This window comes from Akebia trifoliata, chromosome 11, assembly GCF_017979445.1.
Source record: "Akebia trifoliata isolate Shusen 1 chromosome 11, ASM1797944v1, whole genome shotgun sequence".
Lineage (NCBI taxonomy): Eukaryota > Viridiplantae > Streptophyta > Magnoliopsida > Ranunculales > Lardizabalaceae > Akebia > Akebia trifoliata.
Window position 1 is genome coordinate 23,058,794 of NC_141385.1, and position 72,089 is coordinate 23,130,882.

Genomic DNA, 72,089 nt, shown 5'->3' on the forward strand with positions numbered 1-72,089 from the left:
CTCAAAAGAAAATTACACTCAAGATAGAACGAACCCCAAATTATATAGATGTATTAAAATGGTTTTCTAATTTGAGTGAAATTAGTAATTATCTAATATTTCAAATTTCTAATCTAATAAGAAATCCTAAATACGTGGAATTTTTAATCTCTTAAAATCCTTTATGGTGGGTCCAAGAGGAAGGTACGAACCACCCATCTACCCAAACATGGGAGATCTAGGCGGATCCATTTAATTCCATGATTTTAGGAAACATCCTAACAATTAGGAAATTATTTTTAAATAATAATTAATTTTCTAATCAGTATTAATCTCAAGAATGGACCATCCTACTATTTTATGGATTTCCCAATTATTTAACAATTAAATAATTGGCACAAAACACAGCCCATCAACAGGGCCCATAAGGGACTCTTACTATTTTCACACCAACTAAATCACTTGGTACACCCTAAGGGTTGTCCAAGAAAAATATCCAATTTTTCAACATATGTTTACCAATTCACTTTAAAGTGTGAGCAGCTATTTATCCCCTAGTTTTGGGACATTGGATTTCTATATGTGAATAAAAGTACAATTTTAAGTTGTTTCATCTCATATTGCTTTGGGATGTCTAATTATGGGTTACCATAAACTAAATGGATTGATTAGTTTATGAATTTAGAAGTGATGTGAGATATCCATATTCTAATTGATTTCCTAAAATGAATATTTTACTAGTGGTCCTTTTCCAAAAAACAAAAAAACTGATAAGCCAATTAAAAGTCAATTACAAAACTCACGTGCACATGTAAACCTGCCTGCAGAATTGTCTTATTTGATTTGTATATTTCTCTCATCTTTGGACATTCACCCATTTCCATGGGAATAGATCTCATATTGAAATATTACCAATTACTTGAGCACTTTTCTATTAATCCAATTACACTCATCCATAGACATTGATTTGCTATTTACTTAAGAGCAATCAAAACTAATAGATTCACACTTAGCAATTAATAAGACTCTTGGGATTAAGATTAGCTTGTATGTATTTGCTAGTGAGCAACAAACTCATTGATAATAGATTTCTCCAGTTGTCTCATCATGCGTAATCAGTCAAAATATAATTAAGCACTCATGTGCTTTTTGTGTAGTCACTATTACAATAGTTCGAGACTCCACTACTTTTAATCTCTCTGAGTTCATACTAATACCATGGCGGCGATTTAAATATAGTGCCCTAGCTACATCCCAAGCAGTGACCATTTCAAATATAAGAAAATACTTCTCTAGATCTCCTACGTTGACCCTAAGCCAATCACCTAGGTAGCCTATTGTAGATATGTAATTCTTGATTCCCAAATATCACTTATACGAAGGTTTAGAGTCGTTAGTTGTAGATACGTGATTCTCGATCCCCAAAGATCATTTCTACGAAAGTTTGGAGTCACCATCATTCATTTTTGTAAAAGGGTGTGAATGGTCACCCAATGTATATTTTTTAGAAAAAGTATCATTCGGGCGTTTTAGTGACTCTCATATGAATAAGATACCAATCAGCCTAAGATCGGGGTAAGCGACTTGATTAAAAAAAGAAAAAAGTTTTAGGCACTCATTTTTCTCCACCAATTGGTAGTAACCTAAAAAATAACTCAGTCATTTCGAACTAAAATAATAAAAAAGAAATAGTCGAATAGTCGACAACTTGTACCCTAAGTAGGGATTTGCTATTGACTTTAGCTTGTAAGGATCATCTCATTGAAGGAAATGATCTTTACATGGACCTAGCCTTGGGAATAACATATGCTTTTGAAAAATGTTGGCTAATGGTTATGGGTCCATTCTCATGGGTTGATAAGAACCCGAATATCGATTGCCTCAAAATAATTTGAAATATTTAAATTCAATTTTGTTTTTAAATGTGATTACAACCCTTATACTTTCAACTGAATCAAATTTCGATCTACCAGAAATAGGGGAGAGAGAGCATCAGCACTTAAGTCTTTCTAAAATAAAAAATAAAGAGGTAAAGGGGAAAGTAGAAGAGGGATATGGAGAGGGAAAAGTGGGAGGGTGTTATCCTCAAACCGACATTAAAGTCTTGATGTCTTCTTCCCTTTCTTCTTTCTTCTTCTTCTTTGAGTCCTTAGTGAGTTATGAGGGTGTGTTGTTAAAGTAAAAAAATAATTAAAGAAGATGAGAGTAGAGTAGGAGAGAATTAAGAGATCTTTTTTTAAACTTAGACTTGGTACCCATTTTGGAAAGGGATGAGGGGGATTTATAAGTGTTGAGGATTGCTTTTGAGGATATAATGGAATGAAAAAGTGGGAGAGTAGAGAATGACATGGGGTTAAAGGGTGAAGGATGTGAAATTTAGAGTTGGGATGAAGGTATTTGTGAAAATAAGGTAAATTGATAGTTTTTTTATCCAAATGGTTTGGATCATCCCCAACCCATTTTGGTTGAGTGTTTAGTGAGGTGAAATGATGTGGTGTTTGATTGAAAAAATAGGATCGAGTGCTAAGTGGGATGAGAAGGTAGGGTGTTTGTGTAAGAAGTTACGTGTTTAGGTTTTTGAGAGAGAAAGAGATTGTGACAAGTGTAAAAAAAGGTATGGAGATTTAGTGTTTAAATGAATTGATTGGAGAGAATGGGTATGGGGATGGCTTGTGAGAATGGATTAAGGGTGAATGATGGAAAGAAGTGTGGGTTATGATGTGGGTTGGTAGTTGTGTTAGAGAAAAATGATGGATTATGTTTATGACATGAAGTGTGGGGTATAGGTTGTGATGTGGGTTGGTAGTTGTGTTAGAGAAAGGTAAGGGATTCAGTTGAGTAGAATGATTTTTTGGGGAATGAGTTGTAATGTGGAAAAGTATCCATTTGATGATTAAAAGTTGATTGATTGATGTGGATAATGGTTTGTGGGTTATGATTTGTGGATTATGGATGTGAATTTGAATTGATTTGGGCTTTAACATATTGGACTTGGGTTTTTAAGTTATGGGGGTTGGTTAAGGTTTATTTCGGGATGAGATTTTGATAGTGGGCGTGTTTTAGGGTTTAAGTGATATGGAATTATGTTTAGGTTAGGTTAGATAGGGTGAGGAATGATTTTTGAGGAATTAAGGGTTCGTGGACCTTAAACAGGCTTGGAATATCTTCGATCTCGAGGGTGGAACGGTGAAAGGTGGGGAAGGTAGAAGTACACCAAGTCTTTTTTATAAGTCCCTTAGACCTTTAGGAGTCTTAAGAGCCCTCAAATTAATGAAAATGTCATGTTTCGATGATTTAAACTTTTTAGGCTCATTGGTGAATTTTATTAGAAAATCTGATATTTTTGGGCCCTTTTGAGTGGGGGTCCGTTCAAATTTGGGTGTCTACAGCTGCCCTTCTTTGTAGGAATTGCGTGCAAAGAACTATAAAAATAAGACTAAACCCCTATTTGTACTGCCAAAAAACTTTGCAGAAACCCAATTTGAAAACACCGAGTGGATCGACAACTTTTGTAGAAAATGACTACCTAAACATGGGGTATGACAAGGTTATGCCTTATTGATTCTTTGATCTTGATGCCACGGAGCTCGTTTGAGATCTCAGATTTTGATGAAAATTTGACAAGTTTTAAAATTTGGATGTTTCGATTGTGTTTCGAAAAATCGAAGTTGAATGCATCTTGAAAGGGTTTTTTTGATTTTTTTATATTTTTTTATTCTTAATTTATTAAAATTATTATTGATTGATCCGTGCATGAAGCATGGATGGGGTTTAGGTCATGTTCATTCATTCTTGAAGAACGGATATCACAATTTTTGTTTTGTTCGTGCATAGAGCATGGATGGGACAACATTTGCCTTATCCGTACTAGTAACACAGACCAGTATGAATTTTAAATGCTAAAAGCCTGCGTGCCTTCTCATTTTTTCATTTTTCTCTTCTTTCCTTTGATTTTTTCTATGGTTTCTTACTATTTCTTTTCCCCTTCTTCACTTCTCCTTGATTTCATGGTTGTGGAGGATCAGTTTTGCTGTCGAGACGACTAGGGCATCGAGATAATCTCATTTTTTTTTTGGATTTTCTTTTGATTTCTTGATTTTGATCCTATAAATTCTTCTTAATTTCCTTTTTAAACTTGTAATCATCCCTTCGATCAGATTTGGAGTGACCTCGGTGTATTTTGGAATTTTAGGCATTTTTAATTGATCTAGGTGAGTGTTTTTATCTTTGATTTCCCCTTTTGGAACGTTGTCATGATCGAAAATAATGTAAACTATCCCCCCTATTGTTGTTTTATTTTTTTGGTTATTTTGTTATGCCCCTCTTTTTTTGTTTTCTTAGTTGATGAGTGTATGCTGCTTTTGTAGGAACTACTGGTTTGTGGATTTTGAAGGATGGTGGGGGTGTAGTGGGATTGATTCGTAGGTGATTAAGATCATTGGTGGGATGGTGGTGTTCGAAACATTGAGTGTTGGTAGGAGTAGGAGTAGGTGGTGATGGTGGTTGACGAACTTGTGGTTGGGATTGTGAGTATGATGATATAGGTGGTGGTGCTTGAGACTGGATGACAAGGTTATTGGACTTGTCATTTGGGTCAGGCTATTTCACGGGTGTTTGGATCGAGTCGAGATGCATTGGTGGTTGGTGGGACTGTTTGGCGATTTAGTTGACAGGTGAGATAATTATGAGATCTGAGGAAGGTTTATGACTATTTTGATAAGGATTTTGGTGAAGAGATGAGTGAATTAATCTTGAGGCTTAAGGGAGGAATCGGGTGGTTTGATGGAGTTTAAAGGTGTTCTAGTGATGATTTTGGGTATACATTGAGTTGGTAGGGGAATAAAACTATCTAGGCAGGATTGATGGCCTAAGGAAGCGGAATGGGTTCTTTGGGTGAGTTTGAGAATGTTTGGATTGACTTTGGCGGGCGGTAAGGTCATAATGGGACCGGTTTAAGGGTTGTGTTAGCTAGTAAAGGATGGGGTGAGTGCTTTGGGTTAATAAATCAATTGGGTAAAGGTTGGGAGGCGAATTTTTGAGTTTTGAGTGGGAGGTTGGAAAGGTTAGCGAATAGTGATTTAATGGGTTTGTGGTTTGAGATGTTGGGATGGTTTTGAGATTATCTGGGATGATGGGTGAAATGATTCTCGCAAGGCTTAGGCTTGGAGCCATTTTATGGTGAGGGTTTGAGTGAAGGGGGCTGAGTAAGTGAGTGGGTGAGTTTTGGGGAGTCGCTTTTGGATTGTTTTGTTCTGGTGTGTTTTTCCTTGCTTTAGAAGATGCTTGTAATATCATTTATCGTACTCTTTTTGTTTCCACGTTTTCATTTGGCTCATTTAGTTGTAATCATCAAGGTAATCTCATTTTCTTTTGACTTCTTGATTTCAAACTTAGAAATTCTTCTTAATTTCCTTTTTAAACTTGTAATCATCCCTTCGATTAGATTTGGAGTGACCTCGGTGTATTTTGGGAACTCTAGGCATTTTTAATAGATTGAGGTGAGTGTTTTTATCTTTGATTTCCCCTTTTGGAATGTTGTCATGATTGAAAACAATTTAAACTGTCCCCTATTGTTGATTATTATTTTTTGTTTTTTTTTTTTTTGCCCCTCTTTTTTTTGCTTTGTTTTTTTATTTGATGGGTGTATGTGACTTTTGTATGACCTATTGGTTTGTGTATTTTGAAGGATGGTGGGGGTGTAGTGGGACTGATTCGTGGGTGATTAAGATCGTTGATGGGATGGTGGTGTTCGAAGAATTGACCGTTGGTAGGAGTAAGTGGTGATGGTGGTTGGCGAACTTGGAGTCGGGATTGAGATTATGATGATGTAGGTGGTGGTGCTTGAGACTGGATGATAAGGTTATTGGACTTGTCATTTGGGTCAAGCTATTTCACGGGTATTTAGACCGGGTCGGGATGCATTGGAGGTTGGTGGGATTGTTCGGGGATTTAATTGATAGGTGAGATAATTATGAGATTTGAGGAAGGTTTGGGACTGTTTTGATGATGATTTTGGTGAAGAGATGAGTAAATTAATCTCGAGGCTTGAGGGAGGAATCGGGTGATTTGATGGGGTTTTAGGTCTATTCTAGTGATGATTTTAGGAGTGCATTGAGTTGGTTGGGGAATAAAATTATCTAGGCAGGGTTGATGGCCTAAGGAAACGAAATGGGTTCTTCGGGTGGGTTTGAGAATGTTTGGATTGACTTTGGCGGGTGGTAATGTCATAGTGGGACCGGTTTAGGTAGTGGTAAAGGATGGGTTGAATTTCTATTGAATAGGGGATGGGGTGAGTGCTTTGGGTTAATGAATCATTTGGGCGAAGGTCGAGAGGCAAATTTTTGAGTTTTGAGTGGGAGGTTTGAAGGGTTAGCGAACAATGGTTTAATAGGTTTGTGATTTGAGATGTTGGGATGGTTTTGAGATTATCTGGGAAGATGGGTGTGATGATTCTGGCAAGGCTTAGGCTTGGAGCCATTTTATGGTAGGGGTTTGAGTGAAAGGGGCTAAGTAAGTGAGTGGGTGGGTTTTGGGGGGTCGCTTTTGGATTTTTTTGCTCTGGTGTGCTTTTCCTTGCTTTAGAATATGCTTGCAATATCCTTTATCATACTCCTTTTGTTTCCATGTTTTCGTTTGGCTTATTTACACATTTGCACCGTAGCCTCTTCTTGGGTTTGATTGGATTATTGGGGGGTTTTGGATTTAGTTTATGTGGGCAAACCTAGAATTTCGGGTAAGTGGATCATTGTAAGTTAGTCGAAGGGGTGTTTGAGACAAAACGAGTTTGAGGTAGATTGGATTGGATTTTGGGTTTGAGCTTAACTAGTGTAGGCGGGGAGTAACGAGTGTCGTCATTATTAAGGCTAATTGGGTGAAACAGTCTCGAATTGGTGACACGGAGTTGGGATTAGGGACTTGTAAGTTTAGGTAGATGGATTGTTGTTAACTTGACTTTTGACTAGGTGGACTTGGTGGGAGGGGTAGATAGGTTGATGGCTGGGTTTGGAGTGGTTTGGTTTTCTTAAGTTTGGCATATGGGTTTACTGGGTTGGCTTAGGCGTAGCTCGAAATCGATAGATGTAAGTAGGTGGGTAAGGTTGGTTGTACCAGGATATGCGATCATAGGATTATACATTGTTGATCTGGCACATTGATGATTTGTAGATGGGTAGAGAGCGACAATCTAGAGTGGAGAGGCATTCTTCTGATGAGGATGAAGAGGCTATACCTAGGACTGAACCCATTTTGTTTTTGGGTATAGCGTGGCGACCGAGTCGGGTAGGCTAGGTCGACTTTTATGAAAACCTGATTATTCTTCAGCAGTTGACTCTTCTTCTAGGAGCCGAGTTGACGAGGCTAATATTTCTCAAAGTGGTCTTGCTAAAGACTTGGTAGGCAGTGGTAGTAGTCGAGTGGGTGGTAGGCAAGGCAACAAAAGTGGCAGAGGCAAGGTAGATAGGACTGCTGGTGTAGGCAGAGTTGGCAGGAAGGCTCTTAGGGTCGAGATCCCTGAGGAGGAGAGTGAGAGGGTCTCTGATACCTCTCTTCTATGTGGATTGGGGAGGCATGTATCAATGTTGGTGCATTTGGATATCCCTACCCGTTATCCGTCAGCCAATTTCAGGGGGGGATGGTGTGCGTTCCTTTCTACAACTACCTTATTCTCAGATGACACCAAGACGCAATTCTCGATTGTGGGTTTCAAAGCCTTCTTACAAATTATTTCCCTTAGGGCGGATCATCCTCTCTTTTTGGCCATGATAGAGAGGTGGTTTTTGGCAACGCACTCTTTTCATATGCCGAAGGTGGAGAAAGGCATCAAGCCTTTTGATTTTGTGGCAATTACCAGCATCGCTATGGACAGAGAGCCTTTGCCCCTGTCTATGCTGATAGTACAGGAGGTGAGGGAGCTATTGGGTATTGTGAGGGTCCCTACCTCTATGGTGGGGAAGATGGCTGGATTAGCACCGAAGTCTTGATTGGGTTGCTGTTGATCGAGGGAGAGGACAAGCTCATCATACTTATAGGGAGAGGGCAACCTGCTTTGGTGATAGAGATTTTGACATAGTATTTTGAATCTGTTTCCTTTTACTCCATAGTAATTGTTTTTTACTTGAGGATGACTCCTCGGTCTCCATCACCTTTCTCTCAGTGATGCGAGACATTGACAACATTAGAGATTTTGACTAGGGGAGCCTAATTTGAAGCAATATTTTTGTGGACCTCGATCGTGTGGTAGAGGGGATTAATGCACTCCATAAAGCTAGGTTCTCTACCATTTCTTCTAGCAATTCATTGAGGTAGATATATCTCAGCTTCGCTCATTACTTCTTACTTTTTCAGCCTTATATTACTTGCCTGACACTTTACCCTTTTTCCAGATTTTTGTCCATGTCTACTTCCCATTTTATGTGTCTACCCGATGTTACCTTGATGAGGGTTACCCCTTGGGTATTTTTTGAGCCACCTGAGACGTTAGGGCGATCAGGAACAACCCTCGAAGTACCCGAGCCCACATTGATCGATGTTGTCCTCAAGATGTAAGCACTCTTGACCTTTGTCTTTGTCTCTTAAACTTGGAGTTATTTATGCCTGTTGTCTGATTTTCTCTTTTGCAAATCTTCTCCATTATTCTTCGAGATCTTCCTCTCATAGTCAACGGGAGGCAGGAGGTGCAGAATGCCTATTGGTGTAACACCCGGCAACAATGCTACCCCTACTTCATTAGAGAACAACAATTCACATTCTATTTAAGAGAGCATATGTTCTTCCAGCACGATGGGAGCCTTTGCATCCCTGTCGCTACACCTGAGCCTATCTCTAGGGCTATAATGGTGGATGAGTATCTTGTCCAGGCGAAGGGCGTAGATGCTGCTAGGTTGGTAAGGGGCGATGACTTCCGGGCCTGGTTCCAATAAGTATCCATTGGATGCATTATGCTTGCAGTCACTGCCCGGGCCAGGATTACTAAGAATGGAGGGGTCCTGATTTAGGAGCATGTTTTCACGGTATGAATTTTGTCTCTATCTCTCTTTCCTTAAGATATTCTTCCTTTTGTGGTTCTCATAGGTTTTTCATATTTTGATTTCCGGCCAATGACCTTCATCAGGCGGCGAGGGGTATGGAGATGGAAAATAAGTAGAAGGCTTCTCGGGTTGAGGTGGAGGGGCAAGCGGCTCATATCGAAGAGTAGGCCGTTCGTATAGAAGCTTAAGCATCCCGTATCAAGAAGCTGGAACTGGAGAGGGCCCTGTGGGAGTCTCGTCTTCAGGCTAAGATGGTATAGTGCTTTCTTTTTCATTCTTGTGTAGATTGTAGCTTATTTTTTGACTAGTTCTCTTGTGATCTTTTCAAGATTATCTTCGATGTCGGGATGGAACGAGCACTTCTGCCCGTCTTTCGACACCTCTTCGATTAAGAACTTGCATTTTAGTTGTTTATTTCCATATCTTGCATATATATCTGCCTGTCTTCAACTTGCTTTGTTTTTCTTTTCAGGCTTCTCCTTCTATTGGACCCTCTATCCCAGGTGTTGATCTTGTAGGGACTATAGAGCAGGATATTGCCTTGGATGCTGAGCTCTTCTTCACGGATTCCAATGAGGACTATGGATGCACGGTCTACCTTTTTCCAAAGTGTCTGGCTCTGGCATAGTAGCTAGATCTTCTTCTAGAGCAATCCTGGAGACTCAAAGTGCTCGGGACAACACTAGACCCCTTTCCATCTGATTTTCATGTACCTTTTACGAATATGTAGATATTTTTATTAGTTATGGACATGTTTATGTAAAAATTTTTACATGTTTATGTAAACATTCTTCTAATAAGTGTAGGCCCTTATACCAGTTGCTGTGGAAAATTTTCAAGTTTGAATGGATAGAAGAATGTGAACAAGCTTTCTTAGAACTGAAGAGATACCTTGGCAAACCACCCATACTATCCAAGCCAAAAGTAGGGGAAGTATTGGGGTTGTATTTAGCCACTTCAAAGCATGTGCTCAGTTCAGTCTTAGTCAGAACTAGAGCAACAATAGAACAACCCGTCTATTTTTTGAGTAAAACCTTCACGAATGCATAAATGCATTATTTGAAACTCAAAAAATTGGGGGTAGCCATGATTTACACGGTACTACGCATATGACCATACTGTCAAACACACCGGGTACAGGTCATCATGGAGTTCCCTCTAAAGTCTGTACTAGGGAGGGCGGAAGGGTCAGGCAGAATGGCTAAATGGGCAGTGTAGTTAGCTGAGTTTGGGCTTGAATTCAAACCCAGAGTTTCATTGAAGGTCCAAACAGTAACCGACTTCTTGGTAAATTTCCCAGTGGAAGAGAAGACGAATATGTTAGTAGAAGAATTAGAGCAGGTGGACAACTAACATGAATTGCAAGGCGGCCCAGGGTGGAAAGCATACATGGACAGATTATCCAATTTTTAGGTATAAGGGGTCGGAGTCTTGTTGATCACCTCAAATGGGGCAAGAATAGAAAAGGCGATTACACTGGAGTTCAAGGCGTCAAATAATGAGGCAGAATATGAGGCGATGCTACTTGGCCTCAAATCCTTAATAGGTCTAGGAATATCTGAGGCCACCATCTACAATGACTCACAGTTGGTGGTGAACCACATCAATGGGACGTTTGAAGCTAAGGATCCTCGGATACATCTTTATCTTGAGAAAATTAGGATCACCACGCACCATGCAGGAGATATCAAATTCAAACACATACCTCAGATAGATAACAAGCATGCAGATGCTCTAGCTTACATCGTTTCGATGCGGGCTGGGTAGCACAAAAGTGAATTATGGTTGAGTTACCAGGAATGCCCAGCCATATACGAGCCTAGACTAACTAGTTTAGTTGTAGTTGCGAGAAACCAAGAATGGATAAGTTCAATCCTAGCCTACTTACAACAAGGAGAACTGCCCAATGATTCGAAGGAGGGTCAAGAGCAGGACAAAGAGATACACTGTTTTAGATGGGACTCTATACAGGAAGTCTGTAGGGAGTCCACTCTTGCGTTGCTTATCCCCGGAAGAAGTAAAAGAAGTGTTAAGTGAAATCCAGCGAGAAACTGTGGCAATCATTTAGGACAGCGATCTTTCTCGCATAAGGTACTCTCTCAAGGTTATTTCTGACCCTATTTGTAGAAGGATGCATCACTACATGTTAAGTACTATGATAGCTGCCAAAGGCATGGAAAGATAATTAGGTAACTAGCAGTACAACTCCACTCCCTTGTTAACCCATGGCCATTTGCGCAGTGGGGGGATCGACTTAGGAGGCCCGTTGCCCAGGGCACTAGGCAATCTGACTTTCTTGTTAATAGCGACAGATTATTTTACTAAGTGGGCGGAAGCCCTCCCATTAGCCAGAATTCTACAGCAAGAAATCCAAAAGTTCCTCTGGGAGAATATTATTTGCAGGTTTGGCTTGCCACATACCATAGTTTTTTACAATGGAAGACAATTTACTAGAAATTAGATCAGAGAATTCTGTAGTGAATATGGAATTAAATAATTGTTTTTCACACTGTAATACCCCCAAGGTAATGGGCAAGCTGAGGTTACGAACAAAGTACTTCTAACACTTTGAAGAAAAGGCTAGAGCAAGTAAAGGGCAGATGGACATCAATCTTACATGGAATCGTATGGGATTAAAGGACGACGGCCAGAACTTCTACGGGGATGTCCCCATTTACCATGGCCTATGAAACTGAAGCCGTGTGTAGACACCCCATTTTCGCACTTGCCTAATTAATCAACTCATCAACCTGATTGCGACGATTCCCAATGATGGATGATTATTCCAATGCTTTATTTGTTACCAGATGTGTTTCAGAAATTTGGATGAAGTATCTCAAACTAACAAAATTGTAGAAACCACACTACGCTGGAAAAATATGAACCCAAAAACATAGAAATCATCATCTTGCACACAAAAGAAGCTTTATGATAAAAATCACTAAAAAATGACCAAACTAACCAAATACCCTTAACCTCAAAACATCCCTATAACCCACAGTACGTTTAGAAAAATCCTTTCAAACACATAAAACAACAAATTGAAACAAAATAAATCATTTCGTCAATTTTCACAAAATTCGACAAAATTATGAAAATGTCCCTCATAAAGTTCATGACCATTTCGTACAAATTTTTTTATAAATGACACAAACCAATATTCCCATTGAATTCCTTACAAAAAATCGATTCCAAAACATCTTGGGACATTGAAAAACGACTTAAAACGCAAATAGTCCTCTTCGAGGGCATAACGGTAATTATACAATTTTAATAATTAAAAATTATGAAATTAATAATTAAAATATTAATTAATGTAAAGTGAAATCCTAATTAAAATTAAAGTTAATCAAGTAAGACTTAAGTCAAATCCTAAAATCTAGTTAATTAAGTGAGACTTAAGTCAAAATCCTAAAATCAAGTCAATCAAATAAGACTTAAGTCAAAACCCTAAATTCTAGTCAATCAAGTGAAACTTAAGTCAAAACCCTAATCAATCTAATAAGACCAAAGTCAAAACCCAAATAGAATTCTAATTAAACTCTAAAACTATCTAAAAGAATTTTAATTAAACTCTAAAACTATCTAAAAGAAACATAATATAACTCTAATTCTATCTAAAAAGCTCTTAAAAAAATCTATAAATAGGGGTCTCTACAACCTATTTTGGTATGAAAAAATAAACCCTAGAAAAAGTAGGTCAAAAAGTCTCCCTAGCCTTCCCCAAACCCTAATTTTGAAGCCTTAACTCCTTACCTAACACTCAAACCCCAACTTTTGCTCAAAAAACACCCAGAAACCCTTCTAAAACACACAAAAATCCATCAAAAAAATCAAAAAATACTTAGATCTAGGAAAAAGATACTTCATCTTAAAAGATCAGAAGCGGATCCAATGACGAAAACGAAGCAAGGAATCTCTCCGCCAGTTTTGAGAGAACCATTGTTACCATCATCAAAGGTAAACTTTTTTATTTTTTTTATTATTTTATTTATTTATTTTAGGTCTTTTAACAATGTAATATTCTTTGAGGAATATTAGAGACCGACGTTTGTCGGGCTAGTGCCTAACACCTTCCAATCCCGTAACGTGATTCCCAAACCATAGTTTTTCTATTCGTAGATTAGTTATTTTTATCTTTGTAGGGTCAATGTTCGGTTCCTAGACCATGATAACTAGGTGGCGACTCCCAAACCTCAAAAATCAAAAGCGGATCCGCGCACCCTACGGGTCGAGGGCGCTTTCAGTGGCGACTCCACTAGGGATTATTGAGGATCAAACTTGAAAAGTCTCAAGTATGAGAGCATTGCCAAAACGACTTAGTTATTTTTTATTTTACTTTTTTTTAGTTTATTTTTTTTATTTTTAGTTGTTTGTTGATCTATTTATTTTGTTTTTATTATTCTTGTTGGCTCAATTATTAATTATTTGTTTAGACTTTGAATATTTGTTTTTGGCATGTTATTTTATATGGTTCAATCAAGGGTCATTTGGAATGACCCTAAATAATGCAAGATTTCAATAAATTAGTTTTATTAAAGATGGAGTAATGATTGTTGAAGCATGGAGTTATTTTTTTTAATTTTTTGTTTTTTTTCTTTTAAGCGTATGGATATGCCCGTTGACAGTATAAAAAATAGGATTTATTTATTTTTTGAAGTGTATGTTGATCTGTCTGTTAACAGCAAAAAAAAATGTGTTATTGTGTGTTGTTGGAAGCAACAACAAAAAAAAAAAAAAACGATGATGCTGTTGGGTGTTGTTGTTGTGTGTTGTTATTGTTGTTGGGTGTTGGGTGTTGTTGTTGTGTGTTGTGTGTTGTTGTTGTGTTGTTACTGTTGTGTGTTGCTGGGCAGCAACATATACGAAAAAAAAATGAGTACTGTGTTTGCTGACGGCATGTTGGATGTTTTGACAACAATAAAAAATTGTGTGTTGGCAGCCAAAAAAAAGAATTTCTTTTCTTTAAAATTAACTAGTCTTTTTTTTTAAAAAATTTAAATAAAAATAGAAAAAAGGGATTCATCACTCCAAATCTCAATAACTATCATTCTATTCTCAATTCAATATTCATTGAAATCTCGAATTTTTTTGGGTCGCTCAAAGCGATCATTGATTGGACCACCAAAAAAAAAAATCTTTTTGTTTTAGTTCATTTAAAAAAAAAAAATTCTTGTGCATATTTCAATGGTTGTTCAATGATTGATTATTTCGGTGCTATGCTAATTGATTGCATATCTAACATGCAATGATCTTGATTGATATATATTTTTGATGTGCATGTCTTGATCTTAATCTTGATGTTATGGATACTTTTATGTTTTCAAATCAATATTTATTTGATATCCATACTTGTTTGATCTGATCAAGCCCATAGACTCATTTATCTAAAAAAGGCCCCTGGCACAGCCCACCCTATTTTGCACACACCACTAGCACATTTATTTTATTACATTGCACATTGCATGTCCCTTATAGCCAACGTGGCACTAATGCGTGACCCAATCTGCTCGGAGATGGGACGTCATTCATGAAAACCACAACTCCAGTCATGTACCTTTGGGTATATAAAATTGGGGCATCAGTACCGTTTGATCAGGTGACTCTGAAAGGTATATCGATACACCCATGCTGAAGTGACCTGAGCATTTGTTCTATAGTAAGCTGCACAGTCACATGTCCTGATTGCCAACGTAATACTAGTACGTGGTCGGTCCCCTCGTGGGATGCTAAACCATTTATGAAAACTACAACCCTAGACTCGTACCCATACAGTATATCAAAGGTAATCTAAGTTCACCAATTGTATTTCTTGGTCAAAATCAGTGCCTAAGCGAGATCCTGCCCCACTGTACCCTATTGTATGAGAGGGATAGAATACATTTATTCTAGACAAGAAGTATTTAAAAGGACCCTTGCTCAGCATCGTGCGCCACCTCTCAACTGGGGATTAAACTAGCTACTTTTGACTTCAGAGATGTGGGTTGGAGTCTTACATTACATCTATACGGTATATCAAACCAAGTCACCACGTACCGTCTGATTGAGTACACTCGAGAGGTATATAGGTGTACTTGGGCAAGGGTGGCCATATAAATTGCATTGCACGTAGTAAACGTAGAGTTTAAGAGCCTTCCTATAGGTCAAGACCCGAACTGACTATGGGTGTTCCCGGGTTGCTCTATTTGATCCAACCCAGTAAACTTAATTAATGAGACATACCGATCAATATCAAATTAAACTAGTTAGCCCAATGGGTAAATGGATCATATAGATCAACACATGGACCGATTAGATTAATTAGCTTAAAAAAATAGTCAATGAAGTGATTCAAGTAGAATATTTAGATCCATTAGGTCAAACCGGCCCAAATTCAAATGAGTACATGGTCCCAATCACCTTGTATCAGCCAATTTAATTCAATGGACTTAATATTTCATATTTAACAAGATCAGGATTAGTAAAAAAAAATCATATTAAGGGATGTACTGATTAGTACAATCTGGATCTTACTTTTAGAAAATCGTACAACCCTTAATCGTGATTCAAAATTTTCTAAGATTCATGATCAATCAGTAAATCATCTTCATGTAATGTTTCGTGATCGGAATATTTTATCGGTTAGAGTTTTTCAATCTAGGGGGTTAACCAATACTATCAAGAGGGACCACTATTTCTAATTGTTAAAAGCCTACTCCACCTTTGATAAGGTTTCAAGATTATCATTGCACCTAAGCTCAATCATCTATCGTCTAGTAAGGGTTGTAAGTTCAGTCAACTAGAAGAAACGTTAGTACCAAGTCAACAATCAAAAATGGCCGCGGAATCTTTCAAAATTATACAGTTGGTCCCTGAAGATCACATTGCCTCAATCCTATTGGTTGTAAGCAATATCCAGAGTCCTCAGCCTATAATCAAGTCTGTTGTATGAGGGTAATTGTCTTTCATGAGTCTTGAATCAAGTTTTTTTTTCAATTCATCAATATCATATTTTCTTTAGATCGAGTCTACTCTTTTTCTATTGAGTCGAGTTAGTTTGTCGAGTCATAGACGTGTCTGTCACCCTTTCTGAATTTGATTGGATAAAGAAAATTTGTGAATACCTCAAGCGTATTAACGAATTAACTAATAATCTGGCTTCAAGGATATCTTTTTCTCCTGAACAAGAAGATAAGAGTCGGACTCAACAACTTTTAATCAAAAAGTAAAGGTCATTGAACCTTAGAACAAAAAATAATTTCTAAGAAATTCAGATAGAAACTATCATATTCCTAAAGGAACACGAGGGGATAATGAATTTACTCAGAAATTTCAAAAGACTTGTTCGTGTGATCATATGAGGATATGTTAGGTATAAGCTTGGGTGTTGTTTAACATGGAATAAATACTCATCTATATCGATGGAATCAAATAAGATGTTAGAAAATATATTAGCGCTATCCCCACTACATCTTGAGTTGAAAAGTTCATTTAAGCACATGTTATCAGTCGATATGGGGGTACCTTTTGAGTTGATCTATAATAATGGGTCGTACTTCAAAACTTAAGTCATTACTCTGTGTTCAAAGTTCAGGATTTGACATCATAAATCATCTCCCCACGTTCTCAAAGTAATGGAAAGGTTGAAACAGTCAATAAAAAAAATCTCAAGATAATCATCAGGAAAATGTGTCAATCGCACCAGAATCCGTCAGAGAAGTTACCATTCACACTATAGGCATATCAGTCTTCCATTGGAGTTATTCCCTACTCTCTAGTATATGATATGGAAGCAGACTTAACAGTTGAAATGGAAATCCCGTATCTCAAGGTCTTGATAGAAAGTCAATTATTAGAAACAGACTGGGTTCGTCAGTAGTATGAAGAAGTAAACCTGATTAAAGAAAAACAACTTAAAAGTTTTGTGTGATGCCCCGCCAAACGCTAACACAAATCCCAAGGCCACCTCGAGGCACTAAGTGGCGCCTTGAAATTTCGGCATGGTCTCCTCTGTTTATGTTAGTGTTTCACGGAACTCAAACCTGAGAAATCAATTTCAAACTTGGATATAAAGATGTAGATACAGGAATAACAGCGGAAGACTAATTACATCTAACATGTAAATAGATCAGAGTGCGGAAGTTTAGCGATATACATGATTACAAAAATTTAACCTCACTCTAACACAACCCTAACACTCAACTTCAAAATATGTATACACCTGGACGAAACTGACTACACAAATGGGTATGGCCCTAGTGTTCATCGTGCAACAAATTCTGATCATCGATCTGACCGACCAGGTACTCCTCACTTACCGACTCTGCGCTTGCCTCCGCAACTGCAAGTGTTGAAGCTAAAAAAAATAGGAAGGAAAGGGTGAGTAACAATGGTTACCCAGTAGGTCCACAAATAATTCCTACTAATAACCTCACCTAACGTGATCGAATAATCATACTGCACGTTTCAAAACATGCAAGTTTTACAATTGAAACTACGATTAACTAGTAAATACGACCAGGGATAAGTAACTAAACAGTTTAAAAGTTACACATAACATCAATCATTCATATTCATTATACATTTGTCCTTTTATGCAAATATAGTTTAACAACATTGAAATAATAGACATGTTTTGCAGTTTATAATTCGAAATATAACAACAAATACATAATACAAGTGGTGAAGTAATGGAATTTGAACGTTGGAATTCACGACTGGATCGGTCCCAGTCAGGACATGATGTTACTACGTAAATCTGTCTTTTAGTTCCTGATTTTGTAACTGGTCGTGTCTACCAAAATTGCGAGACCATTTATCCGGCTCAAGCTGGCCGTTTGACGTGACCGTAAGCAATAGGTCTCTTTTCGATGTGTCAGAACGTTCGACTACTACTAGAGTGTTAGTGATCACTGACCAATCATATTTGTCTATGCCTATCAGGCATGCATATGATTCCCAAAATGACGCTCCACTCATATACGACCACATTTACAATACACGTTCACTGGTAAAGATAAGAAAAGAATGAACTCGGATTCCAGTTGTGACTCCACTCTCATACGCGTCTCATACCACATATGAGCTTGGTGGTCCCTATCGTACATCCCAGGATAGTGCACCCCTCCGGATGATGTGATGCACTATCCCTTCAAGCATTCACAAACCCTTTAAGAGCTCACAAAATAACTACGTATATATATGATTTTTCATTTAAAGCAAAAGAGAAATTAACAGAACAGGGTTGAGAATGGATATCCAGTTCCTACCATGCAACTATGGCCACCCGGCCTAAAAATAAATAACAGTACTCAGCGCACGCGCTAACATAATCGTAAATAAACATGCAACCCTTTCATTAATAACCTAGATATCCTTTCACCAACCTACATACAACATACAATGTAAAATGCAAACATCATCCCTTGGGTGTGAGTCTGACATTTTACTGATTCATCCATTTTCCCATTCACTCGACATTCTCACTTTTCGTCTCTTCAAATCAAACCATCCATTTTCAATCTTTCAAAGTCATTTTTGGTCTTTCCACCCAAAAACCATCAAAGTTTATTCAAAATAAGGTCCTGGCGATACACGGGACCAAAGCTGTTAAAAATAAGGAAAGCTGATGAAAATTTGGCTAAGTGTCGAAAACTCAATTTTTCAAGGTTCTCGAAATTGAAAATGGGTTTTTCGAAATGAAAGTTTCGATCATGAGATTCGACGTCATAGAGTTTTTGAAATCTAATTCAAAGTAATACGAAAGTTATTACATTTTAAAATTTTGCCGAAAACGTCGAAAACTACGTTTTATTCTTGAAACCAAAATTTGGATTTTGATCCTTTGAGATTCGGATCTCGAAACCATTCCCATTGTTCCGAAATGGGGGTAAAATTTTAATTTCATTAAAGAACTTAAGGTAAATAGAAAATAAAAATTAAAAAGGACACTTACTTAAATGTTTTTAATGAAATAAAGGGTGAAAATTAAGTTTAGGCAATAAGGGGGTCAATGCAAAAGTCAGAACTCATTTCTGAAGAGAACTATTTCTGTCGGTGGCTATCAGCGGCAGAATCAGGATGCTGTCGGTGGAACCGACAGAATACTCATCGGTAGGTGTCGGTGGGACCGACGGCATCTACCAACAGAACAAAATTTCTCACGGTTCTTGATTTCGTCAGTGGCAGAAGCCTCATTCTGTCGGTGGGACAGACAGAATGCCTTCGGTAGGTGTCGGTGGCGCCGACCGTTCCCACCAACTGCCTGAACCTCACTCGAACCTTCGAGTTTTCGATCCCCTTTTCGATTTCTTTTTCCATTCTTCGAACCATTCGACCCACCCACGAGTTTGTAGTTAAAACTTGATAAAACATCATCAAAACATCTACTTCTACCATGAATTTGAAACCAAACACAATTTTCTACGATTTAAATGCAAACAATAAGTTTTGTTTCAAAACCTAAATGCATATTTTCAGAAATCTAAAGTTATCAATAGGAATCGAAAGTCCCCTACTTGTTTGTGATTGTCAATGGTGATGAATCAATATTAAGGATCAATGTTTGGCGGACTCGAAGTTCCAAAAGTGGTTGAACTCGGGTGCCAAAGGTGTGGTTGGTCGTGAAACCCTCTTTGAAGGTGTTCTTCCCCTTTCTAATGACCAACAACGACCCTCCTACTATTTGGATGAGGTTCCAAGTGATTATAAACAAGCCCACTTGCTGATTCTTGTGGGAAATCAAGAGAAAAGAAAAGCAAATGGAGGTTGGATGGGGTGAGGACGTAGAGCTTGACAACGCCGACAATATTACCTTCTTCGTCGAGGTTCAACTCGCTTCGTTCGCACTAGAACTTGATGGAAATGGGTTGAAAAGTAATTGTCGTTTGGGGTTTCTTAGAGAAGAAAAGAAATTAATGAAATAAAAGAAATTAGATTTCTTTTATAACAAGGCTGAGGGCATACTTGTAATTTTCCCATTACTTCAAGTTCGACTGTAACTTGATTATTCGGACTCAAAATGTGACGAATGAATATTTCATTTCAAATAACTTTTCGCTATGGATCTAATGATCATGTTGAATTTTCTTGATTTTCGCTCTAACAAAATTTCACTGTTTTGGATCCCACTTAACGTAGAATTCGAGGATTTTATAAATTTTTCATCCCAACTCAAATTCGAACTTGCTTACAGGCTAATGTATATATTCCGATCCTTTTAAATCTAATGGCGAAGTGAATTTTCCTTGAAATCAATCATAACAACATTCGAGTATTTTACTCTAAGTCTCTCCTTTAATATTTTCCTCCAAATCTCACCTTTTAATTTTCTCGAGATATGAGTTGGAAATATGGGGTGTTACATTTTGTACCAAGTGTAAACTTATCAAAGAAAAGTCACTCACACGTTTGACAAGAAAATCAAAGTTCACCACTTACAAGTCAATGATTCAACCATCAGACTTCAAGATTATGATGGAACCGAATTACCAGAACCAAACAACCTTGACCAGATCAAATGGTACTACATTTACGGTGGCCATCTTTGGCTGAATCAATTTTCCTGCTACCCAGTTCAATATCTTCTTTCTCAACCCTTTGCAGCCTTTTAAAAAAAATGCCTTTTTTTTCTCAGCTCAATGACCTAACCTAGGGGAGGAAAGAATTTGAACTACATTTTGGTCTGATCCCAAAATTCTGGGGTACGTAGGCAACCTGAGAAATTACTTCACGCCCGACCACATCAAAAATAAAAAATAAAAAATAAAAATTTTCCCCATAAATAAAATTCAAATATTGTCAAAATGGGGAACAAAATTCAAAGGAAAAAAAATTTAAGAGAAAATGTCACACAAGGGGCATTCGGATTTTTAAGCCTTAGGATTATTTTCTTTTTATACCCAGTCCTAAGCCTACCCATAAAAGTCCTCCTACGTACCGTGCAAAAAGTCAAAGAAGATAGCAAAGCATGATCAAACTGTAATTCCAGAAGTTCAGAAAAGAAAAAAAGTGGGACTTGCTAAGTTGAAAACCTAAAAGGGTGACTTAGCCAAAAATTAAGGCAAGCTCGCAAGGTTGAAAATTCAAAAGGACAGTTTTGACAATAATTAGAAGAAAAAAAAAGATTGCTAGGTTGAAAACTCGAAAATGGCAACTTAGGCAAAAATTAAGGTAAGATCGCAAGGTTGAAAATCCGAAAGGACGATCTTGACAACACTAAGAGCAAAGAAAAAAGCTCGTTAGATCAAAAACCTAAAAAGGCAATCTAGGCAAAAGTTAGAGCATGCTCGCTAGTTTGAAAACCTGAAAGGGTAGTTTAGGCAAAAGTTAAAGCAACAAAAAAAAATAGAAGAAAATCTCCATAGAGTTAAAAAACTAAAAGGCGGTTCGAACCGAAAAATCAGAAGTCCGAATAATCAAGTTCAACACCCAGCTTAAACTAAGCAAAGACTCAGAAGTCACGAGCATCGTCTACGATTGATCTGAAAATTTTCTACTTTTTCAAGTGAATCAAGAGGGAAAATGGTGGATTCTACAATGAATCTCGCAAGGAAATATTTTATTTTCTTGAGCTTGACTCAAAATCTTCAATATAAAAAAGTCGAAATTAAAAGTTAAATCTTTATTGCGTTTGTGGTAATAAAATATTCCAAACCTGCATACTAGGGGCACTTTCTTTTTTCTCTCATATGTAATTTCCCCCCTTATACTAGGTGCATTTTTTTACGAGATGTGTTCAATACAATGTTTCCTGTCAAACTAGGCGCATTTGATTCTCAAACTTGATCAATATTAATCCTAAAAGGATAATGGGAACCTCAAATTTAAGGTTACTCTCTTGATAGCAATTTTTTTTTGAAAACTCTTGAGGTTCAAAAAAAGTTAAAATTCATAAAATTTTGAAAGACTTTGAGGTATAAACAAAAGTGTTTATGATCTCATATTTGGTTTTGTCCAAAGATTAACTCATTACCCTTTCACCTAGAATAGGAGATAGGGCATTCTTTCTTTCCCATATTCAATCATTATTTCCTAGATCTATTCAATCATTTTTTCTCAGATCTATTCATTCCCAAATTCAATCATTCTTTTCCAGATTCATATTCAGTCATTCTTTCCCAGATCTATTCATTCCCAGATTCAATCATTCTTTTTCAAATTCATTTTCAACCATTCTTTCCCAAATTCATTCATTCCCAGATTCAATCATTTTTTTTCAAATTCATTTTCAATCATTCTTTTCCAGATTCATTCATTTCTTCCCAGTTTTACTCAATCATATGCCGTCGAGGGTTTTCTCAAAATTATGCTCAGATACCGCCGAGGGTTTTCTTAGAATTATGCTCAGATGCCGCCGAGGGTTATCTCAGATTTTGTTCAGTTACCGCCGAGGGTTATCTCGAATTTTGCTCAGATGCTGCCGAGGGTTATCTCAGATTTTGCTCAGTTGCCGCCAAGAGTTATCTTAGATTTTACTCAAATGCCGCCAAGGGTTATCTCAAATTTTGCTCATTTGTCGCCAAGGGTTTTTTTTTGGATTTTGCTCAGATGCCGCCGAGGGTTATCCCGGATTTTACTCAATTGCCACCAAGGATTTTCTTAGATTTTGCTCAGTTGCTGCCAAGGGTTTTCTTGGATTTTGCTCAGATGCCGTGAAGGTTATCTCGGATTTTGCTCAGTTGCTGCCGAGGATTATCTCAGATTTTGTTCAGTTGCCACCAAGGGTTTTCTCGAATTTTGCTCAGTTGTCGTCGAGGGTTATCTCAGATTTTGCTCAGTTGCCGCCAAAGATTTTCTTGGATTTTACTCAATTGCCGCCGTGGGATATCTTGGATTTTGCTCAGTTGTCGCCAAGGGTTTTCTTAGATTTTGCTTAGTTGTCACCAAGGGTTTTCTCGAATTTTACTTAGATGACGCCAAGGGTTTTCTTGGATTTTGCTTAGTTACCACTGAGGGCTATCTTGGATTTTGCTCAGATGCCGCCGAGAGTTATCTCGAATTTTGCTCAGTTGCCACCGAGGGTTTTCTCGGATTATGCTCAGCCAGTTGCCACCAAGGGTTTTCTCGAATTATGCTCAGTTAAATACCATCGAGGATTTTCTTGAATTTTGTTATGATTTTACTCAGATAGTTCATTACTCTTTCACCCTGAGTAGGTAGAATAGAACTCCAAAAAATTAGCCCATTACTCTTTCACCCCGAGTAGGTAGAATAGAACTACAGAAAATTAGTCCATTACTCTTTCACCCCGAGTATGTAGAGTAGGACTCCTAGAAAAATAGTTCATTACTCTTTCACCCTGAGTATGTAGAATAGAACTTTCAAAAAATTAGTTCATTACTTTTTCACCCAAAGTAGAGTAGAACTCCAGAAAATTAGTCCATTACTCTTTCACCCCGAGTATGAAGAGTATGACTCCTAGAAAAATAGTTAATTACTCTTTCACCCTGAGTAAGTAAAGTAGAATTTTTAGAAAATTAGTTCATTACTCTTTCACCCCGAGTAAGTAGAGTAAGAGTCCCAGAAAAATAATTCATTACTCTTTCACCCTGAGTAGGTAGAGTAGAACTTCCAGAAAATTAGTTCATTATTCTTTCACCCCTAGTAAGTAGAGTAGAACTTCCAGAAAAATAGTTCATTACTTTTTCACCCCGAGTAGGTAGAGTAGAACTTCCAGAAAAATAGTTCATTACTCTTTCACCCCGAGTAAGCAGAGTAAGACTCCTAGAAAATTAGTCCATTGTTCTTTAACCCCGAGTAGGTAGAGTAGGAATTCCAAAAAAAATTTGTTCATTACTCTTTCACCCAGGGTATGTAGAAAAAGATATTCAACTTTTGCTCAGATATACTCATATTATGCTCAATTTATACTCAAATAATGCTTTGATCATGCTTAGTTATGTTTAGATTTTACTCAATTTTTGCTTAAATTTTTCTTAGATGTCGTCGAGGGTTATCTCGGATTTTGCTCAATTTATACTCAAATTATGCTCATTTTTACTTAGACTACATAGGATTTATCTCAAATTTCAAATACACACATGCACATTTGTTCAAATAGTCAAGGAGAATTTTTTAAAATTCATTGATCTGACACTGCCAGTAAGAGCTCGCGCTCAAGGACCTGACATCTTTTAGTTCGAGGAGAGCTCGCCCTCAAGGATCCGAACGTCCAGATGAATTGCTAAATCAGGCTACAAAATGAACTGTCACAAGCTTTGGCATTCGGATATCGCACTATCTACCAAAATATATTTGCTATCTAGTTTGCTTCAACCCTCTACCAATGAAGGGCATCTTTAGACACCCCATTTTCGTACTTACCTGATTAATCAACTCGTCAACCTGATCGCGACGATTCCTAATGATGGATGATTATTCCAATGCTTTATTTGTCACTAGATGTGTTTTAGAAATTCGGATGAAGTATCTTAAACTAACAAAATTGTAGAAACTACACTAAGCTAGGAAAATATGACTCCAAAAACATAGAAATCATCATCTTGCAGACAAAAAGAAGCATTACGATAAAAATCACTAAAAAATGATCAAATTATCAAAATACCTCTAACCTAAAAACATCCCTAGAGCCCACAGTACTCTTAGGAAAATCTTTTCAAACACATAAAACAACAAATTGAAACCAAATAAATCATTTCGCCAATTTTCACAAAATTTGACAAAATTACGAAAATGCCCCTCATAAAGTTCATAAATGACACAAAACAATATTCCCATTGAATTCCTTACAAAAAAATCGATTCCAAAACATCTTGAAACATTGAAAAACGACTTAAAACACAAAAAGTCCCCTCCGAAGGCAAAACGGTAATTTTACAATTTTAATAATTAAAATTCTAAAATTAATAATTAAAACATTAATTAATATAAAGTGAAATCCTAATTAAAATTAAAGTCAATCAAGTAAGACTTAAGTCAAAATTCTAATTTCTAGTCAATCAAGTGAGACTTAAGTCAAAATCCTAATCAATCTAATAAGACCAAAGTCAAAACCCTAATAGAATTCTAATTAAGCTCTAAAACTATTTAAAGAAACATAATTAAACTATAAAACTATCTAAAAGAAACATAATCTAACTCTAACTCTATCTAAAAAGCTCTTAAAAAAATCTATAAATAGGAGTCTCTACAACCTATTTTGGTATGAAAAAATAAATCCTAAAAAAAGTAGGTCAAAAAGTCTCCCTAACCTTCCCCAAACCCTAATTTTGAATTCCTAACTCCTTACTTAACACCCAAGCCCCAACTTTTGCTAAAAAAACATCCAGAAACCCTTCTAAAACACACAAAAATCCATAAAAAAATATCCAGATCTAGGAAGAAAATACTTCATCTTAAAAGATCAAAAGCGGATCCAGTGACAGAAACTAAGCAAGGAATCTCTCCACCAGTTCTGAGGGAACCATTGTTGCGATCATCAAGGTAAACTTTTTTATTTTTTTTTTATTTTTTTTTATTTATTTTAGGTCTTTTAGCAATGTAATCTTCTTTGGGGAATAGTAGAAACCGACGTTTGTCGAGCGGGGTTGGTGCTTAACATCGTCCAACCCCGTAACGTAATCCCCGGACCATAGTTTTTATATTCGTAAATTAGTTTTTTTTTTATCTTTGTAGGGTCAATGTTTGGTTCCTAGATCGTAATAACTAGGTGGCGACTCCCAAACCTCAAAAAATCAAAAGCAAATCCGTTCACCCCGCGGATCGAGGATGTTTTCACCGTGATACCTACAAAAAATAGTTTTCCTACTGTGAAGACCAAGGTAGTTCAATCTGGTAGGAATAACCAACAGCTAGTCGTAGAACTAGACTGTCAAAGGAAAAGCGTAATGCGGCATTGGTCAGGTTAGAGTACTACCATAAGAAGCTGCAAAACTATTTTAGTAAGAAAGTCTCCCCTCTACAATTTCAATAAGGAGATTTGGTACTACAACGAGTATTCCAAAACACGGAAAAACAAAATAGTGGCAAGCTGGGCACAAATTGGGAAGGGCCATATAGAGTGGCAAAACTAGGCCAAAAGATAACCTATTATTTAATCACAATGACTGGTCAGGAGCTACCTAGACCATGGAATGCATGTAATTTAAAAATGTATTATCAATAAATATTTTACCTTAGTGCTTTTAGATCTTTGTGCAGGGTACGTAGGTCTTCTCTACCTTCATTGGCAAAGTAAGAAGTTGGTCAAGGCCCAACTCTAACACGAGTAACAAAAGTACTATGTGGATCCAACCGGGATCCGAACCTACGTGGATCTTCCCTGCCTTCATTGGCAGGGTAAGAAGCTGGTCGAGACCTTACTCTGTCACAAGTTTCAAGATTACTAAAGTAGAATCCAGCTAAGATTCGGGCTTATGTGGGCCTTCCCTACCTTCATTGGCAGGGTAAGAAGTTGGTCAGGTCCCAACTCTGGTATGAGTAACAAAAGCATTGTGTAAATCTAGCAGGGATCCAGACCTACGTGGGTTTTCCCTGCCTTCATTGGCAGGGGAAGAAGTTGGTCGGGATCTTACTCTACTACGAGTTCACTAGCAGAAAAGTTAGTCGAATGTTATAACCGAAAGTTCAAGCTGAGTCATAGCCTTTTTCAAGGACAGTGACTCGAATAGTTTTTTGCTGAGATAGCCCAGTAAAGGTTCTACCAAAAGTAAAACTCATTTTAGGTAGAACCTGGAAGGAAAAAATATGAGGAAAGTAACAAGCAGAGCTGATCATTAAAGTAGATTGGTTGCTAAAGCAGAGTGTGGTTGCTAAAGTATAGTAGTAGTTTTAAATGCAAAGTATGAAGAATCCGTGAGTATCTTAGTCAGTGTGTGCATGAGTAGTTTTAACCAGTGTGCACATAAGCAATATAACTAGTGTAAACAGACTAACATAATGTGTGCAGCATAAAAGGGCAAAAGAAAAGATAAGGTAGAATTGCAAAAATGACAACAAGTGCATAAGTATGAAGATTTTCTATTGATAATAAAGAAAAGTACAGGGGAGAGATCCCAAAGTTGAGATATTATAGATAGCACAGCATAACAGTAGAGAATAGGTCATTGTCCAATAGGGGGAGACTAGCTAGTAGAAAGAGAAGTTTGAGAAACAACAACTAGGGATCAGCTTCAGTAGTAGTACTTGAAAGGTCAGCTGCTTTACTTTGATCTTCGCTAGGGATAGATGGCAGACTAGAAGGGAAAGTAGGGGGTGGATTGCTGGCCTAGGTAGAAGAATCTGTGGTCAAAGAATGATTCAATTCTAAGGTAACATCAGCCTTCAAGAAATCACCAAGAGTTCGATCATGGATACCAACAAGGTTTCCTTTCTCATCCAACTGGAAAGGGGGAATACACCCAAAGCGTCTAGTCCAAGGGACATTCTTTACAAGAGACACCAAAAGAGCGTCATCCCCTTCCTCATCCTCCTCTTCATCTGAAGCCATACAGCTTCAAAGCCTTCGTGATAAACTTTCGAAGAAGCCTCCTCTACCAGTAGAGAATACTAGGTTTGCAGTTTTCACAGAAGCTTCTTGGTTTCAGCCTCGTCCTCTTTAGCCTGAGTAACCCTGGCTGAATCAACACTTTTTCTCAGAGAGCTCAGTTCAAGCTCCTGTTGTTGGACTTTCTCTTGGAGCTCTACTAGTTCTACATCTCTCCATTGTACTCTCTCTTTGTAGCCTACCAACTCTAGTTGAAGGATACCCTGGAAATCTGTCAGCTTCCTATTAGAGGCATCAAAAGCTAGGTTAGCCTTGGAAAATTGGGCAGATTAGCTTTCAACTCCTCTTTAGCCTCACGAGAAAATTGGCTAGAAGAGGCTAGCTCACCTTGGAGCTCGTTTATTTTCTTTCCTTACTCTCGGGCCAAGATAGCTACCTGGTTCTCAGCTTCACGCCATTTCAAGAAGGCTAAAGTTCCATAAATGTGAGCCTATAAAGCAAGAGAAGAGTGTTCAAACACAAAAGTTATGAAACAGATAGTAAAGCAGGAAGAGCAGAAGTTACCTGGTGAAAACCATGGACAAAACGACCAAAGCCCAGGTCAGCATTAGCCCGCTCAGCAACATCCCAATCCATGAGACAAATAGACTGGGAGAACAAAGAAACAGCGGTTACTAGGTCTTTCACCCCGCAACCTTTATTGTAGATGTGGCAAAAGAACTGAACAATGTTGCTCTTGTTCCCATCTCGGAGGAAGACCCCGCCCAACGTCCTATCCAGGCAAAGGTAGCCTCCTCCAGGGGAGTCTTATGAAGATAAGGGCCCTCATGCTTGGACTCCTCTAGAGGAGAAGGACTCCTCAAGCTCTTCCTGATCAATCGACGCCTCTTCCGTGGCTGAAGGTCAGGAACAGGGCTGCCCTTGCTAGAGGTGGCAAAACTCTACCTTGCTTGCATTAGAGTCTCTGTAAAAATAGCTACGGCACTAGTAATAACATCAGTAGCAACCGAAGTAGAAATAATAGCAAAAACAGTAGCAAGGGCAGCAGGCTCCACATGCACGACAACCAATTGACCAGCCTCTCAAGAAAGGCTGGAACCATGAGAAGGCCGACTCCTCTTCTTTATCCGCTTCTTGGTTGGGATAGTAGGCAGAACAGCACTGATGACAAAAGAATGTAAGAGCTGGAATTCCGAGAGTTGATGTCCATCACATCAGAGGATCTTGGCAGAATCCCAGAAGGAGAAGAGTACCACTCAGAATGGATCAAATGACCCAAACCTTGCTCGCCACAGGGAGGAGTCGGATGACTGGGATCCCATCATCGTAGAGGAGGCCAACTGGAAACAAAGTCGGGACGAGATGGATCAAGACATTCACGGTTCGCCCAGCCCAACCAGAGGGAACACATCTTGCAAGTGGCCAAGGAACGTCACTTAGATCTTCCACTATCGCCTTCTTCGCAAGCCTAATTTGGAGATCCACTACCTTTGGCCTCCAATCTTTGGATGTTCTCCGTTGCTCTCTCCTAACCTCAGTAGCCACGAGAGCAAAAGAACATGTGAAAGAAGCAAAGAAACCATTAAGAAAGTAGAGCAAATTCTTAACATGGTGAAAAGTAGAATACAACTAGACAGCATTACCCTGGAAGATCCGAAGGACTCTGAATCCCTCGTGAGGAGTACCTAGGGCGAATTCCCAATCCCTAGAAACATAAAGGGGGTTTTTATGCCACCCTTTATTAGAACTAGGGGATATTGAATCAGGGCCACCGCTGTGCTCTTGGAGGACAACGAATAGTATCTGGGCCATTGGGGGATGACTTTCAAGTTGTATTGGGAAAATAACTTGTTGGGGGTAAGGCTCATCTTCTCTGTAGCCTCTACTAGACAGTAGAAGTCCCCGGACATTTGGCCAGGGGCCCAGTTTATCTTACTTAATGGCTCTCTAAGGAAGGCAGAGAGAGGAAAACTAAGGTCAGCCTTGATTTGGCCAGCAAAGACAAGGATTTCTCCTTGGCGGCATTCTCCAAGGGTGTCAGAATCCCCGTCAACTCGAACATGTACAAGGCGGGAATATACAAATTTCGTCGAAGTTGGGCCACAGTGATAGCCATGGAAAGGTTAAGTATGAAAAAGAAATGCACATCTAAAGAAAAGGTTACTTCGATGTGAAACAGTAATTGAAGTAGCAAAGTAAAAAAAGAGAGTGGAGAGAGCCTTCGCGGAAAAACGCAGAGACAAATTTGCAAGGATTTAGCACTGCAATAAGTGAAAAATGCACTAAGTCCAGGAGCATGTACGCTTGAGAGGACAGCCATAACCCAGTTGAAACATCGCAAGATTGGGGGTAGTTCGAGAAACATCAGGAAACATGGACGAGTACAGATGAAGAGCAATCCATCTAGGTCGTCAGAGGAGATTTGAAGCGACGTATTGAATGCGTCGATTCGAAAACAACAGACGCGATTATGAAAAAAACAAAATAGCCAATCAAAAAATGGAATTTTGTCTCGAGGAGGCGAAGAGACCTTGCGCCTCCTTGAGAGGGGGTAATTGTAGAGGGAAATAATTGTATGCTAAATATAGGCCATACACGTGTCCAAATCGATTAAATAGTACTAGGCACAAAACAATGTGCGGAAGGGCAGTCTTTCTAGCAGAGCAGGTTAGAGTAGAGACCTCTCTAGCCTAGCTAGTGGGGCAGCTTAACAATAAGTCAGATCAGACCTGCCAAGCAGGGCAAGCCAGATCTGAGGAAAACCATAAAACTGTTGCATGCACGTCAATCCCGAATATCACGGAGAAGATCTCTACAAGTAAGTATAATCGATCTAGAAGATCTCGATTAAGTAAACAACTTCGCAGAGTTAATGGAGATCCCATGATTACTGCCTATGGAGGAGGAAACTCTAGGAACAATCAAGGGGTATAAATAGCATAGTAAACATTATAGAGGGGAATCCTTCTGGAGGAAAGATTCCTCTGCTTCTCTAACTTGAGCGTCGGAGTGATTTTAACAGGTACTACGCCGTCGTAAGGAGGAATGTGTTGAAGGTGACTTCGTATCAGTGCAATAGGATTCATCGTAGCTGCTCACCGAATTCTAATTGTACAATAATAAGACTAGAGGGGTATTATAAAACAATATTTGGGGTTGAAAGGGTAAAATAGGAAATACAATAAAATTAGAGGATATTATTGAAAAGGGAAGGGGTGCGGGAGGAGGAAAGTAAAGACAATAAATTGGGGTCATTCTAGCTAGATGGCATGTTGGTCCCCCACAAGTGGGTCCCACCATTATATTTTATAATATAGATATATGTATCTATGTATGTATATATGTATGGGTATGGTTTGACAGTCAACATTGGGAGCCAAAAAATTGAGATTAAAGGGGTGAGAGATGAAAAACAATAAAATGGATTAAATGGGTAAAAAATAAAATATAGTAAAGTTAGAGAGGATGGGGCATCCTCTTTTGGGTTAAGGGGGTAAAAGGGAAAAAATCCTAATTTTGTACATACATCTTCAAAAATATTGAAAAGATCCTAATTTTGTACATACGTCTTCAAAATGCTTGAAGATGACTTCTTCTTCCTTCTCAAATCCTTTACGTTGGAATGGAGTCTCCAAAACTCAATTGGGATGCTGAAAATCCAATTTTTTATGAAAATGGTGAGTTTGAATGGCTAGGGCACATTCGGTGTTCTAATTGTGAGAAATATGGGGAGTGAGGTTCAAAGACTAATTAAAAATAAAGGTATTACTAAATGGACTATTAAGAGAAATTGTGAAACTTATGGACTAATTAGAAAGAAATCCCTCCTAAGAATCCGACCATGGGCAAGAATCCAATCCTAATTAATTTTCTCTTGTTCAACCTCAAATGTGTAATTAGGTAATTCTATTAAGGATAAATTACACTTTAACACCCTATAGTTTTGCATAATTCCATTTTGACCCCTTAATATTTTTAAATTGCACTTACCTTGCCTTTTAGTTTTCACCGACGTGGTGAAAATTTAGATGTTATTTTTCTATTTTAGCCTCTTATTTTATGTTATTTTTATTAGAAAAAGAAAATTTAATAATTAAAATGCACCCGCCTCAGCATTCATTGAATTCATTTTTTTACAAGTATATTTTTTTTATGACTTTATAAAAGGAATTTAACTATTAAGTTAACGTCAATTTGACAGAAGGGAGGTAAGTGAGCCCCTTAGATAATTAAAAGGGGGGTTAACTGCCGTTAGCAAAACGTTAAGGGATCAAAATGGAATTATTTCAAATTACAAGGGGTCAAAGTGTAATTTACCCTTTTTTTAATTAAGATCAATTTCAGCAGTGTTTGTCAAACGAGATGTTGCCTTCGGATTGTAAATCAATTTGGTTTTTTTTTTTTAAGAAACAATGTGATTTTCAACCTAATTCGAAACTTTTTTAAGTCATGTAGGACAAATTTTGGCTCCCTAAAGTAATTAGAAATTTATTGGATCATTGCCGAATCACTTTTTTCTCTCTCATCAAAGATATATATATATATATATATATATATGGGTCCCGTTCAGCACCCTAAGCTTTACCACATACTTTAACAAACGTGTTTTGTCTTACATGGGTTAGAAGTTTTGGAATGGGCTGATTTTTGGTGAGGATGATCTCTATGGTGAGGAGATCATCCTCACCAAAAATCAGCTCATTCCAAAACTTCTAACCCCATCAAAAATGGTTTACAAAAAATGGACGGTCCACGATTTTTCAACGTGTAAACATGGGGCTAAACATTTTGGAATGGGCTGATTTTTGGGGAGGATGATCTTCTAATCATAGAGATCATCCTCACCAAAAATCAGCCCATTCCAAAACTTATAACCCATGTAGGACAAAAAACGTTTGTTAAAGTGTGTGGTAAAACTTAGGGTGCTGAACATTTCCCTATATATATATATATATATATATAGGGAGCGGCTCAACAGCCCTAAAGTTTATTAAACATTATGCCAAACATTTTTCAAAACATGGGTTAGAAGCTTTGGAATGAACTAATTTTTTGTGAGGATGATCACTATGATGAGGAGATCATCCTCACCAAAAATCAGCCTATTCCAAAACTCCTAACCCCATCAAAAGTGATTCACAAAAATTGGACGGTCCACGATTCTTCAATTTGTGAACTAGGTTAGAAATTTCAAAATGAGCTGATTTTTGGAGAGGATGATCCCCTCATCATAGAGATCATCCTTACAAAAAATCAGCTCATTCCAAAACTTCTAACCCATGTTTTGAAAAATGTTTGACACAATGTTTGGCAAACTTTAGGGCTGCTGAACCACTCCCCATATATATATATATATGGTCCCATTCGGCACCCAACATTTTGCCCAACAATTTGCCTAACCTGTTTTGTCCTACATGGGTTAGAAGTTTTGGAATAGGCCGATTTTTTGTGAGGATGGTCTTCTCACCAAAAATTAGCCCATTCCAAAACCTCTAACCCCATCACAAATGATTTACAAAAAATGACCGGTCCACGATTTTTCAACTTGTAAACATGGGGTTAGAAGTTTTGGAATGGCTAATTTTTGGTGAGGATGATCTCCTCACCATAGAGATCATCCTCACCAAAAATCAACCTATTTCAAAACTTCTAACCCATGTAGGATAAAACGTGTTGGGCAAAATGTTGGGTGTCGAACGGGATATATATATATATATGGGTCCTGTTCGGCACCCAACACGTTTTGTTATACATGGGTTAAAATTTTTGGAATGGGCTGATTTTTGGTGAGGATGATCTCTACGGTGAGGAGATCATCATCACCAAAAATCAGCCAATTCCAAAACTTGTAACTCCATGTTTACAAGTTGAAAAATCGTGGACCTTCTATTTTTTGTAAACCATTTTTGATGGGGTTAGAAGTTTTGGAATGGGCTGATTTTTAGTGAGGAGACCATCCTCACAAAAAATCAGCTCATTTTGAAACTTCTAAGCCTAGTTAACAATTTGAAGAATCGTGGACCGTCCAATTTTTATAAATCACTTTTAATGGGGTAAGAAGTTTTGGAATAGGTTGATTTTGGGTGAGGATGATCTCCTCATAATAGAGATCATCCTCACAAAAAATCAGCTCATTCCAAAGCTTCCAACCCATATTTTGAAAAATGTTTGGCACCAAACTTGGCAAACTTTAAGGCTGTTGAACCGTCCTCTATATATATATATATATATATATATATCACAGAAGAGAAGAGTAGAAAGGAGCAATCAGATTCATTTAGGTAAAACCCCAAATCCTTGGGATAATGCTTTGATGATAATGGTGACTCAAAAATTAAGATTATTAAGGTAATTTTCTAAAAAGAAAATAGCCAGAATAGGGGAAAACCACAACAGTTTAATTATAACTTCCCATCCTTTGCATCAGCCAGCCGTAATTAAACATACAGCTTGGGAATGTATATATATATATTAGTCTAACTCCTCTTAGCCTCTTTTTTCAGTCTCAACCTTAACAAAGATTTTGTATAATCCCTCTCCTTGTTCATCGACCTCTTCAGCAGAGCAGAGTTCCTCTCGTCCGTGTTGGGTATTTCACCCCCAAAAAGCTAACTTCAGAAGAATAACCCAAAATTTGTTCGACAATTGTTCTCTCCTCTTTAGCTCAGTAGAACCATTAAAACTGAGTTTGCTACACAGCACAATCCAGTGAAATCGTGTTTTTCAAAGAAAATCTTCAGTGCCTGTGAGCTTTGCAAATTCAGTTTCATCAATAGTTCCCTTTTTCAGCTTTTTAAGTAAGCGGTGGTCCCTCTCCAACTCATCTTCGTCTTCAATTGTCCGAGCAGCCCTCCGCTGCTTAGCCGTTTTCTTCCTAGTGACAGCATTTGGATTAGCCTTAGGTTTATGGAGTTTTGGTTCTCGGTTCTCTGCTGCTTTCTTTGCTTTCAAGTTCTTCTGTCTTTGTTTCTCACGAGCTTTATCTCTAGTAGTAAGAATTATTATCCAGTTAGTTTTTTGGGATAAGGCTTTGATAATGATGCTGAGGTCGAGACCAAATCTTACAGGTATAATAGATGGAATAGTGGGTCTCATTGGCTACATGTGCTGCCATGTTGACCGACCTTAGGGTCAAGCCAGTGGCCACATTATTTTCTCTCAAAATACGGCAAAAAGATCAAGAAACAGTTTATTACCTGTACTTGATTTCAGAAACATTGATATCTTCCACTGGAACAAAACCATTGGTAGAGAGCCTGTGTTGCTTCACCTCAGACATCGATGGGAGCTGCAATAGGCCATATCCCATGGCCAACTTCCCAATCTCAAGTTCTTTCCATCTGCAAAACACTAGATGTGAGGGAATTGAATATTTTCATAGAATGTTTTGAGAATAAGGATTAAAATTTACCTGAAAATGTAAGAGCAATGGTGCTCTTTATATGCACGGATGAATGAAACAAATGACGAGTCCCTTCTCCATTACATCGCGGTCCCTCTTTGCCGCAGATCGTATCTGAAAGTCCAAATTCACCCAAACTAAAATGATGTTAAAATTAATAGTATTTTCACCAGTAGATGACATTATGCAAGGTAAAACAAAATCATAGAACTCCATGGTTTTAAAACTCATCAAGCCAACTCGAAAATCTGCCAGGTCTAAGTGGAGTGATAGAATGATTTGAGTTTCCAACAGAGTGCAACTTTTTTGGGGGAGTGCACCTATATCAATGGATTGCAAGGGTTTTTTTAAGTGATGGAGTGCAATAGGCATTAAGGGATATGCAACTAGTCGGTCTTTATTTTAATCTCAATGAAAAACAAAAAACAAATTCTTAAGTCTTAACAAAAATTTCAAAAGAAAAACAGTTTTAAGGCCATGAAATAGAATTCCTTAATGCCAATGCTATCATTATACAAATCCAAACGATAAGTTTCAACAGATCAAGTCCCTATCATCCACATGCAATCTGATCCTAGTTTGCTTCTCAACCAATGCACCCTCCATGGTCTAATAGATACCATCGAACTAAATAAATAATTGTTAGACTCTTATTCTCTGGCAAGAAAAGTTGACACTCTGAAATGCTCCATGTATGGCATAACCCTTGATTTATTCAAAATATAATTTACCTTTTCTTCTCTATGGGATAAGACCAGTGAAAGATGTAGTGGCTCAACAATTTCCTTGGCCAGTTATTCATATTCTTCAGACATAGATTCTTCTTCAAGAACTAATGATGTCTCACACTCGTTAATCTCACTCTCTATGAGGTTAGACTCATGGATTTCTTCCTTGATTTCCTCATTACTCACCTTGGGTTCAGGCTCATAGAGTTCGATCCCGTATGTATCAATGTTTCATTATCCCAGTTCATTGCGCTGCAATTTATAGTGTCAAAGACAGTTGCACTTGTAACATAAGTTATGATGTTTAAGCTCTTTAATTTGTTGTTCACGTAGTTGCTTGCGCTCTTCACTTTCATGTATAATACGGCCATGGACATAGCAAAAGTATGCTTGAGAGTGGCGCGTTCAACTAAGTATCCATCTCAACACGATTTGCTAATTTGTATTTTTTTGAACCTAGGCTTTAATACCAAGTTGAATGCCCAACATTAATTCTGTAAATTTTATTCAAAAGCCATCTCAAATAACATAAAATGTTTTTAAATACTAAAAAAAATCTTAAAGAGCATAATACAAAATTTCCCTCATCTTAAAAGATAAAATTTTTAAATAAAAAAAAAAAACCTAACTTTCATATGTTTATCTCCCTTAAATTTTCAACTCGTATAAACTTAATAAAAAGACATACTTAAGTTACCAAACCACCCCAAACATTTATACTAAGACCATGGGTTAATAAAACTTCAAATAAGCCCAAAATACCAATACCAATCACTAAAATGGATCCTTTTGAACATAAAACTAAATTAAATATAAAATCAAAAACATAAAATAAGCCCAAAATATCATTCCTAATCACCAAATGGATCCTTCTGAACATAAAACTAAATTAAATATAAAATCTAATGAGCTGATGGAAAAGGCTCATGATCTCTGACGTCCCATCATTGCATTAGCAGTGCGCTAAGTTAAGCCCATACATCTTTGGGCTTGTAACTCATAACACAAGGTCTGTGTCTTGATATAATTTTTTACTACGAAGAACATACTTATATTGGATTGAGCATAAATACAGAAAAAGTGAAAAGCATGGCCAACATCAAAAAATATTTCCATTGATTATCTTTTATCGATTAAAATGAAGAATCTTGATATAATCAAGCATGCAAAGAACAAAACAAAAACTAGACAAATTTAGCATAAAAATCTGCATATGCCAGCAAAAAAGATTATAGCACTTATGTTATCATGGTAAGGATATATACTCGCCTCAGGAACAATATCGGGAACATCATCAGAACATTTCTTCTCTTGAAGGGGGACCATTCTTATATGCAGGAACTCTACATAAGCTTCTTCCTTTACAGAAGAGTAACACAATGTATTAACCCTATGTACAAAAACATAGATGATAAGTTTGCATGTGATGTAGACGTGAGAAGCAAACCTTCGGTAGGAGAAAAACAATAGCAACTTCCCGATCTGCCCAACCGTGCAGTCCGGCCAACTCTATGTATAAAAACATTTGGATCTTGGGGGGGATCATACTGCACAAAAAATAAATAAATGAATGCCCCTTTCTCATTTGTCAAAACCTGGAGCATATTTCTATCAAGAATGTGATTGTGATTTGAGTTCTATTAGAAGGTCCATGGGTGTAATTTTGGAGGCTTGGGAGTAGGAATGCTGTTTTCTGTTGCTTCTTTTTTATAAATTTTTGTAATCTCACGGTCACCTCAATTCCTTTTTCTCCTCTAATAAAATTTTAACTTACAAAAGAAAGAACGAAAAAAGAAAAAAACTGATATTGCCACACCAATTCCTATGTAAATCACCAAAGAATCGCACACAGTTGGTGTGGCATTAGCAAAAGTTGGTGTGGCAATAGTAACTCTCAGAAAAAGGGATCCACGGGATGGGGAAAGCATAAAGAACTATGCAATTAAAGCTAATATTTCTGAGGATGAGGATCCAAATACTAGAAGCTGAGAAACATCTTAAGAGGCAGAAATGCATAAATTATTTATTTCACAATTCCATAATTCAATTATTGACAACTGAAATGAGCAAATGAAGTCTAGCAACCATAAGCATACCAACAGAGCCAATTTGCAACTAGTCCTTAATGGAGATCGAGTTGCTATTTCCAAGTCTTCTCAAGAACCATTGCAAGGAATTGGCGGTCCGATGACTAGGGCAAGGACAAAGAAGATGGAAGAGGCATTGCAAGGCTTGATTGTGGAAGTCCAATACAAAGAGGCTATTCTAGAATATTCTAAGGCTAATTTTGGAGATATCAAAGTTTCATCAAGGATGGTCAACTATCTTTTTATGCAAGAGATCAATTTGGAAGATCAATTTGAATGCCAGGGTTAATTGGGAATTGTTATGTTCTAATTGTCCTTAATTTTGAATTCTTTATTTCCTAAGAACTAATTAGACTTTCTTTATTTTTTCAAGGACTAATTAGAATTAATCTTGATCTAATTTGTCTATAAAAGGGCACCTCATTTTGTAATTGAGACACAATTGATAATTTACATCTTATGAGATTTTGAAGTTTATTCAAAGAAACTTTAGTTTTGTTTCATGTTTTCTTTATGGGTTCTTTATGAGTTCTTTATGAGTTTTCATTCGAGTTCTTGAAGAAAAGACATGACTCTTCGACTTATCAAGGAAGTGATCAATCCTTGTGGTGTCATTAGATTGAGGTTTCAAGGACTTAGTTTCCTTGGGGTTTTAGTCCGATCAACATTTTGAATTTGTTTTAAAACAATCTAGAACGTTCGAAGCCTTCGAATAAAAGGGTTCTTAGAAGAGATCATCAAGAGAAGGTCTTAATCCAAGAAGGTTCATATCATTTGGTATCAGAGCTTCAAGATTGCTGGAAAATACATCAAGATTGAAGTAATCTTTCGAAGATTTGGTTCGGGTGACATTCGAATTGGAGATCAAACGTGGTATATCTTGCTTCCCAACAAAATTCATATCAATTCAAAGCCAACGATGGCTAGAAACCAGGTTTTTTATTATTTCAAAACATTCTTGATACGTTCTTGTTGGAAACCATGAACATTCATTGAATTTCGTAGTTGTTCTTACATAGTTCTTTGTGAATTCTGCATTTTCTTTGCGGTATTTTCTTTGTGAATTTTGAAATTTTTTCTTGCTAAAATTACAAATTGTGATCGATCATCAACAATCAATCTAAGATATACGAGCTACATGATCATCTTTGTTTTTAAAAGATTCAGATTTTAATTTCGTGTACAAGAACAAACCAAAGTTGCTGTCCACAACTTGATTTGTTGCTGAAACACAGCCCCAACAACCATGTTTTGCTGTGTTCATTAAAAAAAAAAAAAAATTTCTGGAATTCAGCCACCACGTGTTATTGGTTATTCTATTTTGCTGAAATTGGAAATCAATGTTCGATCTTCAACATTCTTTCTAATTCCTTATATGTACATCTGCAAATTGAGCTTCTTGAAATTTCAGCCATAACAGAATACTCGATTGTGATTCTTGATTTCTGAAATTTTCGTTTGGAGAATTGTCTTGGACATAGAGTTGTCTTTAATGGTCTGACATTGTATCGCGATTTGTATGAATTTGTTAATCTTCATCGTAGTACCTTCAAACGTTGTTGTCAATTGCTGATCATCGTTCTATTGCTGGAATTCTTGCCGAGTTCATATTTTTCATCCAAATTGGTGTAATGTTTCTGAATTTTTTTCACCTTGTTTTAAGTTTGTCTGCCAAACATTATAACTGAGAAAATTCAGAAACGAATTTCTGAATTCTTTTGACTGAAAATAGATCTGAACCAATAGATCTTCAGATTTTAATTTCTGCATTTTCTGAATTTGTCTCTTAATGTTTTTGGGCTGTATTCTTTTGGCTGAAAACAGACCTGATTGGTCGACTTTCTTGACTGTCTTTAAGGAACAAAACCATCTGTGGGATTGTCATCTTCGAATTCAACCAACAAGTTTTAGTTTGTTTTGTTTTCTTTTTTCTGTTTGCTGAACTACATTGGATTTCTTGCTGAAACTGCAGCAATTGTTTCAACGTAATTGCGCCACTAATCCTTCCAACTTGAATCTGTGATATAATCGTTAAAAAAGAAGTGGTTAATAACTAATTCTTAAAATTAAAAAAAAAAAAACAATAAAAATTAACTTGCTGAAATCTGTGCACTTCTTGTTCACTGATTCATGTAACGTGTTTTGCTAGAATTTTTATTTTTTTATATTTTTTTTTATATATCTTATTCTTCCTGAAATTAACACCCATAACGAATTTTCTTGTTTTCTTTTAAGAGTGGAATCGTGGGCTTGTGTTACGTACCATAGTTTCTGTTAAATGTTGAATTTTTTTTTTGGGTTTGTTGAATTTTTTGTTTCTATTAAGAACCATACACAAATTTTCTTTTGTTGTATGAACATCGAATGCTGAATTTTTGCGGTTATTGAACTCTAACTTCTGATTAAGTACCTTAAAGGCTGATTTATTGTTTCTTTTTGCTGGGCTTGGTTTAAAAAAAAAAAAAAAGGATTTGTTAGTTGCTGTTTGTAGTTACAGAAAATCGATAAATTGGAGTTGTTAACTTCAAACGGCCATAACTTTTGATCCGGATATCGGAACGACTATTAGTGCATATCAAATCGAAGCTCTTTTCGAGATCTACAAGTTGAACGAGGCATAGCCTCGTTCCACACCGTTTCGACCTTCAATTCCATCATTTTCATCACTTTCCGGGACTTACAAGATTGTTGCATATTTTTTGTTGTTTTCGTTTATTTTAACTTACAGGGTTTCAACCATGAGTAAGGAAGGGGGAGAACCACATGAGACCGACTTAAAATTATTCATCAAGGCCGTTCATGATCAATTTAAATTGTTGAATTCAAGGTTGGACAATATGGAATCCTCTAATGAATCTAAACCATATCGAAGACATGAGTTCGACGGAGAAGAAGATATTCATTCCGAAGCGGAGAGAGTACATTATCGACGGGATAAGAAAGTAGATTTCAAAGAAGATCACAATTTGGGTAGCATAAAGATGACGATTCCGACCTTTCACGGAAAGAATGATCCTGAATTATATTTGAAGTGGGAAAGGAAAGTTGAACACGTTTTTGATTGTCATAATTATTCCGAGGATAAAAAAATAAAGCTAACCGCAGTGGAATTTACAAACTATGCCAGTATATGGTGGGATCAATTGGTGATCAATAGGCGTAGAAATGGTGAGAGACCTATTCGATCATGGGATGAGATGAAGTCAGTGATGCGTAAAAGATTTATTCCTAGCCATTACTATCGAGATTTGTATATTAAATTGCAAGGGTTGGTTCAAGGATCCATGAGTGTAGAGGATTATTATAAAGAAATGGAGATTGCTATGATTAGAGCAAGCATAGAGGAAGATAGAGAAGCAACCATGGCTAGATTCATTGCCGGATTGAACAAAGAGATTGTTGATGTGGTTGAGTTGCACCATTATGTGGAGATGGAAGAGTTACTGCACAAAGCCATTAAAGTGGAAAAGCAAATCAAGTCTAGAAGGTTCAGATCTGGATCATCTTCTAATAATCTGTGGAGGCCAAATTGGAAGGACAACAAAATTCCTTTCAAACCAAAAGAAGACGCAAAGTCAAAGCCTTTGGTTTCTATTCCTAAAGATAGACCTGAAACAAAGCCTCTTATTAAGTCACGTCAGATTAAGTGTTTTAGGTGCCAAGGGTTTGGACATATTGCTTCTGAATGCCCAAACAAAAGGGTTATGGTTGTATTGGCAAACGGAGACATTGAAAGTGCTAGTTCAAGTGACAACGAGATGCCTCCATTAGAGGATTGTTCTGATGTTGAAGTAGAAGAGCCTGTGCATGGTGATTTACTTGTCACCAGGAGAGCTTTGAGTATACAGCCTAAGGATGAAGGAGATGAGGAGCAACGTGAGCATATTTTTCACACAAGATGCCATGTGAAGGATAAAGTCTGTACATTGATTATTGATAGTGGGAGTTGTACCAATGTTGCTAGTACCTTGTTGGTAGAGAAATTGAATTTGAAATGGCAGAAACATCCTAAACCTTATAAGCTACAATGGCTGAATGATTGTGGAGAAGTGAAGGTAAACAAGCAAGTTCGGGTTCCTTTCTCAATAGGCAAGTATGTGGATGAGGTTATTTGTGATGTGGCACCGATGCATGCTGGTCATATATTGCTCGGTCGACCGTGGCAATTTGATAGGAGAGTGTCGCATGATGGGTATAAAAACCGTTATTCTTTTGTAATGAACAATCGGAAAATTATATTGGCTCCTCTCAAACCTTTGCAAGCTTATGAGGACCAGGTTAGGATAGCAAGTGAGTGCAAAAAGAGAGAGAAACAAAGGTGTGAGCAAAAAGGAGAGCAAAGTGAGCAACCTGGAGAGAAGAATAAAGTACTGAGTGTACTTGCTGACAAATATGATGTTAAAAGTGTAATGATAGCAAGGCCACAAGTTCTAGTTCTTATGTACAAAGATGTTTATTTTTCTACTGACGATCTTAACTCATCTTTGCCTAGTGTTGTCTTGTCTTTATTGCAGGATTTTGAGGATCTTTTTCCCGAGGAGATTCCACATGGTTTACCTCCTTTAAGAGGAATTGAGCACCAAATAGACTTCTTACTTGGTTCTGTTATACCAAATAGACCTGCTTATAGAGCTAATCCCGAGGAAACAAAGGAGATACAGAGGCAAGTGGATGAACTGTTGCAGAAGGGATTTGTAAGGGAAAGTCTCAGCCCATGTTCGGTTCCTGTTCTCTTAGTACCAAAGAAAGATGGAACATGGCGCATGTGTGTGGATTGTCGAGCTATTAATAAGATAACGGTAAAATATAGGCATCCTATCCCTAGGTTAGATGATATGTTTGACGAATTGCATGGCTCTCGTTTGTTTTCTAAAATTGATCTAAAGAATGGGTATTATCAAATTCGCATGAAAGAGGGAGATGAATGGAAAACTGCATTTAAAACTAGATATGGGTTGTATGAATGGTTAGTAATGCCCTTCGGTTTAACTAACGCCCCTAGTACATTCATGAGATTAATGAACCATGTCTTGCGTGCTTTCATGGGAAAATTTGTGGTAGTTTACTTTGATGATATTTTAGTCTATAGCAAAAATGTTGATGACCATGTGAAGCATTTGCATGCTGTGTTTAGTGTGTTAAGAGAACATCAATTATATGTTAATCTTAAGAAATGCACATTTTGTATGGAATCTGTTGTGTTTCTTGGATTTGTTGTTAGTTCGCAGGGAATTAGCGTTGATGAGAAAAAGGTAAGGGCAATAAAGGATTGGCCTACACCTAAGAATGCGAACGAGGTAAAAAGTTTTCATGGTTTAGCAAGTTTTTATCGAAGGTTTGTTAAAGATTTTAGTTCTATTGCTGCACCTTTGAATGAACTTGTTAAAAAGAATGTTGTTTTTAATTGGGTTAATGTGCATGATCAGGCTTTCCAAACTTTGAAAGATAAGTTAACTAATGCACCTTTGTTGTGTTTGCCTAACTTTGATAAAACTTTTGAAATAGAGTGTGATGCATCCGGGATTGGAGTAGGAGCTGTTTTGATGCAGGATTCTAAGCCAATAGCTTATTTTAGTGAAAAGCTAAGTGGGGCAGCATTGAATTATCCTACTTATGACAAAGAGCTTTATGCACTAGTGAGAACTCTTCGAACATGGCAACATTATTTATGGCCAAGGGAATTTATCATTCATTCTGATCATGAGAGCTTGAAATTCCTGAAGACCCAAGGTAAGCTTAATAAAAGACATGCTAAATGGTTGGAGTTTATAGAAACATTTCCTTATGTAATTAAATATAAACGTGGGAAGGAAAATGTTGTGGCCGATGCATTATCAAAAGGTACGTATTACTTACTTCATTGCAAACTAAACTACTTGGTTTTGAATTAATTAAAGATTTGTATGCCAATGATTCTGATTTCAGCCAAGTATGGAATGCATGTGCTAAGTGTGCATTTGGTGACTTTTATAGGCATGAAGGATTTCTTTTCAAGAAAGATAAATTGTGCGTGCCAAATTGTTCTGTTCGTGAATTACTTGTAAGGGAAAGTCATGGGGGAGGTTTAATGGGTCACTTTGGTGTCCTAAAAACTTTAGATATCTTACGTGAGCATTTTTATTGGCCCCATATAAAGCATGATGTTCAATCTGTTTGTGACAAGTGCATTACATGTAGGCAAGCAAAGTCTAAAATTCGACCGCATGGCTTGTATACCCCTTTGCCTGTACCTAATCAGCCTTGGACTGATATTTCTATGGATTTTGTTTTAGGATTGCCAAGGACTCAAAATGGTAAAGATAGTATATTTGTTGTTGTTGATAGGTTTAGTAAGATGGCCCATTTTATTGCATGTACTAAAACCAATGACGCAACACATATTGCTGAATTGTTTTTCAAGGAGGTAGTTCGATTGCATGGGCTACCTAAATCAATTGTTAGTGACAGAGATGTTAAGTTCCTTAGTTATTTTTGGCGTACTTTATGGAGTAAATTAGGAACTAAACTTCTATTTTCTACTGTTGCACATCCTCAAACGGATGGCCAAACTGAAGTAGTTAATAGGACACTTACTACCTTGTTGCGTGCTATCATTCAAAAAAATTTAAAACAATGGGAAAAGTGTTTACCACATATTGAGTTCGCATATAATAGGACTATTCATTCAACTACTTCATTTTCTCCATTTGAGATTGTTTATGGTTTTAATCCTTTAACGCCTGTGGATATTTTACCTTTGCCTACTAATGAACATGCTAATCTTGATGGTAAGAAAAAGGTAGATTTTGTGAAAGATTTACATGCCAAAGTTCGAGCTAACATTGACAGGAAGAATGAGCAATATGCTAAGCAAGCCAATAAGGGTCGTTTGAAAGTTATCTTCCACCCTGGAGATTGGGTTTGGGTGCACTTGCGTAAGGAGCAGTTTCCTACCCAAAGGAAATCAAAATTGCAACCTCGAGGAAATGGTCCATTTCAAGTCTTGGAACGGATCAATGATAACGCCTACAAAGTTGATTTGCCAAGTGATTATGGTAATGTTAGTGCAACTTTTAATGTTGCTGATTTATCCTTGTTTAATGTAGGTGATTCGAGGACGAATCTTTTCGAAGAGGGGGAGAATAATAGAGATCGAGTTGTTGTTTCCAAGTCTTCTCAAGAACCATTGCAAGGAATTGGCGGTCCGATGACTAGGGCAAGGACAAAGAAGATGGAAGAGGCATTGCAAGGCTTGATTGTGGAAGTCCAATACAAAGAGGCCATTCTAGAAGATTCTAAGGCTAATTTTGGAGATATCAAAGTTTCATCAAGGATGGTCAACTATCTTTTTATGCAAGAGATCAATTTGAATGCCAGGGTTAATTGGGAATTGTTATGTTCTAATTGTCCTTAATTTTGAATTCTTTATTTCCTAAGGACTAATTAGACTTTCTTTATTTTTCCAAGGACTAATTAGAATTAATCTTGATCTAATTTGTCTATAAAAGGGCACCTCATTTTGTAATTGAGACACAATTGATAATTTACATCTTATGAGATTTTGAAGTTTATTCAAAGAAACTTTAGTTTTGTTTCATGTTTTCTTTATGGGTTCTTTATGAGTTCTTTATGAGTTTTCATTCGAGTTCTTGAAGAAAAGACATGACTCTTCGACTTATCAAGGAAGTGATCAATCCTTGTGGTGTCATTAGATTGAGGTTTCAAGGACTTAGTTTCCTTGGGGTTTTAGTCCGATCAACATTTTGAATTTGTTTTAAAACAATCTAGAACGTTCGAAGCCTTCGAATAAAAGGGTTCTTAGAAGAGATCATCAAGAGAAGGTCTTAATCCAAGAAGGTTCATATCAGTCCTTCAAAGCAACTGGCAGCAGAAAGCAATGTAAACGAAAAGAAAAAAAAAATGAATAATTTTCCAAGTAGTTGTTATCTAACAAATCCATTTACTCAATCATGTACATGTTTCCTGCTAACAGCAAATAAACACAAGTTTTCCGTTTGTTGTTTGATACAAGAGTGAAATATTAAATTTCCCTAAAAGATCAAATTCCAATACGATTTTAAAACTCATAATTTATACTAGGACTTAATGTGACTAAAACATGAAATATCTATAAAATATGGCTCTTACTTTTCATTAAAAAAATAAAAATCGAAAGCATCTAGGTGCCAGTCAATAGAATCTACCTACAAAATCCAATCGACACCTGGAATGTCAAGTCCCCGTGCTGCTACATCAGTGCATAAAAGAATACCACTTGAAAGTGTTGTAAAAGATGCCAATGCTTTCTCCCTTGCAATCTGTTGGAGAAAAAGATCTACATGAGTCAGAATGGACATTCATGTGGGTAAAAGGAACAATTAGTTCTATTAACTGAGAAGCTTAGATATTCCTCAAGTGAAACGTGCTTGTAAGATTTACCTGCTTCATCCTCCCATGAAGAGGAATTATGGGGCAACCTTTGAGAGCAGCAAGCCTCGGAAGAACAATTCCCCAGTAATCAACAGAAGCACATGTCATAAAGTAGCTGTAATGAAGAAATTAGATTTATAAAGTGTCATTAGACTAAATCATATACTTACTTCTATCGGAAGATAAATAATCCAAACCCCAGAATGCCAGCCACAAAACTTACATGATAATCTTTTGAGACATGTTCTTTGTTAAGAAATCAACAAGCTGTGATGGTTTCTTGTCCGCTTCACATTCCAAATACTTCAAGATCAAACAGAAATTAAAATTATTTTCAAATGACAAGTGTTGGGAAAATATTGTCGAAACACTGATGACAAGTTGATTTAGCAATAAAAAATGATAGGACGGTGCAAGCTGCAGCAATGAATTTTGAGAAACAGCTGGCATAACTAATATATGCAAATAATAGGATGATATGCATTTATAAGTAAATGAGGGATTGATCTTTAATACATGGTCTTAATGTCTATGTACACCATGATTCACCATAACAATGTAAGGGATGCTTCGGGAAATTTGATAACCGCTTTTAAGAAGAGATTGTATCATTTTCCAAAACTTAGTTTGATGCAATTTACTCAAGTTTCTAACACAAACGAACTCCAAAAATTGGAGCACGGACACTCATTACAATAATTTTATCCCATATTCATCCAAGTTTTAACCCCACGAGCTGCAATCATCTTCCATACAATTATTTGTTTGCAAACAATAGTGCAAGGCTCTTTGTCGGTATTTTGTCATTGTTTTATATTAGGGGCATCTATGGAGGAAATTCTATGTTGCCTCTGACAACTCAACTCTTACGTATCCTTATGTGCTCCTTGCTTCCTTAGTCGAGTGGTAATACCGGTGTGATACCTATCAAAATCCTCCAACAATCAAGTTACCTCCTCACAAGAAAAAAGGGTCAAGAATAACTCTTAGACACTCCAAGATTCCGAACCCCTTTCTCTTGGTTTCCTCTATTTATAGATCTCCTTCGAGATCTTCTCAACTTAGAAAGCCCCTTAAGATCCCTGATCTCCAAGGATCTTCAATTCTCAAATTGTTTTTTTTGCTCATCACTAGGAATCCACAGCAACCAAGGCGACGAGTTGCTACCAAAATGGGGTGTCTATACTTGGGAATGGAGTAAATCAAACTGGATGTGGATGTGTGGACGTTGGACTACCAACTTAAGCTGCCAAAAAAAACTCATTGAATGAGCCCAAAATTAACCCCCAAAGAAAGTGTAATAGTTGGCTCATCTTCCTCAAGCAGCAACAGAGTTCGGGGAAACACCTAATACAGGACAGTGTAAGTTTGTAGGTTTGAAGAATAAAAAATCAAGATTAAAAGAAAAAAAAGAATGTTATCTTGAACTTACTCCAAAATGGCCTCACACCACACTCATTGTTGAGAAGATCAAAGCTCAAACTCTATTTTTATTCATCATTCTTCATTTAAAAAAAATCATATTACAATCTATACATAGAGAAAATAAATCCAAGAATCCTAATCAAACTAAAATTTCAAATAGATAACCTAATTTCATAACTTTCTCTCTCCTAATTTTTCAACCTTTATAAATTTAAATAAAAGACAAATTAAAGTTACTAAACTACCCATAAATATTATACTAAGACCATGGGCCAATAAAACATCAAGCTTTGATGTCCCCATCAATTTTCCCCGTCTGGAAAGATTTTGCCATTAGCGGAATAAAATTGTGGTAATTCCCAGTAAATGAAGTATCTATAGTCACGTGCAATATGATCCTAGCTTACTTCTCAATCAATGCACCCTCCACGCTCCAATAAATATCATTAAACCAAATAAATAATTCTTGGACTCTTATTTTTTGTCAATAATAAAAGCTAGCTTAAATGCTCTATGTATAATATAACTTATTATTTATCCCAAATATCATCTACATTTTCAAATCCGTGGGACAACCTGTGTAAATGTTAAAGTATGTAGAAACTCAACAATTTTCTTTGCTAATTGTTTAGATTTTCCAAACATAGATTCTTCTTCAAGAACTAATAATGATGTCTCACAATCATCAATCTCACTCTCACTTAAATCAGGCTAATAGATTTTTGTCTCAATTTCTTCATTACTCTCCTTGAGTTTAGGCTCGTGGACTTTGAGCACAGTTGCTTCATTCTCCCAGTTCGAGCAATCTGATTTATAGTGTCCAAAACAATTGTACTTGGAGCACAAGTTTTGTTGCCTGAGCTCTTCATACCATGAATCATGTAATTGCCTGTGTTCCTCGCAATCCTTTATAATTCAGTCACAAACAATGCGAATATATGCCCGAGAGTGGCACATTTGACGTAATTCTAACAACATATTTTTTAGCTCATCTGAGAACATCTCTATTGAGTCCATCTTTATCTTGGACTCACTCCAAAATGGCGTCACACCACACCCATTGATAGAAAGATCAAAGTTCAAACTCTATTTTTATTCATCATTATTTGTTAAAAAAACTCCTAATACAATTTATATATAAAGAAAATAAATCTAAGAATACTAATCAAACTAAAATTCTAAATAAATAGCTTAATTTCGTAACTTTCTCTCCTAATTTTCTAACCCTAATAAACTTAAATAAAAGGCAAATTAAAGTTACTAAACTACCCCTAAATATTATAATAAGAACATGAACTAATAAAATATCAAAATAAGCCCAAAAAAATACAAAATTAAAGTCAAAAAATAGAAAACTAAATAAAAACTAAAATCTACTCTTCAAGTTTTGAAGTCCCATCACACCCTAACCCAAAAACCATCAATGGTATGCCATGGGCAGACCTTTCTGTCAACTGGATAGTCATTGAAAAATAGTTGGTCATCATAGACCTAAATGACTCGAAATAAGGCCAATAAAATGTGCCTACTATGTTAAAATATGCTCCAAAAAGCAACATGAAAGGGAGCTTGTTTGAGATTCAACACAATAATATCGTAGAAATTTTCTTTCAAAGCAACAAAATCTAGCTCAAAAAAATGAGAAAAAGAAATGCAAACCTTTTAGAAATCATAGTTCAAAAGATTAAAATAATAAAAAGATTTTTTTTCCTAAAACCAAAAACCCAAGAAACTAGAAACCCAATTAGTTATCGATTGTAACTTGCTTTGATACTGAATTAATGTGATTGGAAAATCCAACTACAATTTCAACACTCGTCAGCATGCTCTTTTAGATGAACAGAACACTAACAATAATATACAAATAAGAAAATCATGAAAACAGATAAATTCAATAAATATGGGGTGGGAGATGTTTTATTTAATGATATTAATCTAGAATAGCTCGTTCTATTTACCAAAGGGTTAGGGAGGGAAAGAAAGAAAAGAAGAGAGAGAGTAAAAGAATTAAAAGGAACTTCTTAATCTACTAAAACCTAAAATTACCACTACCAGCACGAGCTTTTACATAAAGTTCTTAATCTACATAAAGTGCACACCTCTTACACAATGCACTAAAAACATGACACATAAGACATTAACCTTTCTCAAACCATCACAAGCTTTTACATTAATTTACAAAAGGCAAGGGCATTTTGAGTAAGCCCTACTCGAACACAAACCTAGAGGTATAAGCATAATCCCACTCAAAAGAATCAAAACACCATCCAAAGTAGCATGGGAAGAACGTGTGGACTCATATGACAACTCTTGTTTTTATTATGATTTGATCGCTTATGTGTATTTTATTGTTTGATCATTTTTCAAAATATCCACACAAAAAAATCCCATTTCTAAGCTGAGTAAGATTTGCCTCTCATTGAAATTTTTTACTGGTGCAAGGAAAATATGTTGTTTTGTTATTAAAAGGACTACATTTCTTTTAAAGTTTCATGGTAGTTAAGGAGGAAATTTAATATGGAGAGTTGCTTTTAGCAATGACTAAGGAAAGGCATGTAATGAAACACATGTTTCTCTTTAAAATAGCATTGAGATGATGATACAAGTCAATTATGAGAAAGAGGCATGAAGCCATGGTGATTGTACCAAAATGACCATGATAAAGCAAAGGATGTAGCAAAGAATGATGAGTATTCAAACCAAACAAAAAAACCAAGCAAATAAATTGCATTTGTCGCAATAAACTGGTAATAGAGCTAACTCAGTCAAAGTAGCAAATAACGCATCCAAAAGACCAAGAAAATGCATATTTCAATTTGATAGACATAAATCAGAAATGCAGAGTTAACAGAAGACAATGACAGATACCTCAATATGAAGGCCCAGAGGTGTTTTGGATGGGCCTAATTGTTGTGAGGATGACAAATCATCCTGTATTTTCACTTCTGTTCGAACTTCAACCCTCACAGGATTCCTCAATCCTGCTTTGGAGAGCTCTTCAACTGCCTCAGTTTGAGTTGCTGAGAAAAGACCAGTTCTACGAAACTTCGGTAGGCGACATATAATAGAATTTATCTGCTTTTGAAACCCCATTTCCAAGAGCCTGTCAGCCTCGTCTAAAATCAAAACCTGTACCAGCCAACAATATAAAAGACAAAACATGGATTGGATTTAGAAATATTACGTACAAAGATATAATTACTACCCCGATGATGCAAAGTTTGCAACATCAATGTTACCAATCAATATCATAATCGACATCTTCAAATCCTTGTTAACCAATAGAAAAAAACCAAAATAATGTATAATGTGCACCAGATGAAGAGAAACCACTTAAATTTTGCTCCATTTATTTTGAGGGGAATGTAAATTTCCCATGACACGAGAAATTTCGGTGCATGTTTCGTGAAACACTAAATTCATTGATAAAAAATAATTAAAAAAAAAAAAAAAACTGCACATCAAAGATCCTAAACTGGGAAATCATTTAAAATATGGTATGCTGCTTTTCTAGGAAAATTGTAAAACCACTCTCCACCTTCTATCTCCCTGTTTCCCCTCTTTCTTTGACTCACACCTTCACCACCACTGCAGTAATCACCTACCATTGCTGCCAACACCACTACCGCACCACCATCGCAGTAATCACCCACTGCTGCCAACACGATGTCAATGCTACCAACACCACTACCACACCACACCTCCACGCCAAAGATACAATTTGAATATTTTTAATATAAGCTAACTAGATAGGTTATGCTATTTGGATTGCTTGGCATAAAAAAATGAATCTAAAAACATATAGTTTTATAGTAAGTTTTATGTGAAACAATTACGAAATTTTCTGAATATTCCATGACTAAACCAAGTTCCCAAATATTTCATAAAAAAATAAGTTCAAAAAACAAAATAAATACCTCAAGATTACGAAAATCTAAGATATCCATCCGATCCATTATGTCAGAAAGCCTCCCAAGTGTCCCTATTAGTAAATTTGCTCCTTCCTCCTCTATTTTCTTCATGTCAGCTTTTATGCCCAATCCCCCCACCACGAGCTTGGCCTTAACATTTGATAATGTTGAAATGAAAGGCAGTGCAACTTGGTATATTTGTGATGACAACTCTCTTGTTGGAGAGAGAATTATTCCCATGACCTACAAACAATGTGCACAACCATTTATGCAAACTATGTTAGCTACATATATAAAAGTAACAAACTTTTTAAAAAAGAGAGTAAAATAAATATGTTTATCAATATTCAAGACATGTAATCCCCAAAACTGAAATTGAAAAAGAAAATATAATAACAATACATTTTTTTTTATAAGTTAAAATTTTAATTATAGAAAAGATGAGGAAAAGAAGTCCCCAAAATACAAGAACTCATCAAAAGAGGAGAAAAAAACAGAAAAATACCACTAAACAGACTCCAAATTACAAATGTACTCTCTCCTTACAATGAAGCCCTCAAAAAAAGATACCCTTAAATTCCTTGAAAACTTTCCCCCAAAAAATAGCAAGCCCAAAATAGACAAAATGAGATCCTCTGGGGACAACTCTTTTCCTTTAAAAGTGTGTATTCTTCTCCTTCCCCAACTTCCAAGAGATAGCAAAGTGAAGGATGCTCCACAAGATCCACTTCGAAGTTCTTAAGGATAAACCCCAATTCGAAGCATGAAGATTGAAGAAAAAAAAAACATAGAAAGGTCCAAGTGTGATTACCAATAGCATTTCCATTGATATGTAGCCAGGTCCTCTAGTTTCTTCGGATGATTGGAGTCAGTTTTCAGATTTTAAGGGGGTGGTTTTCTAGCAAGTCAGTCTTCTTGAGATGGGCCCTATTGCTCATCATCATGTGATTTATTTAGGTTCTAAGGAGTTTGAGTTCAAAAGGAATGTTCTACTCAATAGTGCTAGCTTTGTGATTCGTTATTTAAGGTTTCTTGGTGTCACCCTTCCTCAATTATTTCTCTCCTTTTTTAATAGAAATCCCCTTCCTTTTCTGGCAAGTTGAAGATTTTGTGGAAGTTAATTCCCTTTGTAATTTGCAGGGGTATATGGAAAGAGAAACATGCGCACATTTGGTTGTAAGGAAAGCACCACTAAGGAGTTAATCTTCAGCATTTTTGGTTTGTTGTTTTATTGGTGTAAGAAGTTTAAGGAGTTTAATGGGTTATTTTTTAATGATTTTCTGTTTAAATGGAAAAATGTAATTAGGGGGTGATTGATGACTTTGTCTTTCTTGGAGGACTCCTTGTCCTCTTATCAATAAAATTTTCACTTATTAAAATAAAAATATCTTGATCTATTGTTTAATGTCTAACATCCAATTGAGCCACGGATCTTTTGGTGCACTTAAGATCAGAAGCGATAGACATCAACCAGTGTTGACAATTGAGAAAGATAATCAAAGGAATTCTTGATGCTCATGTTGCTATATAGAATAACTTCTCAATTGCACAAGTTTTATATTTTTTATTTTTTATTTTTTTGAATAATTTATTTGATGAGATTCAATAAGTTAAAATTGTTTTCAAGCTTTATTTTGACAAGAAATCACAACAACAAAATTTATTGCAAATATAAATCAACCACAAAAAAAAAGATTCGCGGGAGATGTCCCAATGGTTACCAAGCAATAGTAAATCTTTCATGGCAAAAAATTTGATATGTACCAAGCAGTGCCTAAATTTCCATTTTTTGGGTTCATTAGCAATACAAAAAACAAGGGTTTTAAGAAACTTCCATCCCTAAATCCAATTTGGAAAGAAGACAATAATAACACAATTCAGAGCAATTTAAGAGATGAACCTGGTGAGGTTTCAATTTCTCTGAAGATCTGCGGAAGATCTCAATGAGGGGAATAACAAAAGCTAGGATTTTTCCAGATCCAGTTGCGGCATTAACAACAACGTCCTTGAAGCTGCAGAAAAGTGGAATTATAGCGGCTTGAACAGGAGTGCAAAATTCGAAACCAGTTAGGTCAGGGCATCGAGAATGAGCGCAGAGAGAGGAGGGTTAAGGTCAGAGAAACGAAGGTTCATTAAGGCTCTATTGGGGAAGCCATGGACATGACGGTTTCGTTCTCTCTATTCGAGTATTTTCTGTTTTAAAGAGGAAAAATAAATTAATGATCCCTGGTGGAAGGTTTTTTTTATAATTAATACCTGACTTTGGGGGTTGGCTAAATAGTCCATTTAGTAAATTCATTTTTTATAATCGGTCCCTCAAACTCATTTTCCTCTTATTTTTCGATTGAAATTCCTAAACTAAGCTAACCATTCGACCTCGCCGGTTTTCACCAATAACCGTTCAATTTTCGGCAGAAAAATATGATTTAGGACTTGTATTCCAACATAAAACAAGGAAAAAGGAAGGAACAACCAATTTTTGTAGGGTTTTTTGAAGTATTTCAATGAGGTACGTTGTAGTTGTTTTTTCTATTTTGCACTTCGTTTTTTTATTAACATTCATCAAAGTTAGTTCATTTTGTTCAAAATCAATTTAAAATTTAATTATTATTCTAACAATTAAAAACCAATGTTATTTCTATATTACTATGTCGTTATAAATATATATATTATGTATTATAATTAACATCATCAAATAGTTCATTGTTAATCTTGTAATAATGTTGTTCTACCATTTTAATTGTTAATGTATTACTCTGAAAAACAAATACATTTCAGATTTACAATGTCGGGTTCAATATAATTATACTAACCTCGACGTTAATTTTATATAAAAATTGTGGAATCGACAATAATATATATATATATATAATTGTTGAGTTTGACAATAATTTAATTAGATTGTCAACTCAACATTCATTTGAATTACAGAATTGTTGAGTTCGACAATAATTTTAAAAAATTGTCAAACTCGTCAATTATTTAGAATAATTGTCAAATTCGACAATTCTTGTTTGAACTTCAGTTTGGTAATAATTTTCGAGTTTGATAATTGTTTAACAAAAAAATATCAAACTCGACAATATTTATCTAAAAGAAAACATCGACATATCACCAAAACATAACTCACTTTGCTTTTCCGAAGTCATGCTCCATCCAAACTATGGGTTGAAACCTGCTCCACTGTCACGTTCTTGATAAATCGCTTGCATACTCCAGTTCTTCAACATCAACCTTCATACTACATGCTTTATGGTAAGTCACCGGACTATTCATTTTTCCAAACCTTTAGTACACTTTGTTTTCCTTATCTTAAACCCTATGCTAAAAATAAACTTTCTCCAAAAAATCTACCATGTGTTTTTATATGTTATAGTAACATTCACAAGGGATTTGAGTCTCCACATTCCTTCCGATAAGATTTATGTTTCTCGTCGTGTTATTTTTGATGAATCCATTTTCCCCTTTTTTGATAAGAAAAAAAAAAAAAAAAAAAAAAAACATTTCCACTTCTATTGATGATGCTATTTTTTCTGATTTAGTTCAATCTGTCAGTCCTATATCTTCTTCTCCTTCAATTACTTTCCCAGTATCACTAACCAATGTCGCTACATCTTCCACAAAATCTACAACCTCTCCTTCTAAAATGGCTTTACCTGCCCCAACACCTTCTCAAAATGTCCCAACAACATCACCAATTCCATTGACCATTCCAATCTCTTCCAAGGGTACATCAACATCTTCCGAAAATTCAATCACCTCTTTTCCTCCTTCAACCCCACTTCCACTTGGTGGCACCCTATTTATCAACTTACCTATAGTTTCACCTACACATTCATCTTTTTCAAATTCATCTAAACCATCTTCCAATGTTCATCCCATGGTTACAAGATCCAAAGCGTTTGGCACTAAACCATCTTCCTATGTTTCTCGATATCCCTTATATGTACCTTCTCCCTTGTTTTCTACCTCAAAATCATTTTTTATGACTCCCAACTTGATCACAGAACTCAAGCATTACAAAACATCTGCCAAGCATGTCGAATAGCAAAATGCCATGGATAAAGAAATTCTTACTCTCAAGCAAAACGAGACATAGGATTTAGATCCAAGACGAATCTGTGAACATTGTTGGATCCAAATGGGTCTACAAAACAAGTTAAAATCATCTTGTCCATGACTTCCCCAGACTTTCCTAATAGAGCATTAACGAACCTTCGTTTTTCTAACCTTAACCATCCTCTCTCTGTGCTCATTCTCCATATCCTAACCCTAGCTAATTTTGAATTTTGCACTCTTGTTCAAGGCACAACGATTCCACTTCTTTGTAGCTTCAAGGATGTTATCGATGCCGCCACTGGTTCTAAAAAAACCTTAGCTATTGTTATTCCCCTCATTGAGGTCCTTCGCAAATCTTCAGATAAAGCAAAACCTCATCAGGTTCATCTCTTAAATTGCTCAGAATTATGTTATTATTGTCTTCTTCTTAAACTGGATTTAGGGATGAAAGTATCTTAAAACCCTTGTTTTTTGTCTCTCTCACTCTTTCGCACAAACTATTAGGGATGGATGTAGGAAAGTGATAAAGAGATACAGATGGAGAAGGAGAAAGAGATGGAGACAAAGAGAGGGAGAGAGAGAGAAACGGAGTAAGTGGGAAAGATAAAAAGGTTCAAGATATGGCTCATTTGAAACCATTCAAAAGAAAAGAATTTTATGACTTTCATACATGAGCTTCAAGATGAAGTTAAAAATCTAGAATATAAAGTTGATTCTCTAGAAATTACAATAGTTGAATAGAATGAGATCATAAGTTGCTACGCATTGAGGATGCTGAAAATTTAAGTTAAGTAAGTTAGCAATTAGGTAAAGGTTCAAACCTTTTTTTGTAACTTGTTTTCATTTATGTTAAATGTTGTTAGTTATATAATTTTCTTTTCTATATATAGAAAAAAGAAGATAATAAAGAAGATGATGATGAAGATGTCCAGGCACGGGCAAGGAAATTTAGCACACCATTGGATAGTCCAATGGAGTATAGCATAATCCAAGATGAAGATAAGGATGGTGATAATGGGAAGGGGAAGGATGACTATGATGGGAAGGGGGGGATGAAGATAATGAGAATGGAAATGGGAAGGATGGTGGTGGTGATGTTGATGGGAAGGGGGGGATGAAGATAATGAGAATGGAAATGGGAAGGATGGTGGTGGTGATGTTGATGGGAAGGGGAAGATGGTGGTAGGGATGGTGATGGGGCTGAAAAAAGTCAAGGTAAGGATAGGGGCCTGAAGAGAATCAATCTGAGGGAGGAGATAGAGTGATTTTTGTGGTAAACCAAGGGCTTACTAATATAGAGCCCCCCACCCCACATTTTGTCATTCATATCATTGACTTGCAGTCCGGGAAAGGAAAACTAGGTAGCTTCTGCTTAACTAGGAAAAAGAGTTCCAATTCCCAACATAGTTTATATTGGATCTCCTTGGTGGCAAGCACCAAAGCCAAAGAAACCTTAGGAAAGGGAAATGGTCAATAAATTGCATGAGTATTGGAACATTGAGAAACCAAGTTCATCAATGTAAGTTTCTAAACCAAGTTCATCAAGTTATTATATACTCTATTTATGTCAAGTAACTAACTAATATGTTGTCTATATAGGCCTATAATCGAGTACATAGGTGATTACACAATCACTATTAGTACAATGCAGTCCTTGCATTATAAGGGGTAGTCATAGAAATTTGAAGAGTTTAGCGAGGAAGGATGCCTACTTGATGAAGTAAGTACATGTAACATAAAATATACAATTGCTTTAATATTTAAGGAAATATTTTATTCTTCTTTTTAATTGATTTAGGTTGTGAGTGCATATTTATTCATGCTTAAAGAAAAGGAGAACACATACCATAATGAATACAAGAGCTGTGGAAGTTAATTCCCTTTGCAATTTGCAAGGGTATATGGAAAGAGAGGAACATAAGCACATTTGGTGGTAAGGAAAGCACCACTTAGGAGTTAATCTTCAGCATTTTTGGCTGCTTGTTTTATTGGTGTAAGAATTTTAAGGAGTTTAGTGGGTTGTTTTTTTATGATTTTCTGTTTAGATGGGAAATGAAATTAGGGGCTGATTGATGACTATGTCTTTCTTGGAGGAATCCTTGTTCTCTTATCAATAAAATTTTCACTTATAAAAAAATATATATATCTTGATCTATTGTTTTATGTCTAACAACCAATTGAACCACGGATCTTTTGGTACACTTATGATTAGAAGTAACAGACATCAGCCAGTGATGACAATTGAGAAAGATAATCAAAGGAATTATTGATACTCATGTTGCCATATAGAATAACTTCTCAATTGCACAAGGGTTTTTTTGAATAATTTCTTTGTTGAGATTCAATAAGTTAAAATTGTTTTCAGGCTTGATTTTGACAGGAAATCACAACAGAAATTTGTATTGCAAATATCAATCAACCACAACAATAAAAAAATAAAAATAAAAATAAAAAAAAGATTCGCAAGAGATGTCCCAATGGTTACCGAGCAATAGTAAATCTTTCATGGCAAAAACTTTGTAGTGTACTAAGCAGTGCATAAATTTCCATTTTTGGGGTTCATCAGCATGACAAAAAACAAGGGTTTGAAGAGACTTTCATCCCTAAGTCTAGTTTGAGAAGAAGATAATAATAACAAAATTCAAAGCAATTTAAGAGAGGAACCTGGTGAGGTTTCGGTTTCTCTGAAGATCTGTGAAGGATCTCAACTAGGGGAATAACAAAAGCTAGGGTTTTTCCAGAACCAGTGGCGGCATCAACAGCAACGTCCTTGAAGCTGCAGAGAAGTGGAATCGTTGCGGCTTGAACAGGAGTGCAGAATTCGAAACTAGCTAGGGTTAGGGCATCGAGAATGAGCGCAGGGAGAGGAGGGTCAAGATTAGAGAAACGAAGGTTCGTTAAGGCTCTGTTAGGGAAGTCTATGGAAGCCATGGACATGACGGTTTCGTTCTCTGTTCAAGAATTTTCTGTTTTGCATAGGGAGAATCTGTTTAAGTATTTTCTGTTCATCTGTCCCTCTCTATCTCTTTCAGACGGCGAAGCTCTTGGCCTCGGTGCTGCGACTCTCAAGGTCGATTAGGTGGCGCAAATGTGGATAGATTTGCATAGATCTGCTGGGAGAACAGATTTGAATCTAATCTTTCTATTTTCTGTTTTTCTAGGCATAGAATTCTTATTCTAATTAGAGATGATTAGGATAAAAGGAGTCGGAAGTTCTGTAATTAGGGGGAATAAAAATGTTATTTAGTTAAGGAGTTCAGCCAACTCGAATAGGCCTATCTTTCTTCTTCTCCTCCTTCTTTCTCTTCTCTTTTATTTAGCATTGTTACAACTGGTATCAGAGCGTTCCGATCCGCAATGACCACTCGTGGGCAAGAAAAGCAAGAGAGGTTTGAGCGATTGGAAACAGAATTCTTATCATTCAAGGAAAGGATAGAAGATCAACACACACAGACCACACAAAACTTCACAGAAATCAGGACACAAATGGTGGTGTTGCAAGGCCTCATTCAAGGAATGATGGAACAAGACAAGGGCAAGGCACCAACAATTTCGTTGGAATCACTAGAGATCGGATCCAATCAGGATACTCGATCTGAATCTGTGGAAGTGGTTCGTGATCAAAACCCACCGCCGCCGGCTTACCCTCGTCCTCAAAAGGTCTTCCAGCATATCGATCCCATGTATTCCAAGGGAGAAGCTGGATTTTCCAACCTTTGATGGAACACAACCATCCATATGGCTAGCTCGAGTAGAGCGCTATATGCGCTTTCACAAAATCCCTGAAGAAATGAAGAAGGAAATCGCAAGCTTCCATCTCGAAGGAGAAGCCTTTGAATGGCATGAATTCTTGTTGCACCATGTGGGATACCTTTCGTGGCCGGCATTCAAAGATGCCCTCCTGGCAAGATTTGGACCCACCAAGTTCGTCAGCTATTTTGGCGAGCTCACTAAGCTTAAACAAACCGGATCATTGGATGAGTATCAGCGAGAGTTTGAGAGGCTATCTTGTCATGTTACCGGAATCTCGCAAACTAATCTGGTGGAGACATTCCTAAGTGGACTTCATGAAGATATTCGATATGATGTAGTTGGTCAACAACCTCTCACATTGGTCCAAGCGATAGCTTTTGCTCTACTATTTGATGAGAAGTTGGGTTCTTAACGACGTCAATCTAAGTTGGGGCAAAAATCAGCAACTAACCCAATCCTACCTAGTCCTCTAGCCAAAATCAAACCTCCTCCAAATCCCAACTTCAAGAGGTTGACCATTGCTGAAATGCAAGAAAGACGATCTAAAGGCCTTTGTTATAACTGTGACGAGAAGTTTGGGCCCAAACATCGTTGCAAGGCTCAACAGTTTTGTTGCATTGGAGAGGTTATGACAGATGAGGTCAGCACAACTGAATCAGCTGGGGAACCTGAGGAAGACTTAGAAGACGTTGATGAATCCATTCCACCTCTTTTGGCCGAGATCTCTGTTCATGCGTTGGGGGGACAGCAAACACCACGCACTTTTCGTGTATAGGGTTTTGTGAAGAAGCAGCCCATCAATATTCTCATCGATGGAGGAAGTACACACAACTTCATTAATTATCGACTCGAACGGAGGCTCGGATTTCCAGTACACAAGGGTGATGATCTAAATGTTACGGTAGCTAATGGTCATCGTATGATCACTTCCGGTATGTGCTCCCAACTTCCAATCTCAATTCAAAATCATGTATTTTATGCAGATGTCTACCTCTTGGATATTGGAGGCTACGATAGGTGTTGAATGGTTACAAGCATTGGGTCCCATAACTTTTGATTATAACAAATTGGGTATGCAATTTCATGTGGATGAGAAATTGATTGAACTTCAAGGGGACTCTTCCCTAAAGGCACACGCAATGGATCCATCTGCTGCTTTGAGTTTAGCAACAACAAATTCAACCGATGCTTCCATTCCCTCCGACTTACAACAAGTATTGGACGACCATAGCATTGTGTTTGAAGCATCAATGGGCCTGCCGCCATCACGGTTGCATGAACATTGTATTAATCTCATACCGGGAAGCGGGCCAACTAATGTAAGGCCCTATCGATATCCACACTATCAAAAGGGTGAAATTGAAAGGATAGTCCAAGAGATGCTATCATCAGGCATTATTCGACCAAGCAATAGTCCATTCTCTTCCCCGGTGATACTAGTTCGTAAAAAAGATGGAAGTTGGCATTTTTGCGTTGATTATCGTGCCCTAAATGATATTACTGTAAAGGACCGGTATCCAATACCCGTAATCGATGAGCTTTTGGATGAACTACATGGGGCTGCCTTTTTCTCTAAATTAGACTTACGATCAGGCTTTCATCAAATTAGGGTCTGACAGGAAGATATACACAAAACAGCTTTCAAGACTCATGATGGCCACTTTGAATTCTTGGTGATGCCTTTCGGTTTGTCTAATGCTCCCTCAACATTTCAGAGTATGATGAATGACGTGTTCCGCAAGTACCTTCGCCGGTTCATCCTAGTATTTTTTGATGACATCTTGATTTATAGCAAGTCTTGGTCCGACCACGTGGAGCATGTTCGCGTTGTTCTAGCTAGGCTATAAGATCTTAAGTTGTACGTCAAAAAATCTAAATGCGTCTTTGGATCTAAGGAGATCGAGTATCTTGGGCATGTCATATCTCGCAATGGAGTTGCAACCGATCATAATAAGGTGGCTTGTATGCTTGATTGGCCAATTCCAAAATCAATCCGAGCTTTACGAGGGTTCCTTGGTCTTACAAGCTACTACCGAAAGTTTGTCCAAAACTATGGGGTAATCAATGCACCTTTAACTACCTTACTCAAGAAGGATGGATTCAAGTGGAATGTCGATGCAGAAAATGCCTTCAACACCCTCAAGAATGCCATGTCTACCACACCGGTCTTGGCATTGCCAGATTTTACCAATAAATTCGTGATTGAGAGTGACGCCTCGGACGTCGGGTTTGGGGCTGTTTTGATACAGGGAGGAAGACCACTAGCCTACATAAGTAAAGCAGTTACCAATAGAGATTGCAGATTGTCTACTTATGAGAAGGAGATGGCAGCTATTATCTACGTGGTTCGTAAATGGCGACCTTACTTAATTGGTCGACGCTTTGTCATCCGCACAGACCATCAAAGCTTGAAATATATGTTGGATCAACGTGTGTCTACACCTGCTCAACAAAAATAGATCTCTAAACTCATTGGGTTTGATTATGAGTTGGTTTTCAAGAAAGGTGCGGATAACAAAGTTGCAGATGCACTATCTAGGCGGACGGAAGACTTGTCACTAATAGCGATTTCCACCCCAGTTCATACTTGGTTAGAGCAACTTCGGGCAAATCAGATGGATGATCCCCGTCTCCAATCCATTGTCAATCGCTTCAAGAACAATCCCAACTCGGTTCCTAAATACTCCTTGGCCAATAATTGCCTTTTTTACAAAGGGCACTTCGTGATAAACCCTATTAATTCCAACAAGCAATTGATATTGAACTTATTGCATGATGGATCGGAAGGGGGACATTCGGGGTTTTTGAAGACATATAAGCGCATTCGACGTTATTTTTATTGGGCAGGTATAAAAAATGATGTCAAGAAACATGTAAGAGAATGTGATGTTTGTCAGCGTAACAAGACAGAATCAGTGGCTCTTCTGGGTCTCTTACAACCCTTGCCAATCCCTACCCAGGTATGGACTGATATCTCTATGGATTTTATTGACGGTCTGCCTATCTCTGACGGGAAAAGTGTCATTTGGGTTGTGGTCAATCGGTTGTCAAAAGCAGCTCACGTCATTGCATTAGCACACCCATACACAGCAGTCCATGTTGCTCAAGCTTTTGTCGATTATGTCTTCAAGCTTCATGGAATGCCAGAAACTATTGTTAGTGATCGAGATGCTGTGTTCATCAGTAATTTTTGGCAAGAATTCTTCTGCCTACAAGGTACCAACCTTCTCATGAGTTCCGCATACCACCGCAAACTGATGGTCAAACATAGCGCGTTAATAGATGCTTGGAAACTTATTTACGGTGTTTTATTGGTCTACAACCAAAACAATGGGTTCGTTGGCTTCCGTGGGTAGAATGGTGGTATAATATCTCGTTTCATGAGGCAACAAAAACCACACCTTATGAGGTAGTCTATGGACAAAAACCTCCCTCTATTGATCGTTACATTAAAGGAACAGTTGAGGTACAATATGTAGAGGAAGAGTTACTCAACCGAGATCATGTTTTGGGGCTTCTGAAATACAACCTTGAAATAGCTCAAGAGCGCATGAAAACTCAAGCCGACAAACATCGAACGGAACGCCAATTTCAAGTAGGTAAGCTAGTGTTCTTACGATTACAGCCTTATCGTCGAAACTCCCTCGTAACTAGACACTCCAACAAGCTTGCACCGCGATATTTTGGCCCTTTCCAAATTGTTGTTGAAAAAATTGGGCTAGTCGCATATCGCTTGGACCTGCCCCCAGATTCTAAGATACATTCGGTCTTCCATGTATCTTGCTTAAAGAAACGACTCGGCAACTCCGTTCCTGTTTCCATGGTGCTACCACCTACTGCTGATTCTGGACAAATATCACTCTTACCCGACAAGGTCTTGGATAGACGCATGGTGAAACGTAATAATCAAGCCATTACTGAATTATTAATCTAATGGCGCAACTTACCTATGGAAGATGCTACTTGGGTACCATGGACGAGGTTGCAATGTGAATTTCCTTTGTTTCAACCTTGGGGACAAGGTTGATTTCAAGCGGGCAGGAGTGTTGCGACTCTCAAAGTCGATTAGGTGGCGTTGACGTGGATAGATTTGCATAGATCTGCTGGGGAGAACAGATTTGAATCTAATCTTTCTATTTTCTGTTTTTCTGTTGCTATTTTATAGGCAAAGAATTCTTTTTCTAGTTAGAGATGATTAGGATAAAAGGAGTCGGAAGTTCTGTAATTAGGGGGAATAAAAATGTTATTTAGTTAAGTAGTTCAACCAACTCAAATAGGCCTATCTTTCTTCTTCTTCTCCTTCTTTCTCTTCTCTTTTATTTAGCATTGTTACAGCCTCGGCTACAATCACGAATAGCTGATGCTTCTTCTAGCACGATTCAAGAGGCAAATAGGAGAGGAGAAATTAGCTCGGCCAGTAATTGTAATCGGAATTGGAACCGCCAAAAATCACGGGTACCCGACGGTTCTGGTTTGAGAAAAATTATTTCAAAATCATTATTAAATAAAAAAAAATAACATATTATTTGTAAACTATCAACCTAATAATAATTTGTACACTATTTAATGACTTTTATTTTCAAAAATTAAAATTTATTTTTTTTACAAATAATAAAATTTTAAAAAAATGACCTATTTTAAACTCAAATATTTAATTTATATAAAATTTGAAGAATTGCATATTATATATGTTAATTTTAAAATGCAGGATAATTTTCAATCATGTAAAATATAAAAATAAATCGGGTCCGAGTACCTATCAAATAGAACTTAATGTTTTGATTCCTATCGGTTCGGTTCCATCTTAGATTTGACTCTATCGATTCCAATAAAAAGAAAGTTGGAACCAAGGTTTTCGATTCCAAGTATATGGGTACCCATTGATTTAGAACTTGCATTCCAACATAAAATAGGGAAGAAGGGAGAAAAATCAATTTTTGTAGGATTTTTGAAGTATTTCAATGAAGTACATTGTAGTTAGTGTTTTTTCAATTTTTTACTTCGATTATTTATTAAAATTCATCAAAGTTAGTTCATTTTGTTCGAAATCCTATAATAATATTTCAAATGCCCTCTTAGCTGAGTAGAGCATCCTATTTATAGAGAATTTAGACGGGTATCAGAGCCAAGTCATCAAAAGTCTCCAGAAATATATTATATTATTTTTGTATAAAGTTTAATTCAAAAAGGTATATTTTTTGTTATTAAAAAAAATAACAAATTATTTTAGACCAAATTATTATAATAAAACAAAAAGTTATTATAGAAGACCAACGTAGGTAGATATCCAATTTGAAGAAATGATAAATCGAACTAAACATTATAATGGAAACAAAATATATGAATGGAATATTGATGGATAGACAGACTATCAAATTATGAATACTATATCTCAAATGATTGTATTTAGAAATACTTGCACTCGATATAATTTATCAATAGAACACATGACCAAAGCGATGGTCGGTGGTTTCACCGGTCAACGAAAGGGGATCTTCTTTTTGGACCACAAAATACATCATTTCTCCAACTAATTAACAAATTCCCTACATATATTGGGATTATCAAAATGCTTGGGAATATGTCATTCTCATCCAAAACACAAAAGGATCCCACTCATGGTTCATTCAATTCTGTCAAAAATTTAATAAATTCCCTATTGGTTTTTCAATCAATGGTGGCAAAATTATGGTGCTATCCCTGAAATTCTCCCTTTTGAATAAATTTCTCTTTTTGAGGAATTTGTTAACAATAACAAATTCAAAATTGAAGATCTCAATTATCAAAATATGTTATTATTTGCTCATGCAAGTTTTCCCTGGATTCTTAAATGGAATCACTCAAAAAAATTACTAGACAGTTTTCCCACATTTTTCAAAATCACTTATGTTAAATGGTGGGATAAATATGATCAATGTAAAGTGACCCCTAAAGCATATAGACAAATACAAAAGAATTTGTCTCTTGATAATTTTCCAAAACTACCCAAGATTACTGTAAGATCCTCTTCAAAATCTTATGCTCAAGCATCTAACTCAACGACAGCTACGCCAGCGACTTCTCCTACAAAAGTCTCTGCACAAGATTTCGTATTAGCCATAGAACAAATGCAAAAGATATCAAAAGAACTCAAAAGCCTCAAAGATGTTGTTTCAACCCAAGGATCCATCGCTACAAAATCATCTTCTTCAAAATACCCCTCAAAATGTTTCTGATGATGAAGAAGAACACTTTCTATTCTAAAAATAAGTATAAGAATAAAGGTTTGGTCTGTATAAAGGTTTGTAATAAAGGTTTATATATAAGTCTGTAATTAGTCTGAAAAATATGTATTACGAGTTTGTATAGTCAATTACGCAGTAAAATACTATTTAATGAATAGTGGCTTTTTGAATAGTGTTCTGAAGCCGTCAAAAGTAGTCGAAGCTGACAAATGATGTCGAAGCCGTCAAAAGACATCAAACCCAATCATGCAAATATTACTATAGCAACCACGTATACACTGTCAGTCAAATAATATGATGCCAAGTGTACTCTTCACGTGACCCTATATGTTCAAAGGTGTCGACATAATCCTATCCGAACACGTATCCCTTCTCGAACCTTCCTCAAAGATCCACCAAACACATGTCCCTTCTGCACCCCTGTAAATTTTCTATAAATAGGATGCTCTACTTAGCTAAGAGGGCATTCGAAAATAAAACCCCTTCTCTGCAAAATCTCCGACCAACCTCCACTTCCGATCATCCTTTCCGACCAACCTCCTACCATCTCCGACCTACTTTCGACCATCCTCTCCAACCAACCTCCAACCATCTCCAATTTACTTTCGACCATCTTTTTCCAACCAATAATTCTATTATCTCCAAACTATAAGTCTGTAATTAGTCTGAAAAATCTGTATTACGAGTATGTATTGTCAATTACGTAGTAAAATACTATTCAATGAATAGTGATTTTTTGAATAGTGTTCTGAAGCCGTTAAAAATAGTCAAAGCCGACAAATGATGTCGAAGCCGTCAAAAGCCATCAAACCCAATCATGCAAATATTACTATAGCAACCACGTACGTATTGTCGGTCAAATAATATGATGTCACGTGTACTCTTCACGCGACCTTATATGTTCAAAGGTGTTGGCATAATCCTATCCAAACACGTATCCCTTCTCGAACCTTCCTCAAAGATCCACCAAACACATGTCCCTTCTATACCCTTCTAAATTCTCTATAAATAGGATGCTCTACTCAACTAAGAGGGCATTCGAAAATAAAACCCCTTCTCTGCAAAATCTCCGACCTACTTCCGACCATCTTTTCCGACCAATAATTCTATTATCTCAAAACTCTAAATATTACAAATGTTTTAAACGTGATCCTGTAAACTGGTATCAGAGCCAAGTCATCAAAAGTCCATAAATATATTATATTATTCTTGTTTTGATTCCTATCGGTTCGGTTCCATTTTAGATCTGACTTAATCGATTCAAATAAAAAGAAAATCGGAACCAAGGTTTTCGGTTCCAGGTATATAGGTACCCATTGATTTAGAACTTGCATTCCAACATAAAATAGGGAAGAAGGGAGAAAAATCAATTTTTGTAGGATTTTTGAAGTATTTCAATGAATACGTTGTAGTTAGTGTTTTTTCGATTTTTCACTTCAATTATTTATTAAAATTCATCAAAGTTAGTTAATTTTGTTTGAAATCCTATAATAATGTTGTTTTACCATGTTTTTAAAGGTTTGTTTAATGTATTTTTCTCAAAAAAATTTGAAAAACAAAGTTGACACATCGGATTTACAATGTCGAATTATAACTAACCTTGACGTTAAATATATATATATATATATATATATATATATATATATATATATATTATTGTTGAGTTCAACAATAATTTAATTTAATTGTAGAACTCAACAATTTTATTTGAATTACAGAATTGTTGTGTTTGACAATAATTTAAAAAAATTGTCAAACTCATCAATTATTTAGAAATTTTTTTTGAATTTGACAATTCTTGTTTGAACTTTAGTTTGTTAATAATTTTCAAGTTTGATAATTATTTAACGAAAAAAAAATATAAAACTCAGACAATATTTATCTGAACTCGATAATGAGATTGTCTTGGTCATCAAATTTATTGTCAAGTTTGACAATAATTTTTAAAGAAGTCATCAGTTTTTTTTATATTTATTTTTAATTAATTTAGGTATCAAAAATTACGATGCAATCCCTTCTTGCTGAAGTTCAATTGGAAGTTTTTTTTTTATATTTAACAATGTTAAGTATTTGACACTTTCAGTATATGTCTTATTCTAAGTACCTTTATTATTTTCAGGAATTAATAATATTTTTTTATCTTTATAGGGGAAAGGAATATTCATGTCAAGTACCCTTAATTTAGTGAGGATATTTGAAAACTTCATAGGTAACCAAGAGGAAGCCTTCAAGAATACTTGCTTTGGCAAGTTGTTGTTGTTGATTTACATGTCAAGACATCACCCCGTTCTTAGGTTTTTAATAGGAGGGGTTAACTTGAAATGTAGCTCAGTATATATTGCAACAATTCTTGGTTTGAAGTGTGTTGAGTTAGACATAGTACAACCCAAAAAAATTGAAATGGGCCAGAGCACAAAAGAGAAGTATTTTTTGAAAGGTAGTGTTTTATGCAGTACAAACTCCTAGAACAAGCAATAATAAGCACCTCAAGTTGTCCCTTATTTATGTCATTGGTGTGTTTTTACTTCTTACTATAAACACCCTATTTTTGCATTCGCCTGATTAATCAACTCGTCAACCCGTTCGCAACGGTTTCCAATGATGGATGTTTATCCCAATGCTTTATTTTGTTACCAAATATGTTTTAGAAATCTAGATAGGTATCTCGAACTGACAAAATTGTAGAAACCACGCTACGCTAGAAAAATATGACCCTAGAAAAATAGAAATCATCATCTTAAAGGCAAAAAGAAGCTTTACGATAAAAATCACTAAAATAATGATCAAATTACCAAAATACCCCTAATCTCAAAACATCCCTAGAGCCTACATTACGCTTAGGAAAATCCTTTCAAACACATAAAACAACAAATCGAAATCAAATAAATCATTTCGCCAATTTTCACAAAATTTGACAAAATTATGAAAATGCCCCTCATAAAGTTCACGACCATTTCGCACAAAAAAATTTCATAAATGATACAAATCAATATTCTCATTGAATTCTTACAAAAAAAAACGATTCTAAAACATCTTGGAACATCAAAAACTGACTTGAAAAGCAAAAGTTCTCTTCAGGGGCAAAACGATAATTTTTCAATTAAATTTTTTTTTTAAATTTCAAATTAATAAATAAAAAATTAAATAATGTAAAAATAAACATTAATAAAATTAATTTAAAATTTTGAACCAAAAAAATCGATCAATCAGGCTCTCAGGCAAAATTGTTGATGGTTGCTCGGATATTTATTAAAGAACCCCTCCATTTGGGGGCCCAAAGAATTAAAGATATAATAAGGGGGTTCTCCAAAAAATTAAAGTCAATTAAGTAAGACTAAAGTCAATCTTAAAGTCAATCAAGTAAGATTAAAGTCAAGATCTTAAAGTCACTCAAGTAAGATTAAAGTCAAGATATTAAAGTCAACCAAGTAAGACTAAAGTCAAAATCTTAAAGTCAATCAAATGAGACTAAAAGTCAAAACCCTAATAAAGTTTTAATTACATAATAATTCTATTTAAAACAATCCTAATTAAATAATAACTCTACTTAATAGAATTCTAATTAAATAATAACTCTCTCTAAAAGAATTATAATTAAATAATAACTCTCTCTAAAAGAATTATAATTAAACCTTAACTCTATCTAAAATATACTTAAAAAAGTCTATAAATACTATAAATAGGGGTCCCTACATCTTATTTTCATATCAAATAATAAACCCTAAGAGAAGTATGTCAAAAAGCTTCCCTAGCCTCCTACAAATCCTAATTTTGAAGTCTCAACTCCTTACCTAACACCCATACTTCGATTTTAGCTCGAAAAGCACCTAGAAGCCCTTCAAAAACACCTAAAAATCCATAAATAAATTCGAAGAATCCATATCTAAGAAAGAGATACCTTGCCTCGGAGATCAAAAATTAGATCCGGAGACAGAACAAAGCGATGAGTACTGTACAAGGAGTTACTCTATCAAATCTGAGGGAACGAAAACGTTGTCTTCAGAAAAGTATCTATTTCTTATTATTTTTTTTATTACTTAGGTTTTTTAGCAATGTAGTTTATTTGGGAATTAATAGAGACCGGTATTTACCAGGCGGGGTTGGTGCCTAACACCTTTCAACCCTGTAACGTGATCCCCGGACCCGTTTTTTTTTTCTTTATTAGATTAGTAATATTTACCTTTTTAGAGTCAGTTCGGTTCCTAGACCGTAATAACGAGGTGGCTACTCTCAAACCTCAAAGGTCAAAAGCGGACATTGTCAATGACCTAGTTTTTTTATTATTCAATTAGTTTCTTGTTATTGTTTGTAGATCGATTTTTTTTTTTTTATTGTCGTTGGTCCAATTATTAATCATTCGATTCTACTTAGAGTACTTTGATCCAACATATTATTTTTTATGGCTTAATCAAGGGCCATTCGGAATGACCATGAATAATGCGAGATTTCAAAAGATTGATTTTATTGAAGATGGATTGAAGACGGTTGGATAACAAAAATTTTATTTTCTTTTATTTGTTTTTTTTAAGAAACATGTGTAGATTTTTTTTTTTTTTAAAGATATTTTTTAGGTGTGTGCGATTGATCCTTGGACAAGCAATTTTATTTTATTTTTTTTAGTTTAAAAAAAAAATTATGTGTTAAATTGGTTGGTTAATTTTTCAAAAAAAAAAAGTTTTTTTTATGTTAGACATGTTGTCCATTGGCAGCGAGAGGAAAACCCAACAAAGTTTTTTTTAAGGTTCTGTCAAGCATTAGGGTGCCCCTAGTAAAAAGTCGTTTCTAATCTTCAAACACTTAATGTGTTTAGAATAGTGGGTGGTGTGCTGCTAGCATTTCTATGTTTTTTCTTTTTCCATCTTCTTCTTCAATAAGAAGAGAGATAACCAGCAGTAGAGAGACGTTTCTCTCTCTCTACTTCTTCTCTACTCTTTCCAATTTTCTCTTGCAATCGCAAGTCACAATTTTGGTTTGCCGATCCAATCCATGGCTGTTCATGATCATTAATAACAAATTGACCAGATCGTCCTTAAGCATGGTTCGATTTTAGATAAAGAGATGTGAAGGTCTGTTGCAAAGGGACCTGTAGAAAATTCATCGTTTACATTAGATGAAAAGAAATCATGTAGAAAAAATCTCCTCGATGGGTTTAAACGTTATACAGGTAGATAGAATATTGGTGAGTTTTGTTTGAAGATGGTGAGAATGAGAACTTCCTAACTATTTACTCTTCATCTTCATAGAGATTTAGTTTTTAGATGGAGTTAGGTTCGAAATATATTGTGCTGATGCTTGGTTGCAGAATTTTTATGAAGAACAATGGTTTTAATCGGTTTACCTTCCGAGTTCGGTTTGAATAGTTTGATCTGAATCGGATGAGCTCCTTCATGGTTTTGATGCTAATTCAATGAAATTTACTGATATAATGGAGAATGATAATGAAGAACAATGCTCTTGCTGTTGATTCGCAGCATGTTTTGGTGTGGACAATTAGCTCAGATGGATCGAATTGGTAACACAGTCGTGTTTTCGGTTTCATTTTCTGATTTATTAAAAAAAAAAAGAGGAGAACATGACCTCAAATTGGGCGCTACAGTGGTAGCATAAGTTGAACGTTGATCAACGACGTAGTTCGAAGTTTTTTTCGATTTGATTTTCAATTTGGACCAATGAATTCAAACCCACTGTTTCGGATTTTTATTACGAACGTTGAACTCGACAGATTTTGGTGTTTGTTTTTTTAAAAAACAAAAAAGAAAAGAAAGGGGGCTAGTCTTACTAATTTAGTAAGGCTTCTTCCTTACTAAGGGTTATCAAATTCGTCACGTGGCATCCAAAAGGGTGATCCAATGCCACGTGTTTGTTGCAAACAAAATTCCATGAACTTTTAAAAGAAATTTTCAATTAAAAAAAAAAAAAATTTATGTCATCTTAAACTTCAATTTGAGATTTTATAATCACTCATTTTCAAAACCTTAGACTTAAATTTCTCATTTTTAAAATTGATTTTTTTTCCCTTTTTGGATCCAAATCTTTTCCAATCAAAATTGTAAAAGCCATGAAATTAGATTATCAATGAGGGAACCACGTGGCCTAATGACCCTTAGTAGTCAAGTGATCACTAACAATCTATAGTAGTCAAACTTTCTGACACATCAAAAAGAGATCCATTGCTTACGATCACGTCAAACGACCAGCTTGAGCCGGATAAATGATCCCACAAGTGTGGTAAAAAGTGATCAACCTTAAAATTAGAAACTAATATTGTAGACACCCCATTTTTGCACTCGCCTGATTAATCAACTCGTCAACCCGATTGCAATGATTCCCAATGATGGATGTTTATTCCATTGCTTTATTTTATTACCAGATATGTTTCAGAAATCCGGATGAGATATCTCGAACTGACAAAACTGTAGAAACCACGCTACGCTAGGAAAATACGATCCCAGAAACATAGAAATCATCATCTTGCAAACAAAAATAAGCTTCACGATAAAAATCACTAAAAAATGATCAAATTACCAAAATACCCCTAACATCAAAATATCCTTAGAGCCTACATTACGTTTAGGGAAACTCATTCAAACACATAAAACAACAAATCGAAATCAAATAAATCATTTAGCCAATTTTAACAGAATTTGACAAAATTACGAAAA

General features: G+C 36.3%; 1 pseudogene across 1 annotated transcript; it reads right to left on the reverse strand.

Moving 5' to 3' along the window:
- Positions 1 to 33,746: 33,746 nt before the first annotated feature.
- LOC147391149 (DEAD-box ATP-dependent RNA helicase 18-like) lies at positions 33,747 to 58,565 on the reverse strand (annotated as a pseudogene). Its single transcript, XR_015182634.1, has 11 exons — positions 58,115 to 58,565; positions 51,398 to 51,634; positions 50,349 to 50,609; positions 46,279 to 46,358; positions 46,065 to 46,170; positions 45,830 to 45,943; positions 37,007 to 37,106; positions 36,829 to 36,918; positions 34,841 to 34,945; positions 34,626 to 34,769; positions 33,747 to 34,414 (listed from the first exon to the last, which is right to left on the reverse strand). The product of XR_015182634.1 is annotated as a DEAD-box ATP-dependent RNA helicase 18-like (transcript).
- Positions 58,566 to 72,089: the final 13,524 nt, after the last annotated feature.